This window comes from Tachypleus tridentatus, chromosome 7, assembly GCF_004210375.1.
Source record: "Tachypleus tridentatus isolate NWPU-2018 chromosome 7, ASM421037v1, whole genome shotgun sequence".
NCBI classification, from domain to species: domain Eukaryota; kingdom Metazoa; phylum Arthropoda; class Merostomata; order Xiphosura; family Limulidae; genus Tachypleus; species Tachypleus tridentatus.
The window spans coordinates 147,435,166-147,494,044 of record NC_134831.1 but is presented as its reverse complement, the minus strand read 5'-3'; the positions used below and the strand labels follow the sequence as shown (position 1 = coordinate 147,494,044).

Below are 58,879 nucleotides of genomic sequence, written 5' to 3'. Positions count from 1 at the left end.
GCAGCGTCCTGCATTCTTTATCTTTTAGGATTTTGACCTTGAAATGACCTTATAGCTTAGGTTTATCTGTCACGTTTTACTCTTCTTTTTTTGTACAACTTGAAAATTTCGTGATTACCCTCTAAGCAAAGCAATAGTTCAAGTTACATCAGGTGGGGAATTTTGGGAAACAACAAAACATAACTATTGTCTACCTTAGGCTTGCAAATGTTCGTATTTTTTTCAAATAACCTGAGAATTATTTTTCAATATGGTGTAGTATTTTGCACAGCCAAACTACAAACATTTAAATTTCGCTCGTTATAAGATAATTATTCATATAATGGCCTACTTTAAAACAACTGTTTGTTTGTTTTTAATTTTGCGCAAAGCTACACGAGGGCTATATGCGCTAGCCGTCTATACTTTAGCAGTGTAAGACCAGAGGGAAGACAGCTAGTTATCACCATCCACCGCCAACTCTTGAGCTACTTTTTTACCAAAGAATAGTGGGATTGACCGACGAATTATAACGCCCCACGAACTTAAAAACAGAACCAATTTTTCTAAAGTCTACGTATATATAAATATATATATATATATATATCTCCATACCATGTCTTCCAATTCATATTTAGCTTTGTTAAATACGACCAAAATTATAGTAGCTACTTTTGCCAAACATTTATATTAACAAGAACTAAATACAAAAGAAGAAATAATGTTTGATATAATTCCATTAATATAGCAATTAGAAAGTATATGTGTACCATTAATTATTAAAGTCTTAAGCCGTCCTGTTTTTTTTTTATACGGATAAATAGTATTTTAATAATAATTTCATAAATAATTTGTTTGTTGGTGTTTCAACACAAAGCTACTCAGTGAGTTATCTGTGCTTTTTTTTTTTCACCAAAGGTAGCAAAACTCAATATTCAGCACATTAGCCCTCATGTTTACCGCAGGACCACGTTGGGATATTTAGAATATAAATAGAAGGACGGGTTTTTTTACAAAGTGAAGTAAAATTATTATCAGGCTGTTGCATATGAAATGTTGGATTTGTCGTCTAATTTATCTAATCAAAATAAACTCCTCAGACTCAATACACTTCTGCCAACGAGTTGTAAGGTTATAAATGCTATCTTTAAAGAATTGTAAATTCTTTGATGCAATGAAGTCTTCGAGTGCACTTTCAATTGACCCTTGGTTTGCAAACCTTTTTCTTCATTTAAAAGAATGTTCAAATGTTTAAAAAGTGATAGTCTGTTGAGAAAAAATCTGGTGGATAAGGTAAAGTTTCATACTGAAGTTCGTTTAATTTTTGGATAGTAAAGCATGAGAAATGAAGTCGAGCATTTTGATGAAGCAATATGGGTTCACTGTGATTGACTGTTGCTGGATGTTTTCGTAAGAAATTTTGATACGTAATTTCAAGTTTACAACAATGTTTCTCTGTTCCGATTTTTCCTCAAGGGTTTAAAATGAATAATGGATCACATCTGCTGATGACAACCAGGCACTGACCATAAGTTTCTTAGGGTGAAGATCTGGTTTTGGTGTTTCTTCATAGTCAAGTCACTGTCCAGATCGTTGTCAGTTGTTGTAAAATATCCATTTCACATCACAGGTGGTAATTCTATGGAAAGATGGGACGGTCATCAATGAGGAAGAAATATCAATTCGTCTTTTTCGATGATGATGATGATGATGATGTGTGTGTATGTTTTCTTGTAGCAAAGCTACATCGGGCTATCTGCTGAATCCACCGATGGGAATCGAACATCGTATTTTATCGTTGTAAATCCTTAGACTTACTACTGTACCAGCGAGGGACTTTGTTTGATGGTTTTCATTCAATTCGTAAAATATTCATTTATCAAGCTTTTTCACCTCACAAATTCCTTCAAGTTATCGAGAAACTTTTGAATAATGAACATTAGTTTGTCGGCAAGTTTTCGCACAGCTTGTCAAGTATCTAAATCAACTAAGGTGTTCAGTTCTTTTTTATTAATTGCTGTCTCGTAGTGGCCTTAAGGCTCATTTTGAAATCTTGTGTCACCAGAGCGAAATTTCCTAAATCAATGCTGTGCTGTGCGCTCATTAGCTGTGCCATCACTAAGTGCATGATTGATATTACATGCTGCTGTCATTACACTGTGACCAAGCTTGAACACGTACAGGAAAATTACACAAATATCAATTTTTATCCATGGTGACAAAAATCAGTATAAATATGACTTAGTTTTTGAAATAAGAAACATAAAGTGAGCTTAAAATGTCTGACTTTCGACCACTAAAAATCGAGCTTCAAATGTGCATATGAAAATCTAACATTTCCTATGCAACAGTCTGATACGTAATTGCAGAAGTGTAAAAAAAGTAAAACATGAATGAACAATTTGAACTTTATGAATAGACTATACTGAAAGAAAAATCTTGTAATACAGATTTAAGTTAATTTCTCACGTGTCTGTTTTCTGTCAGCTGACACTATATACCTTATTTAATCTATCTGTTTCTCTACTAGAACATAGTTGTTAGTTAATACAACACAGTTACATGTAGGTCTTTTATTTGCTTAGTTATTTATCTATGGGTCACCGATAAATTTACGGATTTAAAATTCTTTTATCTGGGGTTCAATTGCCTAAAATGGACAGATCGTCTATTGTGCAGCTTTGTGAAAAATAATACAGATAAACCGAAAATCCATATGACTGTCTAAATGCCTTGGTTTGAGCACATAAATATAATTAGATACGAAAAGCATAACCTTTCTATTTCGGTAAATGCCAAATGACCAATTCATATGGTCATAACAGTTGTCCAGAAAAACACAAATAACTACCGTTTTGCAAAGTTTAAGCTCCTAGAACCTAAACTTAGCAAATTGTACATTATAATTAGTCAACTTGTAGAAGTAAAAATATACAACTTTCAACCTAATCCTGTATCAATGTATATGGATTAGTTTAGATACTGTAATAAAACGTATATATTTCCAATGATTCGAAGTCTTCAAAGATATGATTCGAAGATAAAACAATTATAAGCTCCTATAGCATGTTAGGAGAAAGTAAAAAAAAAAATGTTTTTATTCAAAATCATCTAGATATCTTCCAATTGTCTTAAATGTCGTGTGTTCCCCGCTAGTACAGCAGTATGTCTCCGGATCTACAACGCTAAAATCAGGGGTTTGATTCCCCTCGGTGGGCTGAGTAGATAACCCTTTGTGGCTTTGCTATAAGAAAAACACGAAAAACACACTTAAATGTCGTGATCTCTGGTGCATTTTCGAAGTAGCACATCTTGAATGTGACCACTTAACCATTAAGTGTAAGTTCTTTAAACTTATAATATTTATAACTTAAATGAAAGAACAAAATAGAAGCTTGGGACACGTAAAGATTTATTAAACTCCATTTTTCCGTCTGTTTGTTCTAGAATTTCACGCAAAACTATACGGGGACTATCTGTACTAGCCATCCCTAATTTTGCTTGGAAAGACAGCTAGTCATCACCACCAACTCTGGGGATAGATTTTATCAATGATTAGTAGGATTCACTGTCATATTATAACGCTTTCAGGGTTCACAGGGAAAGCATGTTTGATGTGACGAGGATTAGAACCTGCTGCCCTCAGATTATGAGTCGAGCGCTCTAACCACATGTCCATGTCGAGTCACTTTTTTCTGTTTATATAAATTTTATTATAAAATTGATAGACAATAATATAAAGTTCTATGTTTAACAAAACAATTTCTTCGGAAGAAACATTAATCGTAAACATTTTAAACATAATTAGATGATGAATTATACTCATTTCTATTAGCTTACAACTTTTAAGATATAAAGTATTGATAAATTATCGTTGATTTATTGTTATAATTAAATATTTTTCGCTGAGGCTATACCTAAACACGGGCCATTGGTTAACTTGTTCAGCTCTGAATCTGAGGTTCCTTGTTTATAATATTGTCGTCACAAAACAATAACATACACGCACATAAAAGAAAAACAATAATATAAACACACAAAAGTTCGCTCTCCGCACTTTTGAGCGTAGTTTCCACAATTCGGTGTGATAAGAATAGCTCAAGACTGTGGAAAATTTGATCACCCTAACCATCATTACCATCCCTAAATCCGCCACTGCAAGATTTAGCTGTGGATAATATTGACTAATAGTATGTCACACAAAAATTAGGGGTGGCTAGCGCATATACCTTTCGTGTAGCTAACCTAATGTGAAATTTACGAAACTCTGACACTATATAATTTATGCATTTAGCCACAAGTGAAAAACGAAATAACTTGTGTATTTAACTAATTTTTTTCTTAGTTAAAAATAGTTTCCTTAAAAGAGAGAAAAAATTATCTTTATCGTTCAAAATTCTAAACTTGAGAAAGATATACGCAAGCTAATCGAAAGAAAACTTCTCTCTGCAGGTGAAGGTTTCCTTGTGATTGAACAAGTACTTAACCAACACAATAAAAGTTTCAAAACATTAGTGAACTGGGAATTAAATAAACAGGGACAAGCTTCACGTCGACATGAACTGGGAATTAAATAAACAGGGACAAGCTTCACGTCGACATGAACTGGGAATTAAATAAACAAAGATACGTCGACATGAACTGGGAATTAAATAAACAAAGATAAGCTTCACGTCGACATGTCTAACCGTCTACACACGCTAAATACAGATAGTTCAACCAGAAACGGCTGGTAAAGTTGTCTAAAATATTATCAGAATTTCAGAAAATGAATCCATTTATTAGTCACGAAGTGGCTAAATTTCCTATTTCTACGTTATTTCACTAATCTGTATTTAATAAAGCTTCTCTGTGGCAGAGCAGTACGTCTGCGGGCTTACAACGCTAAAATCCGAGTTTTGATATCCGTGGTGAGCAGATCTCAAAATAACCCATTGTATAACTTATTGTTGAAATTCAAACAGTCAAAGTTTGTAAAAATTTGTTCATAGGTACATTAATCAACTGGATCGATGAAAAGGTTTTGTAGTTAGAATACACGTGCTTTTAGCAACAAACAATAATAAAGATTTCAAACTGGTTTTTGTCACTTTTACCCCATGTGTATTTTCAACAGTTTGTTTTATACAGTTTGGAATTTAAGGAAAATCTTGCGTGATACTTTAGGCGTATTCATTTATATTATAATTTCTTCCGGAACGGTTGCTAAAAATCTACAATAATAATGAGTGAAAAATAGTCTCATGTATAAGTAACAGAAAAACTACAAAAAATATTCTATGACCACTCTGCCTTAACTTATCAGTCAGGTAACCTTGTGTTAACGGTATTTTCGGCCTTTAACCCAAGAACACCTGACAAACTTAGGCCTGCTTAGCGAAGTTATTAATCACTGCACTTGTAAAGTTTCACTTGTTTTGTCTATTTGATTTGGTCAACGTAGTTAGCACTATTTAAGACACTTCTTGTGGCTCAGCGGTAAAACTTATAGTTTATAATCCTTGAAGTCGAGTTTCGGTAGTCGCAGTTGCACAGTTCAAATAGTTCATTGTGTAGCTTTGTCTTTAACAGCAAAACAAATGAATAAGCAATCCAAAAATTAATACTATATATTAATTTTATCTGATATTATAGCTAGTTAAAATACACATTACATTAATTAGCTATATAAAATTATGTCTTATTTCGTATGTGACAAGTTCCAGATAGAAACCCTGAGTCCTATAGGGCAATCTGTATGTACGGGATTTCTAGAGGACTTGTTGGTTTTGCTTTTATAATTCCCTATACTTTATAGAACATGTCTGCTCAGTGATCAGACTTGAAAATGAGGCTTATGAAGAGAAAAAAGGTTATTAGTTTTTAAACTATAATTCAAGAAACGTTAACATAGAATTAGAAGAAACTCGGGAATGACAATTACAGATCATTTTTGCTATGATAAATGCTTAAACTTGTATTGGACTACTTAATTCTTACTGTGTGATTTATACGGAGTCAATAACCACACGGTACAAAAACATTTGACTCAAAGTTAGAAAATGCTTCTTATGTGATTTATACGAACTCAATAATTATATAGTGGAAAACAATTGACTCGGCGTAGCTTTTGTAACTATTAAAAATTATAACTGATAAAATGGTAAAATATTTAGGCTTGTGTTAAGTTACGTAGGAATAAAATATAGAAAGCAATGCATAATTCATAGTGATCATGTGAGTTTTTGTAATACATTTTCAAATGTTTTAATGTAAAACTAATGTCAACATTTTAAAAATTCTGTGTTTAATTTACTGAAAGAAAACCTCTTCCCAAAGTTTATATGTTAGTGTCCGGTTTATTTCATAAAATCTTATATATTCTAGGAAGTCTAATACGATATTAACGCCATAGTGTATTATCTTTCTACACAGGGCCCAGCATGGCCAGGTGGGTTAAGGCGTTTGACTCGTAATCTGAGGGTCGCGGGTTCGAATCCTTGTCACACCAAACATACTTTCCCTTTCAGTCGTGGGAGCGTTATAATGTGACAATCAATCCCACAAATCGTTGGTAAAAGAGTATCCCAAGAGTTAGCAGTTGGTGGTGATGACTAGGTGCCTTCCCTCTAGTCTTACACTGCTAGATTAGGCACGGCTAGCGCAGATAGCCCTCGTGTAGCTTTGCGCCAAATTCAAAACAAACATTTCAAGAAAGATGATAATCATTGTTACTTGTAATCAGTGTATGTCAGGCAGAAAGTGAAACTCAGAGATGAAACTTTTTGTTGACATAGCTCTATCATAGTAGATAAACCATGTAATTTGGATCTTTAAAATGGTCTTAACTTCATCACATTAAGCTGTCATAAATTAATACACTTACTCGCTTTTTTAAAAAAACATTAGTAAACTTTAATGACTTAGAGAAAAGACTACTGCTGCCAGGTGGTTGGTTAAGTTATTTCAGTTCTTTATCTACGTAAACCGATCTAAGTTCTGTCGGTAAAATGACTACAATCAAAATCTAATTAGAAATGTAAAAAAAAAATAAAGGCATCTAATGTTTAATGATAGTGCTGTCATCTGTTGAGTAATTTTTGAAGCCTGAAGACATATATTCCATATATCCTCAAATTTTACCGCCCAGCATGGCCAGGTGGGTTAAGGCGTGCAACTCGTAATCCGAGGGTCGCGGGTTCGCACCCCATCGCGCCAAACATGCTCGCCCTTTTAGCCGCGGGGGCGTTATAATGTAACAATCAATCCCACTATTCGTTGGTAAAAGAGTAGAGCAAGAGTTTGCGGTGGGTGGTGATGACTAGCTGCCTTTCCACTAGTCTTACACTACTAAAGTAAGGACGGCTAGCGCTGATAGCCCTCGAGTAGCTTTGCGCGAAATTCAAAACAAACAAACAAATATCCTCAAGTTCACCACGTACAAATACAACTGTCCATTTCATTCCCCAGAAAGTTGACGTGAGTGTTGTTATATATTGTGGTCATAAACTGGAACAATGTCTTTATTTTGACGTTCATTTGGCATATATTAATTTTAACTATTTCGTACACAGATGACATTTAAATGGCAGTGCGTTTTTCCAAAATCATCATTTTTCATCTGAAATCTCGGCCCGCCATGGCCAGGTGGATTAAGGCATTCGACTCGTAATCTAAGGGTCGCGGATTCAAATCCCCGTAGCACCAAAAATGCTTGTCCTTTCAATCGTGGGGGCATAATAATGTGACGGTCAATACCACTATTCGTTGGTAAAAGAATAGCTAAAAAGTTGGCTGTGGGTGGTGATGACTAGCTGCCTTCCCTCTAGTTTCATACTGCTAAATTAGGGACTACTAGCGCAGAGAGCACTCTAGTAGCTTTGCGCGAAGTTAAAAAACAAAACAAACTTTTGAAAGCTATCCTTCAGTGACACAGCGGCATGTCTGTGGGCTTACAATACTCGAAGACTGGTTTCGATACTGGTGGTGGCCAGAGCACAGATACCCCATTGTGTAGCTTTGTGCTTAACTTAAAACAAACAAACAAATATCTGAATGTTGCTTATTGAAGGAAAAAATTATAGAAATAGACAAATAATGATTAAAAATATGTAACTATCTTAATTAATAGAAACGTTTCAAAATTCATGCATATATGTGTGTGTGTGTGAGAGAAATCCCACAATTTAAAAAATGACGGTCTCGTCCGAATACTTACGTCTTTAATTGTTTCTGTCTCAAGAGAAATGAAAACAGGGTTTTCATCTTACAAACTTTAATTTTTAACTACACGATATATTTGTAGATATGCACATGGTTCAGCCTTTTTAAATCGTTTATTGTTTTCAAAACTTCCTAATTTAAACATTGGTCTTTTCTTCTAATAATTTACAGTACTTTTTTCTTACCTTATTATGCAGGAAAAAACGCACACTGTGTGGATATTTTTATATAAACTCAAGAGCTATCTGCGTTAGCCGTCACAAATTTAGCAATGTAAGACAAAAGGGAAGGCAGCTAGTCATCACCACCCACCGTCAACTCTTCGGCTACTCTTTTGCCAACGAATATTGAATTGACCGTCACATTGTAACGCCCGCACAACTTAAAGGGAGAGCATGTTTGATGTGACGGGGTTCGAACCCGCAATCCTCAGATTACGAGTCGAACGCCTTAACCCACCTGGCCATGCTACTGCCAAAACGATTACTACTAATATCTATTACAAATGATGGTTTGTATGCAACAGTTTCACAAACTTACAAACAAAACTGAATTTTATAGCCGATCTAGAATTAATCCTTTGTTGACACACTTGTACATTTCTTTTGATGTTTATCTAAGATTGAAGCACCATCAAGTTTTCAGTAACGACAATATTTAATGTCCTCGTAGAACTACTATGTCAGAAGTAATTCACTGAAGTTGGACGGTTTGAAATGTTCGAAATCCATAAACATTCCTGATAAAATAATGTTGTTTTCATATTAATAAGGGTTGATCAGAATTATAGCTTCCTAAATCTATGTCATACTGTCTGTATCTGACCAATAATAATATTACTCTGTCTCTTGGCGCGTTGGTTTGTATATTCGAATGACGCGAGACTCTAGAACCTTCACAAAAGTTCGCTTGCAACAATTATGTCAATCACTAGTAGTACATAAACACCTAGTATATTGTTGATTCTTACGCACAAGAACCTTCCACAAATTTCGAGAACAGGGGGGGGACTAGCGCAATACCCACTCAGGATTATACGTCACATGCAAAAAGGAAAACTGTACTAAAATAAGCGTAGGCACTAAATAGCTGTACAACAGTAAATGTGTTACAGAAGGGATGCAACAATAATTATCTGTTGTGAATTGGGCAGCTGAGTTATTTCAAAACACTGAGCAATGTTAAAAATGTTTAGAGATATTTTTTCAATAATCAAAACAAATATATTCCATGCAGAAAGGAAGGGGAAAGAAAGGAAGTAGTTGCAAATAAAAAAAAAAACAGGTTGGCTCAAAAATGGTATAAGAGATTTGGTTTGAATTTCTCCCAAAGCTAAACAAGGGCTATCTGCGCTAGCCGTCCCTAATGTAGCAGTTTAAGACTAGAGGGAAGGCAGCTAGTCATCACTACCCACCACCAACTCTTGAGCTAGTCTTTTACCAACGAAGTTATAAGAAATAAAAAATAAAAGGATTACAAACTTAAGAAATTTAAATTGCCTGATATTATAGAAGATTTTAGTCGATCAAGAAAGGTGATCAAACAAGATATTAGGACACCTAAAAGGATATATAAAGAATTTGGCTGAAAACATAAAAATTAACAGTAAGGATTTTCTTAAGTACATTAGGGGCAAACAAAATGTTAGAATGGAAATAGGAAGGCTTGTATCTGATGATTATGAAATGACTTGGTTATTAAATTCTGCTTTTTCTTAAGTTTTTACTGATGAAGACTTAAGTAGACTATTGAACAAGACAGTTCCATAAATTCTGAGCTTGTTAATATAAAAATATAAAATTAGGAAGTTTATAGAACGAAAAGGCTCTTGGAGTAGATGATATTTCTTCGAGGATTTTAAATGAGGTTAAGGATTGAATATGGGAACCACCTGAATAGCGAACAAGTACCAACAGAATTGAAATTAGCTAATGTCACTCCTATCTTCAAGGGAGGTAATAGAAATTGTCTCAGTAATTATAGACCTATTAGTCTTATATCATCTGTGGGAAAATTTTTCGAAAGTGTGATGAAAGATACTTTGTCAAGTCATTTAACAAAGTTTATAATTTTATATGATATTCATTGAGGAAAATCTTCCCTTAAAAATCTTTTGACATGCTTTGAAAATGTTACTGCTTATGTAGATAAGGGCAATGGCGTAGATTTCGTGTATCTGAATTCTCAGAAAGCAACTGACAAAGTGTCACAAAGGATGTTCGTAAATAAATCTTTCTCTAAGTGTGGGGGACAAGTTAACCAATTAGATAGAAAAGTGGCTTGATGAAAGAAAATAGAGGGCTGTTATAAACAAAGTTCAGTCAAATTTGATTAATATTGCAAATGGTCTCTTTCAGGGCTTAGTCTTAAGCTACTCTTTTACCAACGAATAGTGAGATTGACTGTTGCATTATAATCCCTTAAACACACGGGTGAAAAGGGCGAGCATATTCGGTGAGGGTAAAGTAATGGTAGCAACACAGTTTGACAATCGCCATAACGTGAATTTTTAGAAAGCTTTAGGAAAATAAGATAAAAATTATCGGTACATATGTACTTCAATTCAAAATATATTTTGAATTTTCCAAATATTATATTTTCAAGCATTCATACGTATTTCAATATACTGTCATTTTAACGGAAAAAAATCCAATTACAGTCAAACATTAATATGATAAATATCAAATTATTTTAGTAAATATGAATGCTTAATAAGCATCACAGGTTTCTGTATTGTAACTGGTAATTCTGAAAGAAAGTTGTGGTGTATTATAGTTACGAATGAAACGTGTTTGTCTTAAAATATTAGAACAAAAAGTATATTGCAATTTAATATAGAAATATTTGTTTTTAGCTTTAAACATTAATAACCATGAAATTAAGAAATACACATATTTTGAATTAGTTGATTGTAAAAATCATTCATAACTTTTATATAACCAAAAGGAAGTTTTGTTATAGCAATAATACCTTTAATGTCATGTATTGCCTGTATTTTCAGATAGACCACAATTTGTTTTGATTTGTTTTCTTAGTTGGTACTTAAGCAGAATATATATTCATATATATTCTGCATTATAATGTCTACGTAATCCCTCCTAACTTGAGTTTTCTTAAAACTAACATAAAAAAATAAATCTCCTGACTCTTCAAGTGACAGTTGGAGTGGATGTACTAGATTACGTAATAGTCAACAACTGTCGAGACAGACAAATCGTTACGTGGTATTTTCAACCGGAGTGGTACCTTACGTAATACATGGGCTAAACAACCAGACATCTTGAAACTGCTCATCTAAAAAGTAGCAACCAGTAATAGCACTGCTACATTAACAGTTTATTTAACCAAATACTCCGTAAATTTCACAGTTACAATTCTCCCTGGAATGAAAGTATGGAACGTGTTCAGTATTATAATTCGGTCCGAGCCTTGAACCGTTTGACATGCAATTTTGCATGTTAGCCATAGGGAACGCCAGGCTATAAAGGCTGATAGGACATATATTTCTTATCACCTTATGACCTCTGTTTAAAAATTACAAATATTTAAAAGAGTAAAGAGCGATATATCAGTTAGTAACCGAAAAAACCGAAGTTGATTTTAATATAAAGTTTTTAGTTACCTTAGAAGTATCGAAAGAGATTTAAAATAGCCAAAATCAGTGATAGATACTTAAAATTATTTCCCTACTAAAATAAAATGAAATGGTAGACACATCAAGGACACATCAGTTTATTTTGGCAGTTCATGAAAATTAACTAAATAAAGTTATACCTACAATGTCACATATATCAAAGTATTATTTATAATTCACATTACACAACAATCTATCTTTGGTGTTTTGACGTGTTGACAAAAGTGTTTCTTTCGAATATGCAATGCTATCGTAATAACACCAATTTAAGTGTCTATGTGATTTTCACTACTACAGCACACTACATATTCCACTATTAGATACAGGTCGGTTCTTCTGTCCAGTTTGATGTTGTAGGACTGGTGGTTTTACCATTATTCGTGGACGATACTGTTGAGACTATGGAGTTTACTGAAGACTGGACAACTCTGGATGCTACAGTCGTGGTAGAAACAAGTTTACTAGCGCTCTTGCCACAAATACGGAGATGATTTTCCCAGTCTCGGTGTTGACAAAAAGAACCACAATACCTTGCGGTATTACACCCACTACAAGTCTCACGTGCTTTCCTTCCACAGTTCCAACAATTCTAAAAGGAAGATTTACTCTAGTTATTAGTATGTGTGTGATTTTACGTTATATTTTACTTTTCACATCCAACATGTATTTATATAGGATTTGAAGTATGAATCGGTTTAATACGGTGAGTTAAATACAACTAAACCAACTTAAGTATTATATAACCTCCACCACTACAAGAAGTCTACGCAGAGAAGAGCATATTGATGGAACATGGAATTTCTCGAAACTCGTTCAACTAGTGACAAGTGGTGAATCATATTTATTTCAAGTTATATGGGTTTGTGAGTGTGTTAATTCTTGCTATAAAACGTATTTTGCATGTTATTAGAGAATGTAAAGTTTAGCCTTATTTCATATAATTGTTGTGCAAAATAATTATTCATCTAGTTTGTTAAGAATTAAGAACCATCATATAAGTATTAGTAAACTTCGGTTTATCTTCCAGCTGAACATCAAACGTACTGAATTATTTTATTCAAAGATGTATTTCTAAATAATTTACATTTCGTTATTTGTGCATTGTTTTCCTTAATGTTGAGTATGATATTCTAAAAGCAATTTGTAATCAAAAAACAAAATAGTCAGTATACGGATATTTTCGGCTTTATCTGTGGAACGCACAAATACACCTCTTTTATACAAATTAGTATTTGTCACTTTCATTAAAATGTTTGATCTCAGCTTTTTTTCTTTGAAAACTTTAGCAGCTTATACATACACCAAACATATACTTTCTGCTACATGAATAATTTACTTGCATGGAAAATTAGTTTTATAAATGTATGTTCATCTATTTCTATACTACGTTACACTCCAGTATACCACAGGTTATGTTAACTTTTATGACTGGATCATTTACGATCATTTCTTCAGTATAATATTGTTGTTAATTACTATATTTTATACTACAAATGACATACAGTAATCGTTGAGATTTCCGTGATACGCTATTTTGATCGCCTTACGTCAGAATAAAGTTCCTGTGTACTTTACTTAATGTTGATACATGTGTATCTGAATATTTATTTGCATAGCATGTTTTTACCGGGCATTACCTGTTAGATTATAGTTAGTTCTGTAGAGTATTATGTTTGATTTGTAGGTATCGTGTTACTGTTTGATAAAACGGTGCTTATTTCTTTGGTAAAACAGTGCTTACTTCACTGGTAAAACGGTGCCTATTTTTTTGATAAAACATTGTTTATTTCTTTGGTAAAACGGTGCTTACTTCACTGGTAAAACGGTGCTTATTTCTTTGGTAAAACGGTGCTTATTTCTTTGGTAAAACGGTGCTTACTTCACTGGTAAAACGGTGCTTATTTCTTGGGACTGGGGAATATTACTCTCTTTTTATATCTTTAGGTAAAAAACAAAGTGCAGATCACGTTGCTCCAGTTTTTTTCACAACTTCAATTAGATAAACCTTGTAAAGACCTTTTGTTTACTCTTATTAAATACTAACTTTTCCTGTTTGTTATTACACTAAATAACTGCTGTAAACTTCTTCGTTTCACTGCTACACATCCAAAGTATCTTATATACAAGGTAATCTTTCAATTTCATTTTTGATTGTTGGTAAACGTTAAACAACTTCTGTTAGGTTTTTCATTTTTATGGCAACACTACACTTTTTATTCGTCGTCTTCATATAGGTCGCTGTTACACATTTGATCATTTGTATCTTTCTATGGCATTTCTTCTTGGCTATTACTTTAAAGATATTTCTGTTCTGTTTAAACTTCCTATTACAAGTGTTATTAATTGTTAAGTAACTTTCTTCTTTTTTATTGGCTGTTATTAACTACTTCCATCCTGTTGAATAATACTTGCTTTATAATTTATGCACCTTATTCCAAGTGGTTGACAATTAAAACTAATAAACTTACTTCTGTGGAGCCTTCTTGATGGTTAACAGAAGTCAGGGCCTCTTCTGATCCCTGACGCCTTGCTTCTGAGATAAGCTTCTCCATTTTCGCTCTTTCTACAGCAACTAATTCACTGGCTTCAGATTCTGCCACAGAAACAGCCTTTTGGAGTTCAACAACGGCCTGACGTTTCACTTCGTTCACCGCTTCTTCTAAAAACAGCTAATTACTCACACATGATAAAATACCCACTAGCCCTTTCTTATAATTAATAGTATATCACAAATATACAGTATTCATTTCTCATAAATAAACACGCACAACTTAAAATAACAGTCAAGTTTATTTTGACAAATGACGTAATTTAGACAGTATCTCAGTCTTTACTATGGCGTGTACACCTTTTACACGCTAGCGAAGAATGATTACAATGAAACTTGTTACAATATACTAGTGCTAGGCCTATTACATTTCAAAAAAAACTACATTCTTTATCTGGTCCCTTCGAAATTTTCTATCCTACATAAAATTATACGGGAAAGTAAATAATATAATCTTCTATTACGGAAACCCAGTGTTAAGAAATTTATTTGAACTTTGCTTAATTCAATTTATTTCAGTATTTATCCCCCGAAAATGAAAAGTCACTTGGCGGCGAAACTTTTAACCTAACCACACCAGGGCACCGTTTCCTGTGCATAGTACGTCAAGGAGGCTGGGCGTTTTGACAGATAAACAAAGCAGTTTCTCTTCATTCTTTCTACCTCTAATTACAGCTGTTACATAAGACATTAGGCGGTTAAATCTGGAAACCAATACGTAAATATAACTTCTTAAACCTCACTCCATTGAACGATAAAATTTAATAGTGTTTTTGTGTCTTGTAAGAGGAAAATAAATGGTGGTAACTACAGCCCTATTAGTGACAACAGAAACTTTTAGGCCTATATTATAGTTACCAACCAGCTCTATACTTAACATCTAACTGTACATGAACAAACCTCTTCCATATAACTTCGAGTTGCCCCTTCTCATTTTATTCTGATGTTTATGTTTCAGAATATATTTACAATAATTAGGACTTAAAAATGTGTAAAATATAAACATGGAAAAAGGTTACTACTTGTGTGGATGAGGGTAAGGGCGTAAATTTAGTATATCTAGATTTTCAGAAAGTATTTGACAAAGTTCCGCAAAAACAGTTGATAAGTTACCTAATTGGATAGAAGAGTGACTGGATGAAAAAAGCAGATTGTTCTTATAAATAGAGTTTAATCATATTAGAGTAATGTCACATGGGAGCTTCAGGGCTCAGTCATAGGACTTTTGGTCTTTTTTATTCACATTAACGATATAGATGAATGATGTTTAGTTTGGTTTGAACTTCTGCAAAGCTACACGAGGGCTATCTGCGCTAACCGTCCCTAATTTTGCAATGTAAGAGTAGAGGGAAGCCAACTAGCCATCACCACCAACTCTTGGACTAATCTTTTATCAATGAATAGTGGGATTAACTGTCACGTTATAACGCCCTCACGGCTGAAAGGGCGAGCATGTTTGGTGTGATGGAGATTCGAACCCGCGAACCTTAGATTACGAGTCGAGTGTCTTAACCACCTGGCCATGTCGGGCCCATAAATGAAGGAGGAATCAATAATTACTTAAATTTGCTGATGTTCTTAAAGTATTTTGTGTTACCAAAGGATGCTGCTACACTGAGAAACAATTTAGATTATTTAGTGAGTTGGGTGAATAAATAATTATACCAAATGCAAGATAATACATGTGAGCTATCATATTTATAAGTATAATTTCAATGGAAATAACCTTAAACGTGTATTAACTTTAATACTATTAAACCCTTTCTGAAAATTAAAATACGCCATATCTACACCTTTACCCTCGTCTATATAAGTAGTGGTCTTTTCAAATAATTTTAAAAGATTTATAAGGCGAAATTTTCCTTTAGTAAAACCGTATTGACTATCCATTTATCTTAGAATTACAAATAAAATTTAAATAATTTAACATATCAATGTGGCACGAAGAGACGCAGATGTGTATTTAAGCACCTTCACTGTACGTTGTCAAAAGCCAAACGCTGGCTTGTTCACTCACCAAAATAAACGGGGTCACTATGGTTGCCAAACCGTGTCCTGGTGTATAATTACAACATTTTTTTTTTTTTTAAATTAGACTAACTAAAAGCGGTTTTAAAAATCCATTATGTTCTAAAATTATTTTTGTATTTTTATGCGACAGCATAACTATAGTTTTAATTATTGAGATGCAAAGTTGATAACCTATAGGTTCCGTAAGGTTCTTGTGTATAGAATAATGTATTGTGGGATATCAATTACGACAATTATGTATTCTTGTGAAACATAGAAAACTTCAATATGATTAAATTCTTTCTTTACCAACAAACAAATAAAATATACTGAGGTTTCAATTGGTAAAACGAATTAATTTTGATACATATTAATTGTATAAATAAATATTAGCGCTTTTTCCTTGGCACCAGAGCTCAAATTCGTTAATAATACAGTTAATTATAAAAGGATTAATTTACATACAGTAAAGATAACAGCTCTCCCCCTCCATTGGCTTAACGATAAGTTTGTGGATTTGCAATGATAAAATCTGGAGTTCGATTATCTGCAGTGTATAGAACACAGCCTATTGTGTAGTTTTGTTGTAGACAAACAAATCAATACGAAATGTTTTAGTCCTCAGTTCTTTGGCAAACAATCTAAACACGATTTTTAGCGTTATAAACAGATAACCCATTCTTTGGTCTCAACAATAAATAGACAACAGTCATTATTTTTTTAAACGAACTATGCTACAAGGAAAATGCAATACACATTATAATTATTACATGTTTATGTGCCCCTCCGTCACACCAAACATCCTTGCCCTTTCAGCCGTTGGGGCGTTATAATGTGACGGTCATTCCCACTATTTGTCGGTAAAAGAGTAGCTTAAGAGTTGGCGGTGGGCGGTGATGACTAGTTACCTTCTCTCTAGTCTTACATTGCTAAATTAGGGACGGCTGGCGCAGATAACTCTCGTGTAACCCTGCGCGAAATTCAAAACAAACAAACAAATGCACCCCTTCCTCTTTGTGGCTCAGTGGTATGTCTACTGACTTACAATGCTACAAATCGGGTTTCGATACTCGTGGTAAGCACAGCATAGATATCCCATTGTGTACATTTGCGCTTAACTACAAACAGGAAAACATATTTTTTAAGAAAATATAATAATTTTGTTAAGTTGTTTTGAATTCCATGCAACGCTACAGCAGGATTGTCTGCCCTAGCCGTCCCTAATTTGTAAATGATAGAATAGAAGTCGGGCTACTAGTTAATACCAGTTACTGCCAACGCTTTTTATGATTCTTTTACTAACAAAAATGGGTCTGACCGTTACTTTATAATACTCCTACGGCTGAAAAAATGAACATGTTCGAAAGCGGAATTCTAACCGGCAGAATGAGAGCCGAGGGCTTAAGCCACCAGGCCCTATAATTATTATTATACAGTTACATAAAAATGCATTAAATGAGTAATTGACGTTTGAAGTTGTTACATAATATTTTTACAACACTAATTAGAAAAGAGGAATCATAGATAAAATCCATACTGAGACAGTGAAAACATGCTTTCAGTATTTTGTGACCTTGTATTAAAATTCCACAAGAATTTGTTTGTTTTTGAATTTCGCACAAAGCTACTCGAGGGCTATACGTTCTAGCCGTCCCTAATTTAGCAGTGTAAGACTAGAGGGAAAGCAGCTAGTCATCACCACCCACCGCCAACTCTTGGGCTACTCTGTTACCAACGAATAGTGGGATTGACCGTCACATATAACGCCCCCACGGCTGAAAAGGCGAGCATTATTGGCGCGACGGGGATGCGAACCCGCGACCCTCGGATTACGAGTCGCACGCCTTAACGCGCTTGGCCATGCCGGGCCTTCCACAAGAAACAAAATGGAATATACCAGCTCTTCTGCGCACTTCAGTAACACGTTCCTCTGCTGATCTGTATTTTGTCAAAATGTCACTTCGTTGTTTTTTTAAGTCAAATTCCCCACCATCTAACTGTCTTCGTGTCCAGAGGGCGTACTCGTTCCATTCCGCATGACTTCTTTTCTGTAAAATTGTGAGGGCTCGTTTCGTTTTATCCACCATACCCAGAATGCAGTTCAGCATCTACAGAAAGTGTGGATCGATATCTGTATTTTATGACGAACTTTGATATGTGAAAGTATTTCAGCTGTAACATCGAGTTTTAATTAACTACAGATCACTAAACTACAACAAGATTTTAACCATTAGCATCCTCAAACACGTAAGAATCAACATTCATAACTCAAAGTTTTTCAATATTTGGGTTAAGGCAAATATGATATCAAGGGGTAACACAAAATAAAAAAAGCTAGATAAATCAGAAAAAGAGAAACCCGAGCTCTCTTTTTGAAGATAGACCTGACTCTTTCAAGAATGAACTAGGAGAAAGAAGGTCTCAATTGCTTCTAATAAGGGTCTTTGTTTTTTCTGTCTTTGCAAGACATTATTTCAAGGTTTACAGTTTTATGCAGCCTAACTAGATTTGTTCATATCTTTCCGTGATTGAAAACTTAGTTACTACATTAGCACCAACATCCTGTAAATATATATCTTTACATTAATGATGAAATGATTCGAACAAATATTTGTGCTGCAAACATTTAATTAAGTCACACTCACCAGAAGTGTAGAGAATTTTCCATCACTAAAAAACACACACATAAGGATTTTCCTTACTTTATTTTATAACTTATCAGCATAAAAGAAACGTAAGGCTTACAGTGTGAATATTTCTCCATTCGTCTTCCATATCCCTTTCTTCATATACTTCTTTTTGAAAAGCTTCTGATAGGAAAAAAAATTACTCCATAAGCAATCAGAGTATAATGCTATTGACTTCTGAGATTGCACATGAAACGTTACATAGAATATTTCATAATACGGCATTACTATATAGCATAAATGTTTGCTAACGTGAGTTCTGTTCTTCATTCTGAAAACAAATTTTATAGTATTTTTAAAGCGATACCCTAAATAACAATTACCAAATATCTACGTAATTACTACAGTTAATATTCCATACATTTTGAAATGTTTTGATAAGTTTATCAAATTAGTACATCCAATAGCCTTAATTATTTTATTCCTCTGAAACAGTTTGCACTTCACCAATTCCCTAGATAACATTTTATAAAACTCACGTTTATAATGATCATATGGATCTCTCGCTCTCAGTGCACTGGAAGAATCTTCAAATCTAAAGCTTATGTTAGAATGTATTTCACTGGTTGTCATTGTAGGGCTTAGTTGAGGTCCGATAGTAGAGCTCGACAAAGAATGGTGTCGTTTGATTGGAACAGGACCGTTAGAGCTCGTATCATTAAATTCATTTTCCTTTGGTCGTCTGAAACCACTTAAGTAAATACAAACTCAAATAGTGAAACTATTCAAAAATGTTACTGTCTTTGACAAAACACATAGAAGATTAAACATTTTGATCTTATATTACTGAAATCGGTTAACTCATTGCTGGGGATGATTGGCTATCTGTTCAGTATATCCTCGACTAACGTACATATTTATTAAAAGCAGTTAGAATTCCTAAAGTTAAATAATAGTGATTAATGTATAATATAACGTACTTTTAATATTATATCTTATAATTATACATGTATAATATGAGTTAATATTTTCTGTATTAATATAAGTCAAAATAAAACAAAATATTAGCCTAAAGATTGTGCTGATTCACAGAAATTGTTTTTAAATATTTCAGAAGTACATTCGGAAAAGTTGTTGTTTTTTTAAGTTATTATTCTGAACAATTTCATTAATCTGTTTGTCCTCGCTTTATTAGAGTATAATAATTGTTTGTCTATACTATTATTGGTTAAAATTAATATGTTAAGAAAAGTCGAAACAGTCTCATACAGGGATAAAAAATGTAACAAAATCAAACCTTGCAGACAATTAAAATTTTTGATATATGTAAACAACAAATATCATTTGGAAAGTTACAATTATAAATACATTATTTCGATTAAGTATTTTCAATAAATCTATGTAATGTGGTCACAGCGAATGGTAAAAGAGAGTTTAATAAAAAATAAAAACTGAATTAAAGTTGTAGAAAAAATGTGATAAAAGAGTTTTTGTTTTTTCTTCGAATATTCGTGAGAAGCTACTTAAGGACAACCTGAGCTCACCCTACCAAATTTTGAATTAATGTGCTAGAGAAAGGCAAATACTTAACAAAACTTACCGTCAGTTTTTGAGCTACTCTTATTTAACGGAATAGAATCACCACCTTTAAACCCACCCAGGGCTACAAAGAGCGCAACGCAATTTTTTTTTTTTTTGGACATTAGGTTACCCTCGGTTAGAGAGAAGAAAGAGAAAATGAAAAGGCAAAATATATACTATTCTATAATATTAGTTTAATACATTTTAATTATTCCTATATAGTGTATCAATGTAACATTTCTAACCTGTGAGAGAGCGTGCGCCTCTTTCTATTTTCCTTACTTTCTGGTTGAAAAATCTCAAAAGGTTCCCCGCTAGGGTGCGCTACTGAATCCAAAACAGCTTGCTTGTGCTGCTTCAGATACTGTTGCGGTGTTTGTTTGGTTAACCGAGCAAAATGTAAGACCTCAATTTGCAGCATTGGCAAGTGAGACTGTAAAAAAATATTAAAGTATTTATTTGAATAAAATATAAGCTAATACTTAAGAGCATGAACAAAGTGTGCAATAACTACGTATTTGTCTTGTAATATATTAGGTCTAACTCTAGATTGTTATTAAATAAACATTTAAGCATAATCGTGAAAACAACATTATATCTCACAGAGATATATTTCACTTCTTTTAATCAGTAACATCTAATGAAAAGGATTACATTTGAACATGTTTTTATGAAGTGCTACAAACTTTCCTTTGTGTATATTTACTTTAAAGGTACACGTGTAATTTTGCAATTCTACCAAAAGAAAGCGGCACACTTAATAATCCTTAACTCTTTTGTTTATTTTCACGTTTAATCTCTCTCTTTTTCATATGAAACGCCAAACTTTATTACAACGATGAATTCAAACTACGTTGGTTACTATAATTTAAAGAAAACAACACAAAATGTCTAAAGTACCCACAAATGTTGACTGCCAAACATTTTGCTTCTCTTATTATTTATTACTTTCAGTAGATACACTTTTAAAGACAATAACATTATGGCAATCTGCTACACGTGTGTATTCTGCTGTCATAAATAGTATCGTGAGTATGCTTAAAAGGCTATAACTTCCACAGTTATGTTAAGTTTTATCACACTACTTGTTTCTAGCCTTGGAATTAATACTATACCTTTAAAAATGGAACAACAAACGGTCGGAAACGATAACCTGTAACAACTTGAACCTTTCGGTGAAATTCTTCAACGCTTAAAGAAGAATTCTAACAAGAAGAATAGAAATGGTTTCACAAAAACGAAACTTTTTTCTAAGCCTTAAAACATATTTATCAATTTAACAGTTTACTCTAAACAGTCACTGAAAGTTTAAACCTATGATAAAAATAAATAACGTAAAACGAAGTCATTTTGATTCACAAATGGGAATTTAAATATAAATTTACCTGACATATAATACATCTTACTAATACTCCAGCCATTTAATCTTGAACACTAATACCTTCGATATGTATGTTAAGTAGCACTTAGTGTCACACTTATTTGCTCGAAAGTCCAAAAACTCAAGCATTTTGAAACATTTGAAACTCTGACTAGACACCACAATATTTTGCACAGAACCTTAAAACACTAGGTTGTTGTTTTTAAATCTATTGTTGGTTGTTTCTAGTGTGGATATAACTTAGGAAATTGATTTACATTAACCTTATCAGTAAAAATACGTCAAAATTATTGAAAACTATTTGGTACAAATTTGTAAAACTTAAAAATGAGCGTGTAAGAGAATTTCAGCGTGAACATCGTCTGAAGCAGATACATCCAACTATTGTATTTCTCAAACATCATTAAACTGTACATCATTTCAGATTGGGTTCATTTTCAACATAACTCACCACCAAGCCCAGGATAAGGTTATGTACATTTTCACCCACTTCCGGTGAAATATCACTCCCAAACTGTTCCAGAGTTGTCAGAAACCTCTTTAATTTGCTTAATTGAAGGATGTTGCATGCCAAAGGGGCCTCCGACAATGAAACTACGGTAGTTGAAAGTGGTAAGCTGGTCGGTGAAGATGGAGCTCCTACATCCGCGTTACGTAGAGAATACGTTCCACTCAAAGCTTCAAAAACAGAAACAAATAATCGCCTTGATTCTAAAATATCACACATCATCATGATTGTTTTTACAAATGTTTACATATTTAGGTTACAAAAGTATGTTAAAATTACTGTCAGTGCTTTTGTTATTGTCTTACTTACATTAACAATATCTGATTTTTTTTTTCCTTTTGCGTCAACTTGTGAATATTTGGAAAATCTTTTGATACTTGTGTCGCTTTTGTCGACTCTTTGACCAAACGAATACGGTGTCTCACAGATGTTTAACTGACACATCTTTCAAAGTGTCTAGTAATCAAGTATGTTGTAAAACGTTATTGAAACTTTTCTGTTCCCTTTATGAAATTTATGGGAAGTTTCTATGCATTTTTGTCTTTTAAAACTTGTAAAATTTATATTGTTGTCTGCTGTAGTTTGTTAATGAAAATCTTGTAGAATGTTTACGATTGATTAAGAAATGTTGATATAAATTCCTATAAAATATCTGTTGTTGTGTGAGATCTGTTCGTGTTTTTTGTCAAACTTCCAAATCTTCTAAAAGGTACTTTATTGTTTAATGTTCTATGTCTTGAAATTTACTCTCTTTAATATTATATAGTGAATAAAACTTACACCTTTAATTTATGGACTAACAATATATATGTAAAAACGGCTGGTATGGGTAGAGAAAGCACTATGTAGAGAAGCGAGCAACGTTTCGACCTTCTTCGGTCATCGTCAGGTTCACAAAGAAAGACGTTGACCGAAGAAGGTCGAAACGTTGCTCGTTCCTATACGTAGTGCTTTCTTTACTTATATTATCCGTTTATACATATATATTTTTCTCTACAAGTGGGTTTTCTCGTCATCATAGGCAAACAATGTTAAAATGCGTGTTTCACTTCCACCACAGGGCATAAAACGCAGGTAACTTATTATGTAACTTTGTTCTCAAACAAACGTAACAGTTCTACATTTCTCAGTATGTTATGTAATAAATCATTGAATAATAATATAAAATAAATTGTCATTTATAGCCTCAAACTTATTAGTAAGTTATTTTAGATTGTTTGTTTTGTTTTTTTTATTTCGAGCAAAACTATTCGAGGGCTATCTGTGCTAGCCGTCCCTAAGTAAGCAGTATAAGACTAGAGGGAAGGCAGCGAGTCAACACCACCCACCGCCAATTCTTGGGCTACTCTTTTACCAACGAATAGCAGAATTTACTGTAACATTATAACGCCCCCACGGATGAAAGGGCGAGCATGTTTGGTGTGACGGGGATTATTTTTTTTTTTTACATCTAGCAGTTAAAGAGAAAATTAGTAATACAAATGATCGCTCACCTGACATGGTTTTCTACGTAGTAATACCAATTATCGCTCACCTGATATGGTTTTCTACGTAGTAATACCAATGATCGCTCACCTGACATGGTTTTCTACGTAGTAATACCAATGATCGCTCACCTGACATGGTTTTCTACGTAGTAATACCAATGATCGCTCACCTGACATGGTTTTCTACGTAGTAATACCAATGATCGCTCACATGACATGGTTTTCTACATTCTTCTCTGAGATCAATGGAGGAAATAACAATTTTCAAAATCTTACTCATCCTCACGGAAATAATAAGTTGAAGATATTTTCCATTTGCAATTATATTTGCATATATATATATATATCACAGTCCTCTGTATTTTACAAATATATAGAGATCGTTAAATGCTACAGTTGTTGTTTAGTTTTCGTTATCTTAGTTCGGCGTGTTACCATCTGGGCCACCTTCGGTTAATTTTATACAGAACTCCAAACACACAGTTAATTAACAGATGTGATCCTTTTGTGGCGCTTTATTTTGTTTTTGTTTCAGAGCTTACTGCGCTTATTTCTCTTCTTTCAATTATATCTTTCACATTAACTAAACCCTTTTTAACTATTTTTTTCTCTATGGATACTTTTGAAACAAATCTATAGTTGCCACTACTTATTCCAATTACACACTTCAAAAAGTGTTAAGCTCGCATATCACAAAAGAAGAACGGAAAATAACCAAAATGGACGAAAAAAGAAAATAGTGTAAACCTCAGATTTTTATTTAATATTTAACGTTTTCTTTGTTTATCTTTTAATTCCGATAATTAACATGTGTTTTTGTTGAATTTATCGCATTGTTAATTAAAAGTTATCTACGCTAAAGGGAAGATAGCTAGTCAACACCTACTACAATCAAGTCTTTAAGTGCATTTATTAGATTGCTTTGACTATCAGTTTTATAACACATCCACTGTCCCAAAGGACGAGGCGCGATTTTTTTTATTTTAAATATTTAGCGACAGCAGAGCTGGAACTAAAGGAACCCCAGTTTTACAGTTTAGCAAGCTGACCAATGGATCACACTGAGTTACGTTTTAATGTAATTCGGAACTGGTATAATTATCGTTTGATTAGGCTTAAGTTGTTGTCAGATAAAAACATCACATCGAATTCATTTTTTTCTTAATGCTTTAAATCTGACTACATTAGCCTAAAACAAAATTCTTATATTTCCCTTAAAGTAGATTTATCTACTTAATAAATAAATAAATCTGTCATACTTACTAAATAAAATAATTATAATAGATTTATTTGATTGTAGTTTAGCACATAGCTACACAATGTTGATCTGTAGTGTGGGAGCTTCGTGCATTGAAACTTGATTTTTATTATTATAATCCCCTCAGAACCAACGGTAGTAACCAGATCAAGATCACTATTGTGTGCTTCCTGGTCACTAAAACTTTAAACCTAAATATTTTCCTTACATAATAAGATACAAAAGCCAGATTGTAAAACATACAGATAAACTACAATATCATCCACTTTTACTACTGTAGATGGATATTTAGTTTCTATTTAGATATATTAAATGTCCACCTAATTATAGTGCTCCATTACAATAAGCTAGAGTCAAAAGCTTCCTAAAAGTACTTTTAATTCTTTCACTTACGACAAAAATAAGATACGTCTATTGTTATGTACAATGAGGATGACAAAGAGTCAGTGTTCTGTGAATACTTTTCTTTGAAAGGAAATCGTGGAGTGCGTAAATGGTCAACCGTATTCAAAAGTGTAAAGTAAGCTTTCCCTCACCTCTGTAGGCGATGTGTTTTTAAATTAAGCACAAAGCTACATAATAAACTATTTGTACTCTGCCCACCACGGGTATCAAAACTCGAATTTTAGCGTTGTAAGTCTGCAGACATACCGCTGAGCCACTGGGGGGTCCTGTACGTAATACGCTGCTGTTTCAATATTTCTTTATGTATGGATAACTTCACTGTTTTAAGTTGAATTTTCTACCATGTTATCCTCTTTATTTCGCCTCATTTTTATCATTATGTTATCAATTAATCTAACATGTACAGTTTTATGATTTATTGCTCTACACATTTCAGTTTTTATCGTTCTCTGACATACTATTCTGTTTTTTACCATTTACCTCATTTATTATATTGTTAACATTATTTTTGTAGTTTATCGTTTTTATACGTTATGCACAGAGTTTGTCAGTATTCTCATGATGCCATTGGAGATTGCGCAAACTCTGTAACCTAGTAGTATGTGTCACTTGTTCTATCTACCTCAACAGAAGAAAATAGGCTGGCCTAATTTCTCTGCAATTATGTTCTAGCTCATTAGAGGAAGTACATTTTGTGTTTGTTTACTTTCAGAAGAAAACTGTAAAACTTTTTTATTACAAGCACAACCAACAATGAATATGCATAAAGAGGAAGACGCCTGCCTCTGGTTTCAACAACACTTTGCTTCCTTACGTTTGAGTAGAATACTCACATTACCATTACAAAAAAAACAAAAAAAAACAGTAGACAATTACTTAATAAAAATTGTTATCTCTATTCTACTTAGAGTAAAATTTAAGGTAAAAATGCTGAAATGATCCGGTAAACAAGTGCATACAAAGAATTAGTACTTTAATAAGTAGACTAACAAGCTATTGTTCTATTATATTATAGTTCTATTAATTTGAACTGTTTTAGAGTAGTTTATGAGTTTAAGCACTACAGTGTTCTTTCCATTGAGCATTTGATGGTACTGAAAATTTTATTTTACCTTGTACAGTTTGCAGTTTCTGGTTCATCACCTGTAAGTTAATGCCAGATCTCGCTTGTTTTACAGTATTGTCCACAGAGTCTGGCATCCTATTGGAGTTGTCTCTATCTTTAAAAATATGAATGGAAACAAACTATTGATAAAAATATATATGATAATTCACACTTAATATCATATGATATTAACATCAGGAATTATCAAAACATTGACCTGAGTAAAACAGAAAATAAATATCTCTTTTGTAAGATTAGACAATATATAAGTAAAACAAATGAGCACGTATCATAAACCATGATAGTGGTTCATAACAGGGCTCGATCAGAAATACACAAAACGTCTAATAAAACATAGTGCAAAAATCATCTTATAAAGTAGACTTGTTCTTGAAACAACATTGAAAACCTTCCATTGCAATGGTTAAGGCTACTAAAGTACTGATAACAGAAAAACGTTGATTTTTCAATTGTTGGACAGAATTCGTCCATTTATTGATCATATTATTATTAATATTGTTCTTGTTTCACAAGTATAAATAAAAAAAACGATTATGAATATTTTATTCAAACCTGAGAATAAACTATAACTATAAACTGTTATAAACTATAGTAAGTGATCGGACTATTTTTATGTTGATTCATGAAAGAGAATGAGTATTTTATCAATTACACATCTCTACTGGCCAATATTTTCTTCGAAATTATTCAAGCACCGCATCTTACAACAAAAGGGTCCAACATGGCCAGATACTTAAGGCTTTCGACTCGCAATTTTAAGGTCTCGGGTTAGAATCCCTGTCGCAAAAAACATGCTCGCCCTTTCAGCCGTGGGGACGTTTTTATATAACGATCAATCCCACTATTCGTTGGTAAAAGAGTAGCTTAAAATTTGGCGGTGGGTGGTGATGACTAGCTGCCTTCCCTCTAGTCTTATACTGCAAAATTAGAGACGGCTAGCACAGATAGTCCTCGTGTAGCTTTGCGCGAAATTCAAAAAAACAATCAAACAAACCTACAGCAAAAATTTCAACATCATTGTACAGCTGCTAAACAAACTCCCTCGGTGGTTTTAAGGCTATTTTGAAGTTGGTTCTTAAAAATCAAGATTTCCACCTTTTAAAATTTTCTAAATTCGTCTTTGTTACCAGTATGGGCTTTTTAAACAATTCAAGCATCGCAGAAATGTAGAAGCTATTTAAGCACCATCATACCCGTTGAAAATGCTCCATTTTATTATAGTCGAAAAGGTTTCGTTTTATTGGAGTAAACAATGTGCGGATTTATAACAATGTCTCCAGCCTTATTATTATTTATTATAGTTTTAGAAAAAAAATGGCTACGAATATTTTAGTGAAACCTGGACAATACTATTTAATGTAGTATTGAGTATGTCATACGATAGTTAAGAGTTAATTCAAGCACCTTCGTTTTTCGTCACGAAGAATTTATCTAAGTCCTTAACATTCTACCATTAAAAAATTTCGATGTTTTACTAATGCTCATTAATTGGAAAATAATTTGTGCAACTTATAACGCATTAATTAAAAACTACAAAGTTGAGGATTCATCATTTCTCGAGCGCGGTGTTCATTATTTCTCGAGTTCGCTGTTTAACTCTGTCTCCACGTAGTATTCTGTGACTATTTCAGTGAATTTTATAACAGTAAACTATTACCATGGTAGATTTCTCTATTCATGTGAGTGATGATTTATTTTAGTGATTTTCGCAGTTCGCTGAAACGGTGAGTGCATATTTTAGTATTATTTTATTAATACTGATCATATTTTTGTGTCACAAGGCTACAGTAAAATCGGTTGGATATTCTGCATCATAGTCTAAACAGATACACTATGTTTATTTCAATTTTTATAAAAAAATTGACTCAGCTTCTTTCTGTAATCCTTTTGATGATCCCTAGTCCTCTTTTTAAATTAATAGTTTTTAATTATCTTGTAATTTTATTAAACCTAAATGGTTACACCAACTACAAACCGAATTAATTTTACCTTTTATCCAATAAATACATGTTAACTTGTGTTTAATACCTAGATGAAAGGAAAGCTGTTTTTACTGTATAACATTTTTATACGACTGGGTTGAATACTAGTCGCTAAATATTATCAGAATCAGCTTTCTGCAAGTTCACTACAGACTTAAACGATTGCACCCCGCTCATACGGCAGTAAGTCTACGGATTTACAATGCTAAAATCAGGGGTTCTATTCTCTTCGATAGGCTCAGCAGATAGCCCGATGTGGCTTTGCTATAAGAAAAACGCAAAAATGCTCGACTCAAACGATTACATTACATTCTAGCTTCAAAAATTAGAAAAGATTCCCATAAGATAAGTTAGAGTAAATTTGGCTTAACTTACATTAAACTTGCTTTGTATTCTGATGTGAAATTTCTAACCACGTTCGATACTTAAAGAAAACGAACATTCGATCTTCACTAGAAAAGGGGGGTAGTGATAAATGAATGGATAAGTACTGAATGAAGCATTTAAAACTAAATATTAATTTCAAAGTTTAATATCCAAGGTTTTGAAAAGGAAAAGAATGACGATCACATGTTCAGAAATTTCTATAAGCACTTTCATGAAAAGAAAAACAAATGTTAATCTGTAGGTATCTAGTTCTCACATACAAAATGTTTAAATATAATACCATGAGAATCTTGAAGGTTCTTTGCTAAGAAATTACATTATCAGAATGCTGACGTGTAAAATGATACATGACAGTGTTGAATTGCAATGTCTTTTTACTTCTATCATAGCGGACTAAATTTCAATTAGAATGTCGACCCGCTATTATCAACTATTTTTAGAGAAAATGGTTAAAATAAACGTATCAGGATTTTTACTTACATAATCGTAACTCTGGTTGACGTAAGACCAAAATAAAAGAACTATTTGATTCTTGATCAACCAAACTGACCAATCATTTATCTTCAGAAGGAATGGATACATATTCCCTCGTCCGAAATTTACCATAATAACATTGTGACTCTGAAGTGGTTGAAATTTGGCATGAATTAAATACATAAATGACAAACATGTCACCTCTGACGCCACGGCTTGCATAGTAACACACAGTTGTTCTAACATACCAAAATTGTGTGTTAATTTGCTTGCGTTTAGTTATTAGTGGTTGTTGTACAAAACTATACAATGGGCACTGTGTGCTCTGCTTGCCACGCCTATCGAAACTCAGTTTTTATGTTGTAAGTCCACACAGATACTGCTGTGCCACTGGAGAGTGGGGGACAACATACATAAATCATTCACACATTAAGTGTTTGTTTCTTTTTTAATTTCGCGCAAAGCTTTATGATGGTTATTTGCGCTAGCCATCCTTAATTTAGCAGTGTAAGACCAGATGGAAGGCAGGTAGTCATTAGAACCCACAACCAACTCTTTGGCTACTCTTTTACCAACGAATAGTAGGATTGACCGTAATATTATAAAGCCAACACAGCTGAAAGGGCGAACACGTTTGGTATGACGGGGATTCGAACGCCTTAACCACCCGGCTATTCAGGGCCACCATATATTCATAAAAAGGTGTTTTTTGTGTGTTTACTTGAAAAGCTAAACGAAGGGTTACCTACAATTTGATCTTCATCGGTACCTGACACTAACTTTTAGCGTTATACAATTTAGACTTAACACTGAGACACTGAGAAGTGAGACTAATAAAGCTTACTTTACTCCCAGTAAAATGAGAAAGTTTGTAATTATGCCATATATTAAAGTGTTCACAGATGGATAGTAGAAAACATATATAAAACAAACTAAAATTTAGCTTGAACAAAATAATTTAAGTTAAACGGTTATGATGAGAGAATAAAACTTTATACATGCATAAATTATATTGAGTACATTTCATGTTAGGTTTAAAGTAAGACAAATATATACAAACATATTTAGAAACTTTTTGTTTTGTTTTTCGGTAGTTAAGCACAAAGATTTATCTATGCCATACTCACTACTGGTATCGAAACCTGGTTTTTATCGTTATTAGGCTTCAGATTTACTGTTGAACCGCTGCCAACATTTAGAAGCGGAAAGATAATAAAACGCAAGTAAAATTCGCCTCACCAACGTGTTGTGTGTGACGTCTTCACATAAACAATTTTAATATGCATGTATGTATATATATATATAAATATAAACACACACACAGATATATATATATATATCCATGCTTACCATAAAACTACGAAAAAAAGTTCGTCTGAGTTTGAGAATACCAAAACACTTGTTTTTTAATCTCTATCTTTAACATTTCCATTTTACTATAAACGTATGTATAATATTTCGTCTTCATCTCAATAGCCAATAGGAGTGCGTTCGCAATACTAATACAGCTTTTTAATCCTTGAATTAATCCTAATTTCTATAAGCTCTCTCACTTATCTGGAACACTAACAAGTCTGAAAAATCCCATAATCCAAGGATTACAAAATGGGGATTTTGTTTGCTGTCGAGCAACTAATAATGTGAAATAACTCATATTAACTATTGAAATAAAAAATTAATTCGTTGTCGCATCTCTTTGTTATATTACTGCCATGTTTAATTGCACAATAAAACACACTTTATGAATTATATATAAATTACTTATGTTTAATTCCAGCCGATTTGGTAAAAAAAATAGTGCACCACATAAAGAAATGAACAGGCAAATAACACAATAGTACAGAGAACAATGAGAAGATAACACAATAGTACAGTGAACAATGAGAAGATAACACAATAGTACAGAGAACAATGAGAAAATAGTATTAATGAACTCTACTAACAGAAGTATTTATGAAAATATGTTTAAGATGCCCATTTCTTCTGGTAATTTTAAGAATATAAAATATATGTGTATTATGTCGTGAGTTTGGTGATTTAAAACGTGAGAATGCGGGTTTCATCCACGAATCGAAATCAGACAAAATGTCATTAAGCAGTTTTGCGCTAAAACAGCAATAATACGTTATGGTTGGTCATTTTGGAAGTTTGCACAAAGCTACAAAAGGGGTCGCTGTGTTAGCCCCCCCCGTAACTTTGAACTGACAAGTTAGTCAGCAGCCCTCACCGTCAGATCTTGGAATACTCTAATGAAATAGTGAAAGTTATCGTCACTCTCACAATGCACTCGAAAGAGCTGCATGTGATTTTGCAGTAATGAGACGCGAAACAAGGGCACGCGGAATCACAGTACAACATGCTATTTACAAGACCACCCCTGGTCCAGTTTGTTATGCATATACCGTATGTGATTCTTTTTTTGTTTTGGTTTTGAATTTCGCGCAAAGCTACTCAAGGGTTATCTGCGCTAGCCGTCCATAAGTTAGCTGTGTAACACTAGAGGGAAGGTAGCAAGTTGTCACCACCCACTGCCAACTCTTGGGCTATTCTTTTACCAACAAATAGTGGGATTGACTGTAACATTATAACGCCCCCACGGCTGAAAGGGCTAGCATGTTTATTGTGACAGGAATTCGAACCCTCGACCCTCGGATTATAAGTCGAATGCCTTAACCCACCTGGCTACGCCGGGCCGCGTATGTGATAATAATAACATATATTTATTCTCTTTTCTTTGTATGTAACCGTTTTTTACTACAGGTGTATTATATTTTATTTTATATTTGAAAATGTATTTTGTTTACACGGTAAGTCCACAATAAAAAATTATGTTTGTGGTGACGTTCTTAAATATATTTTACTAGTCGATGTTCGTAATTATTATGTGACGTAAGTGGTCTGTTAATACAAATCGATAGACACATAAATAATTATTTATTTGGCTATATATTCCATAAAAACTACCATAATTGTAAATTGAATCTAATAATTAAATTGTGCACAAACTCCATATTTGAATGCAAAATCCCATTAATTTATTTCATACATTAATTGTTTTATCTGTTTTTGTAATAGATCTGTCTATATTCATTTCAACGTCGTCATTTATAGTTCTTAAAATTACCTGATATGTTACTATAATTTCTCCTAATTTATATGCAAATCAAACTAATATTCTGACAAAACAAAGTCAGACTAAATGGTTTAATTTTTATTGTTACTCTTGTGAATTTAAATGTAAGAAAAAAAGGTAAGCTATTCATATCGAACTCACATTGTCGTATTTAAATATATATATATATATACAGAGTTTAGTCGCATTCTGTACAGGTAATGACCCTTTATGATTAACCATTACGGTATGTAAGACAGTGTTTATGAATGAAGTAGTGTTAGTAAAACAGAAACAGAAATTATACTACACCTCTGTTACCTTATAATGTAAACTGTAGTGATAGTGTAATTCATCAAAGGAAACTAAGAACATATCATAAAGATAGGAATATGTTAGGCCTACTGGCAGAAGTTGTAATTAACACTTTTACAAACTTCAAGCCTTGTTAAGTATAACAGCTGGCAGAACTCTGTGGATTCCATCCAGCTGGTTCGTACGTGCATGCTTTGACGCTAAAATATATTAATTGGAGAAAAGGCCTTGCCATATCTACGAAATTATATGTATGAATCATAGGGATTTTCTCTATACATATATAATATATGTACACATATAACATAATTCAACTGCATCGTCTGTTAGGTTCATAGAAAATTAAACTTAAAAAGAACTTTTGAATTTGGAGTTCTTCCTTTAATTTACTTTTATTAGTTACTTCTTTTTATTAGATTAATTTGTTATAACGTGAATCACCAACCGCTTGAAATGATTCATTTTCTCCCAACATGGATGTAAACAAAAGGCTACGAAAGTTTTTATCTTGTTTTGTAAAACGATAAGAAAGAGGATTGAAACATAAAATCTCGAAGCAGAAGTCATCAAATAGATTACGATAAAAATTAGATTTAATATTATAGTTCATCATTAGTGCATAATCCGACTATACGTGTCCTTCGACGAGACAGCAGTAAGTCTTGGGATTTACAATTCTAGAATCAGAGGTTCGATACTCTCGGTGGACACAAAAAGTGGTTTGATGTGGCTTAGTTATAAGATAACACACATTCCGATTATACGTTAAAAACTGTTATGGCGTTCATTGAAAAGTACATCCAAGTAAGGTTTATCATTTATTCGTTTAAAAGTTATCTTTTATGAACCCTAGAAGATATATAGAGTTTGTTATAACCTAAAAACAAGCTGAAACAAAAATAAATTAAAAATTAATAAAAAAAACGTTGCCTTAATTAAAAAGATCCCAGAGTACAAGCTATAATGTGGAATATAAAATGTACCCTACATTTTGGAGATGACTGAAGAAATAGGATCCACATTGCGGTGGGGATACACTGTCTAGAAATCTTAACTTCCATATGCCGGTCTCACATAAAAAGATAAAATAAAGGAGTAGCAATAGATATCAAAATAGAAATTAGGAGAGCGAGATGTGGGTGCTCAAGCCTACAACGTCCCACATCTGTATCACCCTTTACTCCCCGGAGACAGTTGTGGGAAAGTGACTGCTCTCCAAAGTTAAGAAAAAAATAATAATTGAAAAATAAGAATAAGAAAAATAAGATACTACCATTTGGGGAGAAGTAATATAAAAATTTACCTTTTTACCCCAGACCCTATTATGGTAGAAAGGCACTAATTGGTAGACCAGTAAACGAATTACCCTAGTATATTCACTTCACTTTATCAGTATTAATTTCTCTAACATATATAGTTTGTTATATATGTATAGCTAGGTTCACTTGTCTGAATGACTAATTTTTAAAGCTTTACAGAAGTATTCATATAAATGTCTGCTGCCTCGTGTGTTTTGTTTTTGATTTTTTGCTTAAAAACAAAAGATCCCAAGTGGGACAACGGTAAGCTTACGCACTCACAACGCTAAAATCTAAGGTTCAATTTATTGCAATGGACGAGGTAAATAGTCCAATGTGGCTGTACTTTAAATAAAACAAATTAACAATTAAAAGTAAGAGTGGTTAATGGAGATCAAATTACTTTTTATTTCGCATTTAATTTTCTAAAGGAAATAATAACCTATAATAATGTATGCATGACACATGTATAATTACACTTCATAAGAACAATGTTCTCTTGCTGTTTTTAAAACTTCGTCCTCCAACGTCATGGTTCTGAGTTTGATAAGCGTGATAACACAATACCACTTGACATCACAATTTCCATAGTAACAAACTTATGCGAAGGACGGCGGAGTCAATCGTAGACAATACATCTTGGAAAACTCTCTACTGTTCATGAATGTTGGAATCCAAATCAGACACAAAAGCAAGTTGAGGCTGCGTAGAGGAATATGGCATGTGATTGAATGGGATTGTTGTGATTTTAGTTTCTTCGGTACCATTCTCATAAAAAAACAGCCATTGTTTTTCAGATGTGGTTGGAACTTGCAACTTTGTAACTTTCGAGTCTTCATGAACTCCAAATCACTGTTTATTATATTGTTAATGGCACCAAGAAAGATAGCTAACTTCATTGCAATGTTTTTTTATCTCAGATATCATTTCTTGGAAATAGCTGTAACACATTTGTCCATCTAAAAGCCTAACCGTGATGATACTGAACTGTCGAAATGGTAAGGAATATGTTATAAGACTCACAAATTTGACCCCTATATTATATTGACATATATTCTAACCATTTTCATTATGTGTATATGTTTAATCCTCTCTAACATATTGAATCGTAATCATATTTTATACAATTAAATGTAGCTCTTCGTCGTCTAAAGTAACTAAAATAATCTAAGCCTTAAAGACCAATGTAAAAGTTATGTAACTAATGCTGTATAAAGAGGTAAACATGAATTACACATTTTCATAAACTTCACTAAAGGGCAGAGAAGGTTCGTTTCTAGCCTCTAAAGACGAAATATTATAAGCATAATGTTTTAGTTATATAAGAAAACCACTTAAAAAAACGTAGAACGGAAATCTTAGAAAAACTATGTTTTACCTTTACTATAGGCCCGGTATGGCCAGGTGAGTTAAAACGTTCGATTCGTAATCTGAGGGTCGCGGGTTCAAATCCCAGTCGCACCAAGCACCTTTCAGACGTTATAACGTGGCGGTAAATCCCACTATTCGCGGTGGGTGGCGATGACTAGCTATCTTCCCTTTAGTCTTACACTGCTAAATTATGGACCGCTAGCGCAGATAGCCCTTGAGTAGCTTTGCGTAAATATCAAAAACAAACAAACAAACCTTTACTATAGTTATATTATAACAATAGTAGTTATCAGTTTTTACATAAATTGTTTATGTACTTACACTTTAGTTCTTCGGTGAGACAGTAGTAAGTTTATGGACTTGCGACACCAAAATGTGGAGTTATACGTAATTCGAATTATTAAAACATCATCACAAATATGCCTTCTAACGCATGAATACATAGAGACTAACGTTTCGAACATTAAACAGATGTTCCGCTAAGCAACTGAAACTGCAACGGTCCCTAAATCACCCTTTACTGTACATATTTCGTGTAATAAGTTAAGGAATAATAAGTAAGTTGTACTAATACAGTTTGTATTGAAAAATCTGTCAGAAGTTAAATCCAGATGGGCACGCTGGATGGAGATGAAATGCTTTAAACATAGTCTACGTATACGATTACACCTATTTGAAATAGTGGGCATGGCTAGCTGAGAATGTCTTACTTTGAGCCATCAATTGTATAGAAAATGTTTACTGAAACCTTAACACTGAGTCATGTTTTTCGGTATATGGTTTTTTCACACCTGTAAATTAAACTGGCAAGAAAAGTAACTATCTGATTGTCTTTCAAGGAACATGTTGTTCCCTGTGGCGCAATGATGATTAAAAAGGCTTATAACGTTTATAATAGAAGTTAGATACCCATGCTGACAAGGGCATAAAAACCTCTGTTATGTAGCGTTGAGCTGAACAACAAACTAGACAAGCCGATAGAGATTAATTTTAGTTCGTTTTCTTTCAAAGTAAGAAAAAGAAAGATAGAATTTGCATTAGATATTTAGCGGTAGACAGCGTATTATTAATATTAATGTAACATGAACGATATAAAGTTAATTAAGTTTTGAATGATATGCGCACCTTGACCAATTATCCATAGCGAAAGGGTTTTGAAAGACTATATTTTTTATTTTGATATAAAGTTGGACATAGAACGGTTTCATGAGGTATATATCCTAAGTTAAAAATTAAATAATATCAAAATATCTTGTGTTCAAGTCTAATGGGTTTGTTTTAAATTTCGTGAAAAGCTTTTCGAGGGCTAACTGCTCCAGCAGTCCGTAATTTAGCAGTGTAAGACTAGAGAGAAGGCAACTAGTCATCACAACCCACTGCCAACTCGTGGGCTACTCTTTTATCAACGAATAGTGAGATTGACCGTCACACGGGTGCGACGGGGATTCGAACCCTCGACTCTCAAATTACGAATCGAGTGCCTTGACCCACCTGGCCATGCCGGGCCGCGTATGTGATAATAATAACATATATTTATTCTCTTTTTTTCTATGTAACCCTTTTTTACTACAGATGTATTATATTTTATTTTAGATTTGAAGATGTATATTGTTAACACAGTAAGTACACAATAAAATTATGTTTGTGGTCACGTTCTTAAACACATTTTACTAGTCGATGTTCGTGATTATTAAGTGACGCAAGTGGTCTGTTAATACAAATCGATTGACACATAAATAATTATTTACTTGGTTATATATTCTATAAAAACTACCATAATTGTAAATTGAATCTAATAATTAAATTATGCACAAACTCCATATTTGAATGCAAAATTACATTAATTTATTTCGTCTATTAATTGTTTTATCTGTTTCTGTAATAAATCTGTGTATATTTGAACCCGCGACTCTTGTATTACGAGTCGAGTGCCTTAACCACTTGGTCATGCTGGGCCCTTTGAAGTCTTAAATCCAGTTCTTCATAACAGCCAGTGTGTGTCTGTGCTTTGTTTTTATAGCAAAGCGACATCGGGCTATGTGCTGAGTCCACCGAGGGGAAACAGCTGGTTAAATCTCATATTTAGTCCTTCAACTATACAAAGGTGTATAAGTGATATCAAATAAACCAGTCCACAGTAAATCTAGCACATTGTAACGGAACCTTGATACTTTAATATATCAGAAACAAATGTATTTGCAAAAGGTAAGTCACGACTGTACGCGATACAGTAGCCAGAACTTTGGAGTGTTAAGAAAAGAAATGGTTAAAATTATATACCACATATGGGCTTAAACCATCCTATTCAAAAACACATTTGTTTTGTAATTTTATGAAATATTAATAATTTTGAAATTAGTAACTGTAATACATGCCACTATTTGTTTATGTATTTATTTTCCTCAAGTGTGAATACCAAAAAACACTGCAAGGATCCGAAGGAATACAGGTAGTAATGCTGCTTCTCATTGGATCTCGTTGATACTAAACAGGACAATAAGAAACTGTTAGTAACTGATGTATATATATATATACCGAAGAAATAATCAACGAATACTCGCATTGTTTTTTAAATCTATAAAACTGTTTAGTTTAATACTTATTATTTATTTTATTTAGATATTTGATACTTAATGAACAATTAGTCTTCATAACAAGAGTGTTACGTTATTATTTTAAAGGCAATAGTTATGACAAATTTTGTTACCAACTAGGTAAGAGTTGTACGTTGTTTGTGTAGTTCAATTATCGTAGTATTGTTAGCGCCACCTTTACTCGCTATGTTAGTATTGTTTAGTTTGTTTTGTTTTGAAATTTGCAAAATTAGGGACGGCTAGCACAGATAGTCTTCTTGTAGCTTTGTGACAGCTAATCATCACCACCCACCGCTAACTCTTGAGCTACTCTTTTACCAACGAAAAATGGGGTTAACCGTCACATTATAACGCCCCCACAGCTGAAAGGGGGAGCACGTTTGGCGCGACCGGGATGCGAACCCGACTATTAAATGTGTATTGGGAAATTCTCGCCCATTCACTAAATTTGTAGAAGATTTTTGAGTGTGAGAATCAACAATGTACTATTATTGTTGCCTTAGCAGAAATTTTTGGAAACTCTCTTAACCAACACCAATAAAAAGTAACAAACACAACGCTCGAAGAGACAGTATATATTATTGGATTGCTATGGTTGGTATACTATAAGCAATATTGAAAGTCTGCCTGTATCCTGTGTTTTTTAATTCAAATTTTGAAAACAATCCATCAAAATATTATTGACGTTTTAATTTTGTAAACAGTCTATGTTTGCAGTAATAACGTATACGTATTAATGTTACATATTATAATGGGTCTCCGATTTATTATGTTACGTTCGTTACGTATTACGATTTCAAATAGCCGGAAATTTTAATTTTAGATTAGAAATTAATTAAATGCTGATATATATTAAACTTATTATGTTTGCCAACAAGAATGATACATACAATCTTCTTTCTTAAATATTAACACAAATATATTTTAATATGCAAAGAACAATACGATTTATAATAACGATTATTACAAATAACGATTTAAATAAAAAACAATTTAAAAGTTCACGTACAATATTCAGTCTTCTACCTGGTCTGGAACTAAATATTTTATCCATAGCCTTCGTGTAGCTCTGCGCGAAATTTAAACCAAATTCAAATAAAGTGTGGTATACTATAAACCTTGGAAGCAGTAACTGTTTTTAACGCTTATTTATCTGGACCCTACAGACATTTCATCTGGAAATTTATAGATTTCGGACATTAGAAACCATTTATCTTTAACGGATTAATATCAGACGTTAGTATTTGTACAAAGACATTACATAACTTAAGTGGTAAAAATTTCACTTGTGATTAGCGAAGAGCAAGCTGGACTCCTGTTAGGTAAATTGTACCTATATCAATTCAAAATCAATTTACTCGTCGCGAATTCTCGAAGGAAGTTCCGGATCGGATAAAAGACTCAATATTGTTTGTAAGTTTGTAGAATTTTTGTACGTAAATCGTTATTTGTGATAATAATTATTATAAATTGCGTTATGGTTTGTATATTGAAATATGTTTGTATTAAGAAAAAAACTGTGTGTACCAATCTTCTAATTTGATACATTTCAACATTTATTTAACTTGTAAATTTAAATTAGAATTTAACTCGTAATACGTAACACAATAAACTGGGGGATCATATCCAAGATCTGAATCAGAGACAAAATTCAATCTAAATTCATCTATAATTAATTTCATACTTATCAGTTCCAACGTGGGATTTGGTGCCATGTTAGTGATTTATGTCTTTTACAGCTATATTGTTACAACAGAGATAACAAAAATAATTTGTCTTGTCAGTTTGATTCTAAAATAACTAAATCAACTTTTGACGAAGAAACGAGTTATTTAAAGCTCTGGATAAGCTGTGGTAACCAATGAAAGTTAAGCGAACTTGAGTCGGAAAACATTAACTTAATGAAAGTTGTTACACTGCTTGATTGTTAGTTTAAAAAAACGCGTAATGTTTTAAAGTTTGTTTCACAGTTTATTAGAGAAAACGAGAGTAACTTGTCTTGTTAAAGGGTATTCTGGGGTAAGTGAGCCAGTCTGTGTGGACTTTGACGAAAAAGAGACAATTATCTAAAGTTCGAGATATAAATGGGATAACCCACGGACTAACGTAAGTGAATCTATCGCAAATTGTACAGCAAGAAACAGATCAGGGAAAAATTAGTCTTATAAATTGGATTCTAAATAATTCAACAGCCTGTGTGGACTATTAACAAGGAAAAAGAATTATTTATAATTTTAGATAAATGTGTGTAATATTTTTCTTTACCTATGTTTGACTTACTTTCAATATAAGTTTAAAGCAAGTGGATTGTGTGCTGACTGCTTATTATTCACATATATCGCCAACTAGACACAAACATCTACTGTAGAAGAATTCCAGCTCAATCATATTTAAAACTCCGATACTTTTAATCATATCTCGTGATCGATGTACCCATTTATTTGTTTTCAGAAGTTTTAATTAACGTTTCCTATCTTAAGTTATAGCTGTTAGATTATTTGTTAATGTTAAACCATTTCTAATATTATTTCTGCTTCTACAAGAGGGTCAAGCAGAGCTATTAGGTTATCTAGCTGTAATGTGAATCCAGGGGTTTAGTCCCGTTAGCACTGCTCACATATGCGATTCAAATATTAATTTGATTATTGAGGTTTGTCGAAATACAAATAGTTATTACTACTATAAAAAACATTGAAGATAAGATTTCAAAGTTGATTCAGTTTCGTATTCATTTTATTGGTGAAAAATATTGTGGATGTTCGAATTAGGTTGACACCCATTAAAACTCTTACAGTTTAGTGTCACAAAAAACAACTCATTTGAAGTTTAGTGCACAGTACCTGATACTTTTGTGATGTAAATGGAAAAAGAGGCAACCAATGTCGGTAACCATATATTAGTTATTTTTTTTTTATAAACGGGTTTTTAAAATAATATGTTATTTTTAATACAAAGATGTTGTTCACAATGATAATTGTTTCAATGTTACTTAACACACGTGTGTCCTTGCTAAAGTAAACAATATGTTTAATCGTCAAATAAGTGACTCTTCGCTAAAAAAGAATAGAATTAACTCGATCCTAGTATAACAACACTATGAGTGTTATCTACATTTAATATTGTGGTTGAACCTTCTAATTTTAACTTTGCGGGTAAAAGAACAGTTATGAATCTATAAGACTCTTTTAAGTGAAAATAAAATCCACATGTGACATTCTAACGTCAAGATAGTCAGCAATGAAAATTGGCATAATACAACGTCGAATAAAAATTGAAAATAAATTTATTTAGGTGATGTTAAGTCAAACAAAAACCAGCGTTAAACATCTTGCTCGAGTAAATCTAATTCTAATATTAATTCAACGTTGTACTATTACAGTGCTTTATATGACTCTTATAATAATCATTTTGATAACAGTTTTCACCAAAAAAAGAAACTTGCATTAATTATTTTCTATTCAAATTCTTAACATTTGTTTTCCTGATATAGTAAGTGCTGCCAAGCATAGTTTATAAAACAAGCTCGCTTCGTATGGTATGCTTCATAGCACCCTTAGTGCACATACAGACATTTACATTAACACTTAACTGTATATTCAAACACACACGTATATACGTTTTTTCATTTTACTGTATCTCCAAATTAATATATATTTTCATAACAGTGGTAATTAATATAAAAATGTGGCAGCATTTATTCTTAAAAACATTTTGCTTTAAAAAAGTTATTTTATGATACTAGGATATGTAGGTTTCAAAAAGTTTTGTTTGTTTATTTTGGAATTTCGTACAAAGCTTCTCGAGGGCTATCTGTGCTAGCCGTCCCTAGTTTAGCAGTGGGAAGGCAGCTAGAGGTTTTAGAGAAAAGCTTTAAAAACCGTAAACGTCTTCAAAAGCCACGCTTCTTTCCACATCACGAAATAGCTCGGTTAAACGTTGCTGAGAAGCACCAAACATGGGACGTAGAAAAGTGCAAAAAGGTTTTGTTCTCTGATGAGAAAAAATTTAACCTTGATGGTCCAGATGGGTTCCAACGTTATTGGCACGATAAAGATATCCCACTGGAGACATTTTCTACACGACACAGTGGAGAAGATTCCATCATGATCTGGGATGCTTTCTCCTTTCGTGGAACAATGGAGCTTCAGGTTATACAGGGGCGTCAAACAGCAGCTGGCTACAATGGCATGTTGGAGAGAGCATCCTTATTGAATGTAGGCCCTCGCTTGTGTGGAAATGACTGGATCTTTCAGCAGAACAACGCTGCAATCCACAATGCCCGCAGGACAAAGGACTTTTTCATAGCAAATAACGTGATTCTTTTGGACCATCCAGCGTGTTCACCTGAACTAAACCCCATTGAAATTGTTTGGGTGTGGATTGCAAGGAAAGTCTATAGAAATGGACGTCAATTCCAAACAGTGCATCATCTTCGTGAAACCATCTTCCCCACTTGAAATAACATTCAAGCCATCCTTCTGCAAACACTTATATCGACCATGCCAAAGAGAATGTTTGCAGTTTTTCCCAATGACGGCCGTGTAACTCACTACTGAGACTTCTTGTTGGGCATTTCCTACCCTGTTTAGGACTTCTTCTTGGTATTGTCTTGAACTTTTTACCAGCTAGTATTTAGGCTAATTTCATAGTGTTTACATTTTCCCTATTAATGCTAAAAAAGTTTTCTATTTTAATTTTCCCTTTTCTTATTTTTATCTTTCAAAGCTCTACTCAAATAAGTGGTTGAATCTAACAACGCAAAATGCATAATTTTTCTTTATGTTCATTGGCCTCACGATTTTGGCCAGCAGTATACACACGATGATCTTGAAAGTTCCGTAACAACTCGTTTGAACGTGTAATGACTGAAATATTTAAAATATGTTTTACAGAGCTACTTTCACAGGTGAAGTCACTGTTTTCAGTTTGTAATATTGCTTTCAAAATACAAAACTTTCTATAACAGCGAGATAGAAATAAATCAAACGATTTATGAGGTACAGTTGTGTTATACTCCCATTACGCTTTCCATTCTTATGTTTATTAATTGTAGGTTACATTTATTCATATCAGGAATCAACTCATTAATGCAAACATAAGAAACTGCTATTTATTATTGGTAATTAATAATACAAAGATTTTTGTTTTGTTTTTACTGGCAGCTCATTCTTTTCTTCAATCGCCTCTCTCGATTTATTCGTTCTTTCTCACAATCCCTGGTTTCCTCTTTATTTCATTAAACTTTTGTTTGTTTTATATCATTTTCTCAAATTCATTCTGAATCGATCTTTTCTGTCTGTCTTTGCACCTGTTTCCTGTTTATTGAATTATAATGTTTCATAACCATAGGAGGTCTTGTAGTCTCCATTCTGACTAACTTGAAAAGGCGCGCACTGATTAATCACTGATTCAAATGATTTTCTTATAACTTAGAGATTGACCAAAGGCCAGCAGCTTTCTAAATTTTCCAACTCCAACCGATGTTTCTTACACCTAATTTCACAACATCACGTAAAACATACCTTTAAAATACTTGATATAATGATTATAGTTCTCTAATATCACCAACAGATTAAGAACAAGTGGAATCAGAGCTATTATTGCGTCAGCTATAATTACTGTAATGTGGTCGAAATAAGAAAGTTTGAATATTACGAAGAGCTGGTATTCGTATGAATACATACCTTATAGAAATTATTTATACTACGTCAAAACACACAATTACTACTAATCACTTTCAGTCTCACAATTAAAAACATACTAGATACATCAGGTAAACAAAGTGTAAAACCTATGCCAATTTACGTTATGATTGAGATATGCTATAATATTATGGTATATATTAATAGAAAAATAACGTATTTATTTAAAATAAATTGCATCCACTATATATAATCAAATATTAATAAAAATTGCATTTTTTCATTGTTTTATATATCTATATAACTAGTAACAGGTGTGAGTAGAGGGCAGTATAATAATGATTTAAATATTCAATAGAGTTGGTGGTTCAAAAACTGTAATATAACATTTGCAGCATTATCTTGAATGGTTTAATAATTATTTTTACAATATGTATGCATGCAAATACACGTGTTTAGAGGTCTGTGTATGTGTATGCTCAGTAGAAATTGTAAGTGATTTGTGAATGTTTAGTACAAATTGTAAATAATTTGTGAATGATTAGTACAAACTGTAAATGACTTGTGAATGATTAGTACAAACTGTAAACGACTTGTGAATGTTATAAACTGTAAGAACTTGAATGTTTCAGAAGATGTTTTTAATGAATTTTGCAACACTTTTAATCTGTTTAAAGTCTTCCTAGTTTTATTTCATATCAGACTTTAATTGATAGATATCAGAAAATTAATTGCTCTTAAACAACTATATCTGCAGACATAAATATTTGTCATTTTAATTGTCGGGAAAATACAAATTGTTCGAAGTTATTACACGTGACCATGAATTCTTTACACTTTCATCAAATGAAATTCATTTCTCGTTTCATTTAAAGGTAAGCACAAAACTACACAATTGTAACATTATTAAACACAGAATAGCCTTGTTATTTTAAGAGAAAGATAACAATCCTCTTGGGCACCATACGTTAATATAATACAAGTAGATATATTTCGAGATGTGTTTGAAGGGTAATTTATTGTTGTTTTTAATGACGTTTGAAAAACAACTGCCGTTTGTTATTTACCAATTTGTCTTTCTTTTCTGCGTGATTGAGTGTGTGGGATCTATCTATCAGTAGATGGCTGTTCATTAGAATAAATTAACGTACGCCGATAAGACCAGAAAACATATTGCGTTTAGTTCACTCTAGGTTAGTAGAACATAATTTTACAATGTAAGCAGGCAATTATACAACAGAGCTGAAGATATATAACACGTAAGTATTCAATGTATTATTGAATATGTTAATCTGATGCCAGTTTAGACATTTCTATGCTTTTTAACTTGTGCCTTTGTTATCAATATGTTAACTGTGAAAGGTACACTGTTGCTAAAAGTGCTGTGAACAGCAATAAATCTTTGAAAGTAGACCTTGTGTAGTTGAAGAGCTGAATGTCATAAAGCAAGAATTCTAATTAAAAATAGACTAGTACATGCATTCAAATACACAGAAAGATAAATAATTAAATGTATGTACACTTTGTTGTAAAGTGCTGGTAAAGAATAAAGAAAAATAATAAATTTAGTTACTTAAAAGTTAAAAGTAATTAGCAAATTGAGATTTGCAAATGTATAGTATATGTATATAGTATAACAAATGACTTTGTTTTGTTTTGACACTAATTTATCATACGATTTAAAATTCTAATTAAAAGAAAAACATCTTAGACAGCTCTTTTGATCTTATTGCCTTGTTTCTTCCAAAGTTGATTAAAAAAGTCACAGCTTACCATCTATTTGTTTAAAATAAAATCTCTTAAGGCCACATGAGCAAGGCAATTGATCACACTATAAATTTCGCTCGCTTTTTTATTTAACAATAAGACGACAAATACGAAGTCTACAAAACCGTGTCTTATGGAAGCTTTGTGCATTTACTTCTAACCTAAGCTGCGTTTGACAGTACGCTCATTCATTTACCACAAGTGTAGAGTTGGCACTTCAAGATCTTTCTTAATGACACAGTAGGAGCACGTGCTAATGCTCTAAGCTCGAGTTCTCGCGACACCTGCACTTGAACACAGGTTTATGGTATGCTTTCTAACTAAACCAGCGTGCGCCATCTGGCAAAGTCATATTGATGAAGGTTCTTCATTATATATATAAAGGTAACCATTGTTTCTTAGCTTAAAAAAACAAACCAGACTCAAGTCTTTAATTCAATTATTTTTAAAAGGTGGGCTAATTATCTGATTTTTTAAATTCAAGGCCTCTTAGAAAGAACTTAACTTCCTTGGGCTCTCTAATTATAGATCTTTATAGTGATAATATCCATACCAGCCGTCTTGAGCTGAGATTCATTCATCAGAAGAGAAAACATTTCCGTCCGCTTAAGTCCAGTAATTACTAGTTTTAATTACATGCATACTTATTTAATCCTTCCTACATCAGTTATATACTTTTGTGATGTTATTCCTAAATCTAAGGCCAATTTACCCTCCTTTTTATTAATTCTGGGATAATTTCTAAATTAAACTATTTTACGTAGACGGTAGTGCAGTTAACTTCTGTTTTAAGAAATGATATGCTGAGTTCATCTAAATTTCGAACGTAGCTACGCATAGGCTGTTACGCTATCTGTCTTTAATTTTGAAGTATAGATAGACTAGAGGGAAGGCAATTATTGACCTGTTCTTTGCCAACAAATAGTGGAATCGACACTCACATAATGACGCCCTTTCGAGTGAAAGAGCTGGCATGTTCGGTGACGGAATTCGTTCCCTCGATCGGAGTCGATTGTTCTTACTGCCAGATCATGCAAGGCTAAAGCGTTGATAACTCACGAAAGATTAATTTGTCTTTTTATCGACAATGTGATATTAGAAATTTATTTTTGCAACACGCTAGCATGTTCGAAGGTACATATTATGTTACAGAAACTAAACATTCTGCAGGATGTGGTATATTGATTTTTATTCCTTGAATATTTCAAAAGGTTTGCTCAAATAAATAAGCATCTAGACCTCTTAATGTCTTAGATAGTCAGAAACTGAAATAACAGACATCGTTAAGAAACCAAAGGATCCGCACGGTGTTGTAGTAATTATTAAACTATATCGAAAGTCTTAGCATGTGAACCAAAAGTTGTCGAAGACCTGTTTTCATATAGTTCCTATCCAAACACACTTTGTTGGAAACAGACAGAATTAATAGGTGAATAATAATTTGTGATATTTGTCAAAAATTCGGAATTAAAATTACCCAACCGGATACATTATACAAATCCAAATCTCACAGGTTTGATTCAGAGAAATTATAAAGCTATGTGTTAGAACGTTTATTTTTGAAATGTTCCTTCTGTCGTTTCGTTATTATCTGCTCTTTACCCATTGCATTGGGCCAGGCATGGCCAAGCGTGCTAAGGCGTGCGCCTCGTAATCTGAGGGTCGCGGATTCGCATCCCCGTCGCACCAAACATGCTCGCCCTTTCAGCCGTGAGGGCGTTATAATGTGCGGTCAATCCCATTATTCGTTGGTAAAAGAGTAGCCCAAGAGTTGGCGGTGGGTGGTGATGACTAGCTGCCTTCCCTCTAGTCTTACACTACTAAATTAGGAACGGCTAGCACAGATAGCCCTCGAGTAGCTTTGTGCGAAATTCAAAAACAAACAAACAAACAAACAAACTCATTGCATAAACAAATAAACAATCGCTAGTTGCAACATAAGAACAGCCATTTTATATTTAATGATGAATAATAGCTACTTTTACACATTCGTCTTCGATACATAAAATACAACCATAAAATAATGCTTTTTTTCTTTTGTGAATCATTCAACAGCGTCAGATTAACATTTTGCAAGTAGATACAATAGATCGTTTCAAAATTTACTGAAATGGAGTAGTAAATCTCAAATGCGTCAGTTTTCATTACTCGGTAAATAAGCTTGCTATGTCTATTGGAAATTACCCTGTAATCAATGTTTAAAATTTTATTGAACTTGTAATTCAGAAGCGGGTAACTCTTAAGAACAACAACGATAAAATATATTCTAACACCTTTGAAATAAAAAAATGTTGCTTTTTTACATGTACTTCTTCATTATCCCATTATTAGTAGAAAAATAATTATATCAGTTGCTATACAGTTAAGGTCCAAAAAAAAGTCCTTTTTTATCGCCTGTTCTTTGCATGATTACCTTAATAATAATAAATAATTTACTGTTGAGTTCTGTGTTATCATAACATTAACACTATCAAGCCTCCGTCACATCAAACATGCTCACCCTATCAGCCGTGGGGGCGTTATAATGTGACGTTCAATCCCACTATTCGTTGGGAAAAGAGTAGCCCAAGTGTAGGCGGTGGGTGGTGATGACTAGCTGCCTTTTCCCTAGTCTCACACTGCTAAACTGGGATGGGTGGCGCAGCTAGCCCTCGTGTAGCTTTGCGCGAAATTCAAAACCAAACCGCTATCAGTCGTTCAACGAACAATAAGCGTTTTTCCGCCGTTAGAATTATTACGTTAACAGAAAGTTGAATAATCTATTGCCTAATTACTATGTCATTACTAAAATACTATTGTTTTTTTCTCTTGGTACCATTTTAAACAATGAGAATAGCAACGTGGACAATCTGATTAGTTGCTGCTTATTTCAATACAAATACGTTGTGTTGTAACTTTCTTTTAAGTAAAAGTATGAATGCGTGAATTTTCGAAAACAAAAACTTTGGTTAATAGATTTAAAATGTCAGACGTACAAAACATGGTTATGTATAATTTGTATACAAAAATTAATAGGTTATAAAAGCGATTTTAAAAAGAGAGAAACACAAGGAAAATATATACAGAACTTCTAATCAATCAAGACTTACACAGTTCAATCGTTTCTTGAGCTGACATATTTTTCATGATTGAGAAATATATTTCACATATACAGGATATTATATGTTGTCATAGTTTCAAAACTCTATCACAGTTTCACACAGTGAAACTAATCTCATTTCTCTGGTTCAAAAAAATCGATTTTCTTTCTACTTACTTCAGTTAAATTAATACAAATGTTCATTTACTATCGTAACTTTCAAAGCTAAATCGATTCCTGCAGAACTACGAAAGGCATACAGCAAATCTCAAAGTAAGAAAACAAAGTTTTAGCTTGCATAATGTTAAACTACTGCGATCTAAACAGTTGTAAAGGATTAAATGGCCTTAATGGAATTACTAAATCAATGAAGTTCTCCTTGAAAAGCTAAGACTGCTTGCTTAAGAATCAACACCTACAGGTATGAGTGTTTAACAACATTTACCACTACTAAGAATCATAAAAAGTGTGGTAACCTAAACTGTCTTAGCTAGGATAATTTTAGTTTGGATATTTGTTAGTCAGAAACGACATGTGCTATCTGTTTCATAGAATATAAATGTGTACGATTAGGAAGTTATCTAAACTATTAAACGCCTCATCTTAAGTTGTATGCGTATATGTGACCAAGCTCTTAAATAAACTACTTTACGGAATTACCTTCGTCAGTGATGAAGATCAGAATTTTCCTGGCTTTTGATACAAAATTTGCTACATCAGATACTTCAAACTTTTCTTTACATTAACCACAAAATTTTAAAGAACCTGGAAATTGGAGGAATCGTGTTGTATAGTGAGATCCTCACTGTACCTTCTGTACCCCCACTGTTGCAGCAACAATACCATAGTTTCCAGGCTCGTGTTCTTGAATACTCATAACTTTAGCTCGATCGTTGTCCTAACCGCACGCTAGATTTTCTCGCCAATAAGGGGAAGAGAAGTAAAATCGATTTGAAGATTCCTCCTTGGAATAAGAAAAGGAAATTAAAAATAAGTTATGAGAATTCGCCGTTTGTTTCCAAGACATTGAGCTCTTCGAATTTGAGAGATAAAACTTTTTTAAAATACTGTTTTTATTAATGTAGAAATATGCAGTACATTTCATAATAGCATCAAGCTTTCATTGTGTACGCTAAGAATACGCTATATTTATATGAAATTACGAATTTTTATTTGCAGAATGGAATGACAAAGTTTCGAATACATTCCAATCTATATTAGAAGTACGTCGTGAACTCTTAGATTAATTTATGTTTGTTTGTTTTTTTGAATTTCGCACAAAGCTACTCGAGGGCTATCTGTGCTTGCCGTCCCTAATTTAGCAGTGTAAGACTAGAGGGAAGGTAGCTAGTCATCACCATCCACCGCGAACTCTTGGGCTACTCTTTTACCAACGAATAGTGGGATTGACCGTCACATTATAACGCTCGCACGGCTGAAAGTTGCTAGATCTTATTAGGACTGATAAATGCAACGAAAAGTCCATGAGCGTTTTATAAAAATCTTTAAAAATGTGCATCATGCTAACAATTTAGTAGACTTTAACAAATTGTTTATCGTGACACTTTTGTCAATGCTTTTCATCGAAAACTATAAATGAAAATGGCATTTATATAAATAAAATAATCCAGGAAAATATATTTATACTATCTTTAAAACTTTACCGACAAGAACTATATGTATATTTTGTTGCACCCGTAAGATGAAAGAGACAGCGGCCTTCTTCATTTTTCTTTTTTTTTGTAACGAAAAGTTTGATAGAACTTGTTTTGTTTATAATCTTCTTCTGATATATCATGAAAAACGTTTTGTTTTTTGTTTGTTTTTGAATTTCACGCAAAGCTACTCGAGGGCTATCTGCGCTAGCCGTCCCTAATTTAGCTTGTTTGTTTGTTTTGGAATTTCGCACAAAGCTACTCGAGGGCTATCTGTTCCTAATTTAGCAGTGTAAGACTAGAGGGAAGGCAGCTAGTCATCACCACCCACCGCCAACTCTTGGGCTACTCTTTTACCAACGAATAGTGGGATTGACCGTCACATTATACGCCTCCACGGCTGGGAGGGCGAGCATGTTTAGCGCGACGCGGGCGCGAACCCGCGACCCTCGGATTACGAGTCGTACGCCTTACGCGCTCCCTAATTTAGCAGTATAAGATTAGAGGGAGGGCAGCTAATCATCACCACCCACCGCCAACTCTTGAGCTTTTCTTTTACTAACGAATAGTGGTTTTGAACACCACATTATAACGCCCTCACGGCTAGGAGGGCGAGCAGTTTTGGTGCGACTGGGTTTCGAACCCGCGCCCCTCGGATTATGAGTCGAACGCCTTAACACGCTTTGCCATGCCGGGCTTATGAAAAACGTAGATTACCAAATTAACCATATTTCACACGGGGGTCTTTTAATACTTAATAAATATGGTATTCAGAGAAATAAAGATGGAGAAGAATTAATATAACATCCAACCGTGAAGAAACTAGACACGCTTATAAAACATCATAATTATGTTCTAAAAATAAAGTAGTGGTTAAAGTCGTAGTGGTGTACCAAGTACTCTTAATAATATCACAAATACTGCAACTTGAGCAAATTTTGCCGATTTAACGTCCCTAGTTTGTTCAACCATGTTTTTCTTCTGTTCGTTATATTTTGCTACAACGTGACTTAAACTACAAGTAAGCTAGTTTTATCGTATTAAATTTAAATATTAAGTGAAAGTATCAGATATTAAGATTGAAATCACGTGCAGAAGTTACGTTTCTTCATTTATTAGAATTCTTATTTTAATACGCAAACGAATGATTATACATTTTAAACCAGGATCTGCTGCTCAACGTTTTTATGAGCTGTTTTGTAACGAGGAAATTTATCTGTTTATATTATACTTTCAAATGAACCATAGCGATTTTAACTAGTTTCTAATGGAAGGTTTAACTAGTTAAAAAAAAAAAAGAGCCCGATAGAGACCCGAAAAAGAACACTTATATGTACACAAAAGAGCCCGATAGAGACCCGAAAAAGAACACTTATATGTACACAATTTACTCTTCTTATGAAGAAAGGACCACTTTTTTTATTCTTACGAAGACGAAAAATTCTTCACTATGATTTGTAAAGACCTTATTCTACCAGTCCTCTGTTGGGACAGTGATAAGTCTTAGGACTTACAATACTAAAATCAGGGGTTCGATTAATCTCGGTGGACACAACAGATAACTCTTCTTCTACGATACGTTTTCCCTGATTACACATCTTCACTATCACTATTTTTCAGTGATTTATGAAGTTAGAAAAACGTGTAGGTTTGAGAGGTATTGATAGATAAGAATACAAATCCCTTAACCCTGGAGCTTTCGATAGGTTGACTTTCGAAAACGCTCGGTTTATAGTGTTTTTATTCATTATTTTTCAATGGTCATAATTGCAGACTTAACAGACCGCGAACTGGTTTTGCATCTCAGTGGTTACGAGAAAAATGTAAAAACAAAAACCTGTACGTACAAAAGTTTAAACAAAGCGGATTTTGGATACGTTATAGAGCATTATTTCTCACTCTCTGGTTTGGGTACAGGTGCCTGTCTGTCTCAACTATCTTGCCAGTATGTGGGATTTCAGGAAAACAAATACGGCAGTATATTCATATGCAATTCGTAATGGATTTTCGTTGTACTAGCATTTTAATAGTTCACGACAGCTTGGATAGGCGGCGAGCTGGTCCTTGTTATCGAAATTGTTTGGAACTGATTTAGTAGTGGTATTAAATACACCTCCTGGTTCCTTTTAGTTTTAAGCTTCAACGAACGTACTAGCATTACATTGTAAACATTATATTATTTGTTACAAAAAGATTATTTAAATTTCCTATTGTACTGGAAAAGATAGGTGAAACGGTTTATGATTATTTATTCAATTTAAAATATAGTTTTTTTTTCTCTTTTTTCAATTTACTTTGGAAAAATCATAAATAACTGTTGTAATTGAATTGCATTTTTTAACGTAGCTCTATCTAATTCTAAGTAACCAACAAAAAAGAAAAAAAATTACGAACGTTTTAAAGACAGTGATTCCAAATTCATTATGTATTCTGGTTCATTTTGCAAATTGAACAAGGATCGTATCCCACGTACTGGGTGAATACCCCAGCTCACGGTATAACAAAATACAATGTATCTAGTTTACGAAAATTGCTGATAATATAACTCTAACGCCGAGCAGAGGCCAAGTAAGGTTATAACAGCTTCAACTTTATATCAAAAATTAATTACGATTTGTGTCAGTGTCATTTGAAGGTCATCAAAATAATTTATAAAATTCTCGTTATAAAAATACGAATACTTCTACAAATTAAAATGGTCTTAATGATGCATCATTTAAGAATGGGTTTCTCTCTTCCTATGACACACGACTTTTATTTTCTAACACGTATTTTTAACGAATCCAGATTTCTACTGTTGCAAACTCTCAAGCATATTGCTGAACCAGTCAATGGGTTTTTGTAATAAATTTATTCTATTGAATAAAATCGGGTAATTTAATGGGAAAATATCTAAAAAAGATAAGATGCGTTGTTTCTACTTAGTTTCTTGTGTCATTTGCATCCTTAGTTACTTTAAAGACTGTTATATCACTAAGCCAAAAAAATAATGCATCTGCTATAAAACTGATGGAATGGATATTACAGAAAACTAAATAGCGATTGATGGTGGTTGTCTATACACCGCACAATCTTTTCACGAAAAAACTGCATAAGAAAAATAGAAAATGAGTGGGAAACATATGTTAACGCTATGCTAATAGATGTTATGACACTTAGAATGAAATGTTAGTGGATTTAACTACTACAAATGATGTAATAATTTGGATCCTTAATAATATTTCACAGCGCGCGATTCAACCATAGATGTGTATGAAACGCAGATGTCGCTTTAACTAAGGAGAACTGAACCACGTTTGTTGATATAAACAGCGTTATATATGTGCTCATTTATTAATTGATAAATCACAGAAACTTTCAATTTTGTTTCTAGGGTAATTACAGTCAACCAGCAGAGTTATCGTAGTCATCTCTTTACCTTTGCTTATACCAAAATACAGAACACGACAGTAGAGGAATATTATTTTATCCAATTATAAGGTTACAACTTTATGCCCATGCGAAATTTTCATTTTCAAACTTGTTTGCTGATAATTTCTTAAAATACATATCACATGAAATAAAGAAAATCACATATTCTATTACATAATGATGAAATAAAGTTTCAATTACAATCAATTCTTGTACTAAATGAACTGTAACAACCAAAGTCTTCTTTAACGAATATGTGTAGTCTTACAAACTTCCTACTTTATTCGTCATTTATATATCTATGAAGTCTAAATTATTAGATTTACTGAAATGTGCATTATTATTTTCTTGGATTTTGAGATAACATTCTTTAAAAGCGTTAAAATATGCAAGTAACACAAAAACTAAGTAAGAATCAAATTAAGAATAGACATTAGAATATAAAATAGGGATAATAAGCTGTAATACTATTTAATATCACAAGTGGAGTATTTCAGGGCTCGGTGTCAGGATCTTCGATATTATTAATTCATCTTAATGACGTACATAAAAAAATACTCAATAAATTTAAATTTGTTGATGAAATTGGAGTTTAAGAAAGATGTTAGTTTTGAATGAGATAGTATTGTTTGAAAAAGTGTTTAAATTATTTGGTGAGTTGAGAGAACGAATGGCAGATGACTTTTATTTATAATAAATGCATGTGGGTTATCATAATTTGAATTAGTATTATACATATAAGAAATCTAAAGATATTATAATTATTATACAGATCATTGGTTAGGACACTTTTAAAGTATTATATTCAGTTCTGGGATTTGGAGGAGCGCTACTAAAATGATACGTGGAATGGAAAGATTGTCATAAAGAACAGATTAATATATCTTGCAAATTGTGTTCTCTAGTTAAAAAAGAGGTAGGTGGGACCTGATTGAGATGTTTAAGATTATTAAGGGAATTCATAGTTTAGATACATCATCTCTTTTCATACTACGCCAGAACAAAAGTAGGAACCTTCTCAATTGAAACAGCTATATTTTTAACAGGTTAGTTGACCTTTAGAATGAGCTGTCTTCAGATCATTTGAATATAGTTAAAGCAAGAAAGTTCAAGATTAGGGTTTATAAATATTTTAATGATAAGGACTGAGTTTGAATGTTGTATTTTTATTTTATAGCTTAGCGTGGCTAATTGACTGACCTAGATGGACTAATAGGTCTTTTTTTGTCCTTCATTATGGGTATTTATGTATTAAATAATACTGAATTTAAACTGAAGCAATGGTAGAAGACATAGTTCTAACAAATACAAATGTTGTAAGAATTGAAATTCATTACTATATTTCATAGACGGTAATGAATACTTTACAGGTGGTCTGTTTACATATACACCAGCCATTAATGATATAATATCTAAAAATATAATTACTTTCCAAGTCAAAAGTGCATATAGCGTCGATGTCCACAATAAAAACAGCAAACATTTTACCGTCATTCTTTGTAATTTCGAAATGTTTATAGTAATCCTAGAATCACAGACTAAGTATTCCAGCACCAAATCAATTAAGTTACCTTTTGTGTTATTTCTCTCTTGGAAGGTAAAAAAGACTAAAGATGAAGATGAAATTTATCTTTGAAAACGTAAACAAGAGAAAGAATTTAATTTGCTTGGAAATTTGCGCAAAGTTACTCCAGAGATATCTACATTAGCTAACCTAGGTTCAGTACTAACAGACTAAAAAAATATTGTACTTTGTCATACCATCGGTAAAGCTACCTCAAAAACGAAGTTTTCTATTCATGTTTGTATTCTATCTAAGTAATTTAGATTAATAATGAAGCTGTTAAAAAATTAATGAACACCACGAAGCCAGTCCTAAAGCGTAGAATCAGACTTTTAGGCCAAGTATAGCCAGGTGGTTAAGGCGCTCGACCCGCAATCTGAGGGTCGCGGATTCGAATCCACGTCCCACCAAACATACTCGCCCTTTCAGTCGTGTGGGCTTTAGAATATAACGGTCAATCCCACTATTCGTTGTTAAAACAGTAGCTCAAGAATTGGCGGTGAGAGGTGATGACTAACTGCCTTCCCTTTAGTCTTACGCTGCTAAATTAGGGAAGGCTAGCACAGATAGCTCTTGCGTAGCTTTGCGCGAAATTAAAAAACAAACAAACAAACAAAGAGACTTTTGGATTCACAGTCAATGGTGCACAATCAACAGTTACTAGACAAATAAAAGACACTTTTCTGTAGATAACACTAAACATCCAAAACATAAATGAATCGTGATGTGAGATCAATATATTTGCTTGTCCTAACATACCATACTAGCTTCCCGAGTCACGTTCACTGCCTCCGAAATTTATTTGTGATACTCATGATGAAAAAAGGCATTTCATACGTTGTTATTGTTAATCAAATTTTTATATTTTATGAGCTATTACAAAAAACACAACGTATAACAAACTAAACGTCTTTTCCTACCTTACAACCTTTCTCTGCAAAATCCCAAATAGCGATAGTAGACCCAGTCGGTTTCAGGCAAGAAAGTGGACAGCAAGTCCATCTAGCCTTAATATCGAGAAGGAAATTGCACGTGTAGACATCACGTGAGCACCACCTCGTGATCCGCTTTCAGTACACTTCCATTTAACCTCAATAACACTACGTTTAACACAAATCATACAAGTCGCTATTCAATGAGCAAAAGCTAAGTCTATCTGTTTCATGTTTCAAGCGCCTTGGTACCAATATTTCTGAAGAAGCCGTAATTGGATAATTTTTACATATCACCTCTGGTTCTTTCTTATTAACCGTTTTTGATTTCTGTAAATGATCCAGCGATGACCTGATCAGAAATTACGTCACGTTGATGTATCAAAAGCCATGCACGCTCACAATAAGCCATAACAGTCATTTAGAAATTATCTACACGTGGAAACGTCTACCAGTTCAAGGGGTTAAGTTCCGGAAGTGTTATACAGATGATAAGATCAGGCTCTTAATGAGTCTTTCAAGATAGAGTTACGATTTTATGAGGGCACTGGCTCTTTCTGTGTAATTAACTGTATTAATGAGGATACTAGGTCTTTCTGTATTACTAAATGTGTTTATGAAGACACTGGCTCTTTCTATGTTACTGTGTTTATGAGGATACTGGCTCTTTCTGTATTATTGTGCTTATAAGTATACTGACTCTTTCTGTATTACTGTGCTTATAAGTATACTGACTCTTTCTGTGTAATTGAATGTGTTGAAATTATCTGAGAAATGATTGTTCTCTGTTGATAAGTTTTAATACTTTTTGGTGTGTTGTAATAAAGCACAAAGGCTACATAATGAGCTGTATGTACTCTACCTACCGCGGGTATCGAAACTCGGTTTCTAGTATTGTAAGTCCGCAGACATACCTCTGTGCTAAAATACTTTTGAAAAGTTAAGAAATGAATGATTTTGAAAAAAAATTAATTTCCTATTTCTGTGGGTAACTAGAAGGATAAATATTATTTGTTATATTCTTATCATTATAAACAAGCAGAGCTAGTCCGATTTATGTCTATGTCTAATCTACATATACCTATATTTATACTTTACAATACATTTACTTAAATTTGAAATATTCGACACGAATGGCAATTATTCAAGGTTCGTACACCGACACATAATATTGAACTTATTTTAAAAATTGTAAGCATTTGGGCGAAGTATATTTAAGCTAGTCAGTAGAGTGAAATTATGAACATATTAGGAGCCAAGAGTTGAAATTCTATCATTATTCTTACTTGTTGGCTTTAATAGTTAGTAGTATTACAGAATTGAACTCATTATATTAAAATGATATAAAGTTGCAATGGAACGATATGTATCAGAACCAGATTCGGATATTGTTTGACGTTGCGTTGGTAGGTAGCGTGATGCCATCAAAATCTGATTGCTTCTGAAACGGCTGTGTGAGACATAGAGCATTCCGATGAAAAATATTCATACACTCACATCATAAAAATATCTCAGGCTCTGGATGGAGAATTATCAAGATAGGAGTATACCTACTGCTGAAAGGGCGAGCATGTTTGGTATGACAGGGATTCGAACCTGCTACCCTCGGATTACGAGTGTAATGCCTTAATCACCTAAACATGTCGGGCCTAAGAAGCCTTTTGCAACTGACACTATCGAACTGACAGTCGTCAGACAGTGCATGACTAGACGCGGCGACATGGATTGTAGAGTCGCAATGAGTCGCCAAAAAGGTTTTGATATAATGTCCTAAGCCTTCTGTTTTTATAATAATAACTAAATTTGTATAGCAGATGTTTTATGTAATTTAACATAGATTCATAAACACTGTGATGACTAAGTCAATGGTAATGTAATGTGATAACCTGCTACAGAATCGCGAAATAAACAGTAATCGGAATAAAACATTAAAAAACTGTGAAGTAAAATACAAAAATCAGTAACGTTACAACATATAGATTAAGCATGTAAATCTGCCTAAAATTATGTAAGCTGTATATGAAGATTACATAAAAAATAAAAATTATTTAACAATAATAAAAGCTCTGCGCCAGTACAGCGCTAAGTCTACGGATTTACAACGCTAAAATCAGGGGTTCAATTCCCCTCGGTGGGCTCAGCAGATTGCCCGAGGTGGCTTTGCTATAAGAAAACACACACACAATAATACAAATAGTAATTTTTATATCGTATCGTTTTATTTTTTATCTTGCAGTTAAAATATTTATTACGTATATATGCAATAACGGCTCGTTTGGGTTGAGAAAATATTTTACGTAGAAGAGCGAACAACGTTTCGACCTTCTTCGGTCATCGTCAGGTTCTCATTACGTAGTTTTTAAACACCTCTTCTGAAAAAAAAAATTATTCAAGAATTAAGTTCTAATGATTTTGTTTTGTTTGTTTGTAATTAAGCACAAAGCTACACAACGGGCTATCCTTGCTCTGCCTACCACTGGTATCAAAACCCGGTTCTTAGCGGTGTGAGACCGTGGATATACTTCTGTGTCACTAGAGGGCAAAAGAAAT

General features: G+C 33.1%; 1 protein-coding gene across 6 annotated transcripts; it reads right to left on the bottom strand.

Moving 5' to 3' along the window:
- Positions 1 to 11,897: 11,897 nt before the first annotated feature.
- LOC143256859 (protein CBFA2T2-like) lies at positions 11,898 to 56,488 on the bottom strand. 6 transcript variants are annotated; one of them, XM_076514650.1, is made up of 11 exons: positions 56,318 to 56,488; positions 49,428 to 49,731; positions 26,733 to 26,840; positions 22,414 to 22,640; positions 21,697 to 21,786; positions 20,827 to 21,014; positions 19,540 to 19,751; positions 19,119 to 19,180; positions 18,271 to 18,481; positions 14,284 to 14,474; positions 11,898 to 12,404 (listed from the first exon to the last, which is right to left on the bottom strand). In XM_076514650.1, the coding sequence occupies exons 3-11, from the start codon at positions 26,818 to 26,820 to the stop codon at positions 12,132 to 12,134; spliced, it is 1,542 nt and encodes a 513-aa protein (XP_076370765.1). In that variant the 5' UTR covers positions 26,821 to 26,840; positions 49,428 to 49,731; positions 56,318 to 56,488; the 3' UTR covers positions 11,898 to 12,131. The 6 variants fall into 6 exon arrangements, with proteins under 6 accessions (XP_076370765.1, XP_076370766.1, XP_076370763.1 ...); XM_076514651.1 differs by having other exon boundaries at positions 19,119 to 19,183; positions 19,540 to 19,742; positions 56,318 to 56,486; XM_076514648.1 differs by having other exon boundaries at positions 19,119 to 19,183; positions 26,733 to 26,836; positions 56,318 to 56,481.
- Between the last annotated feature and the right edge of the window lie 2,391 nt (positions 56,489 to 58,879).

Coding starts and splice junctions, on each gene's coding strand:
- LOC143256859 (XM_076514648.1), bottom strand. CDS start 26,820: ATGCCAGACTCTGTGGACAATACTGTAAAACAAGCGAGATCTGGCATT. Junction 21,015..21,696: donor TTGTTGTTCCATTTTTAAAG/GTATAGTATTAA, acceptor ATTTTTTTACAG/TCTCACTTGCCAATGCTGCA. Junction 12,405..14,283: donor ATCAAGAAGGCTCCACAGAA/GTAAGTTTATTA, acceptor TCTTCCTTTTAG/AATTGTTGGAACTGTGGAAG.